The sequence below is a fragment of the Gracilinanus agilis genome, chromosome 2 (genome assembly GCF_016433145.1).
Source record: "Gracilinanus agilis isolate LMUSP501 chromosome 2, AgileGrace, whole genome shotgun sequence".
NCBI classification, from domain to species: domain Eukaryota; kingdom Metazoa; phylum Chordata; class Mammalia; order Didelphimorphia; family Didelphidae; genus Gracilinanus; species Gracilinanus agilis.
In genome coordinates this window covers 461,934,274-462,006,362 of record NC_058131.1, presented here as the reverse complement: position 1 = coordinate 462,006,362, position 72,089 = coordinate 461,934,274, and the positions used below count along the sequence as shown (strand labels likewise).

Sequence of the window (72,089 nt, the reverse complement as noted above, 5' to 3'; positions counted from 1 at the left end):
TCTTCAAGCACCAAGGCAGGAATGACTCCAAGCCAGATGATCCGAAGAGAGAAGTCCTGAATCCAGGAATCCATGGCCTTTTTATAGTCCTTTTTTCATATCACTTCCCTCTCTTCCCCTCTTCACAGGAACCCATCACAGCTTCCAAACTACTTAGCCCTACCTAGGGCTGCACAGTCCCCTTTGGAGGTGAGGGTTTTTGACTAGTGAACTCTTCCACCTAGTGACTGGTCAAGTGTTAAGTAGGGGTGTTTTCAGCTTTTGATTGATTAAACTAAAGGTTGTTGATTGTTAGAAATAACAAAGAGAGATAATTCTATCTTCACAGAACAATCAAAGTATACTCAGAGCTTATATAGATAAAACTACAAAATTTTACAGAAATAAAATAAGACCAATAATTAGAGATTTACTGTTCATAGATAGGTTGTACCTGCTATAACAAAAATGACTGTGCTTTGGTGTTATACCATCTAACTGCTGTGATAGTTATTACTCTATAGCTTTAGATAAAATAATAATAGAATTCATTTGGGGGAACACAGAATCTAGATTCTCATGGGAAATAATGGGGAAAGAAGAAAGAAACTGAAGTGAAGAGTATTACCAAAGCAGTAATTCTTAAAAACTATTAAGTAGGGGCAGCTGGGTAGCTCAGTGGAGTGAGAGTCAGGCCTAGAGACAGGAGGTCCTAGGTTTAAACCCGGCCTCAGCCACTTCCCAGCTGTGTGACCCTGGGCAAGTCACTTGACCCCCTTGCCCACCCTTACCAATCTTCCACCTATGAGACAATACACCGAAGTACAAGGGTTTAAAAAAAAACAAAACTATTAAGTATTCTATATAAAAGTTGGTCAGTGAACAGATCAGATAAGCAGGATGCTAAAGCAATTGGAAATAGCTGTTTAGTATTTCATTAAACTCAGGAATAGGTGTACTGGGTATTTTTGGAAGACTAGTCCTTCTGGTGTGAGGACTTGCTGAGCCCATTATTTTCAAGGCTGCTTTCCTCTTTTGGTGCCCACCTGCCCCCCAGCTCTTACCTGTGACTCCATGTCAGGCTTCAGACTCTTTGGTGAGTTAAATAGGTGTCTATCCCAAGCATGAGAGGACTTCCCCAGGACACTAGGCAGTTGTGAATAATTTGTTCAAACAAGTCATGAAGGCAGCTGCCTAGTGGGAAATGGGAAGGAAAGGAGAGGGTAGATCAAGAGAGGGATTAGTCATAAATAAAACATTCTCTAAAGATATCTATAGTTATATATAGGCCATATACATACATAATATTTATAGTTCTTCTAATGACAAAGAATTGGAAACTGAAGAGGTACTTATCACCTGAAGGTGGAATGAGGGGTGGGGGGACAGGGAGATGGAAGAACAAGTTCTGATGTTCTAATGTGGTAGAATACTATTAGGCTGTAGGAAATAATGAAGATGGTGTTAGCTAGGTGGCTCAGTGGATTGAGAACCAGGCCTAGAGTTGGGTTGAAATCTGGCCTTGGAGGCTTCCTAGCTATGTGACCCTGGGCAAGTCATTTATTTTTTTTTGAAATATATTTTATTTCATTAAATATTTCCCAATTATGTGTAAAAAATTTAACATTATTTTTTTTTTAATTTGAATTCTAAATTCTCTTTCCCCTAATATTTCCCACTTTTTGAGATGGCAAGCAATCAATTATATATGTGAAAGACATTCAAAACATTTCCATATTAACCATGTAGCAAAAGAAAACACAAATAAGAAAAATAAAGTAAGAAAAATATGGTTCATCATTTCTCTCTCAAGGTAGATAGTATTTTTCACCATACATCCTTGGAATATCTTGGATAATTGAATGGCAGTAATTATGTGTGTAATCTCCTATCCTCTGACCAACTACGGAATATTTCAGAATGCGAATCGATTTAATTACTAGCCATGATTCTAAAAGATTCATGATGATTTCATCACCCACTTCCTTATATAGAGGTGAAGAATTCAGAATGTAAAATAAGACTTTTTTTTTTTACATGGGCAATGTAATTTGTTTTGTTTGACTATACATATTTATAACAGGGACTTTGCCCCCCATTTGAGAATGAAAACATTCTGAGGGAGAGAAGATGAATTTCTGTTTATTGAAAAAAAGGTAATTAAAAATAAAAACAATATCATAGGCCCATTAGCATTCTTCAATGGAGAAAATTCATGATGTCAAATATTTTTTCTGGCAGTTTATATATATATATATACATATGTGTATATATATGTAATTTTTTGTAATTGATTGCTTTTATGTGTGTGTCTATTTTTTAAGGTTATTTTATTTTTTATTTCATTTTTGTAAGTGAACAATCCCATAACCTCAAAACATATACCCAAATAAATAAGTGATGAATCATATGTTTTCATCTGCATTTCTACTCCAACAGTTCTTTCTCTGGATATGGATAGTGTTCTTTTTCATAAGTCCTTCAGAATTATCCTGGATCATTGTATTGCTGTTAGTAGCAAAGTCTATCACATTTGATCATTCCACAATACTGCTGTTACTGTGTACAATGTTCTCCTAGTTCTGCTCATTTCACTATGTATCAGTTCATGTAGGTCTTTCCAGCTCTTTCTGAAATCATCCTGTTCATCATTTCTTATAGCACAATAGTATTCCATTGCTAACAGATACCACAATTTGTTAGCCATTTTCCAATTGAAAGACATCCCTTTAATTTCAGCAGTTTAAACTACGTGTAAAAACAAAAATTTTGAGTTCCAAATTCTCTCTCCTTCTCTCCCTTATCTTTCTCTGAAATGCAACTAGATGTTGATTTTACATGTATTGTCATGCAAAATATATTTCCATATTAGGTGTGTTGCAAAAGAAATTTTGCACAAATATAACCAATGCAATGAAGATTAGTAGGAAAGCAGAAAACTGGGAAAATATTTTTACATCAGGTATCTGGTAAACACCTCATTTCTCAAATACATAGAGAACTGAATCAAATTTATAAGAATACAAGTTATCACCCAATTGATAAATGGTTAAAGGATATGAAATGGCTTTGTGGTTCCTCTGGCTCTTCCTTCATCATCTTTATTTCCAGCAACTATTGTGAGGGAGACTGGGTTTCATTTGTGGGGCCTTAGATTGGGAGACTTTCCATTTGTGTCTGAACCTTGTGGGCTTAGCCTGAGGGACTGGCAGTTTTCAGATGAAGAAATCGAAGATATCTTTAGTCATGTGAAAAAATGCTCTAAGACACCATTGATTAAAGAAATGCAAATTAAAATGTCTGAGAGGTACTACCTCACATCTATCAGATTGGCTAGTACGATAGAAAAAGAAAATAATAAATGTTGTAGGAGATGTAGGAAAATTGGGACACTAATACACTGTTGCTGGAGTTGTGAAGTGACCCAACTTTTCTGGAGAACAATTTGGAACTATGCCCCAAAGGGCTATAAAACTGTGCATACCTTTTGACCCAGCAATACCACTACTAGGTGTGTATCCCAAAATGATTTTTTAAAAAATGAATAAGGACCAATTTGTACAAAAATATTTGTAACTGTTTTTCATGATGGTAAATAATTATAAATTGAGGGGATATCCATCAATTGGGGAATGGCTAAGCAAATTGTGGTATATGATTATAGCGAACTATTATTGTGCTATAAGAAATGATAAGAAAGATGCTTTCAGAAAAACCTGGAAAAGCTTACTTGAACTGATGCAAAGTGAAGTGAGCAGAACCAGAACACTGTATACGGTAACAGAAATATTGTACAATAATCAACTGTGAATAGCTTAACGCTATTCTCAGCAATACAGTGATACAAGACAGCTCCAAAGGACTCATGATGAAAAATACTATTCATCTCAGAGAAAGAACTGATGAAATATGAACGCAGATTGAAACATACTGTTTTCCACTTTATTTTCTTCTTGGACTTTAAAAAAAAATGTTTTCTTCCATAACATGATTAACATGGAAATATGTTTTGCATGACCACACATGAATAACATATCAAATTGCTTACTGTCTCAGGGAAGGAGAGAATTTGGAACTCAAAATGTTATAAAGTGAAATGTTAAAAAGTATTTTTACATGTAATTGGGAAAAAATAAAATATTATTGAAAAAACAGAGACTAAAAAAAGCAAGAAAAATAAAGTTAGAAAAAGTATGCTGTAGTCTGTATTCAGGTTCCACCCATCCTTCTCTGTAGGTAGATAGGATTTTTCATCATAAGTCCTTTGGAATTGTGGATCATGTGTTGCTGAGAATAGCTGTCACATTGTACTATATTGTTACTGTGTACTATATTCTACTGGTACTTCGCTTCATATCAATTCATTAGTGTCTCAATTTTCCACATCCCCTCTAATGTTTGGCATTTTCCTTTTCTGTCATATTAGTGAATCTGATAGATGTGAAGTGACACCTCAGAGTTGTAAGCACCAAATACTTTGAAATGAATTTGCATTTTATTTAAACTATTTATTTTTGAAAAGTCATTATTTATTTACATTGGAAGCTAAGACCAAAACGCAAAAACAAACAAACAAGCAAAAACAGCCTAATCCTTTTAGAGAAAAAGAACAATTTATTAAATAAATTAAGACTTATTAGAAAGTAGAGATAAAAATCACATCTCTTCCTGCTAAGAATTCTTTCTAGCTAATTAGAATCTAGTGGATGGAACCAGTATAATTTACTTAGTCACAGAAACACTAAAAGTTTCTTAAGAGGGCTAGGATGAAAGATCCTGGACCAGCCTCAAATATAAAGACAGATTAAGCAAGGTAGGATAAGTAACATCAGAACGTGAAAACCAATGTGTAATTCCCTGGAGGGAACTATGATGATGAATTGCTCACCAAGTTTGCTGCTGTAATACCAATGACATGAGTGTGCCACCACAACAATGGACCCTATTTGGTTCAATTTAGGTACCAAAGAAGATCTGGAGTGGGCTGGAGGTGAAAGCAATTATGCTTCCTTGGTATCCCTTTTTTAAGGTTGAGCCAAATTATAGTTTTTACTGGAGTCAATTTGTCTGATTTAATGTAGACTTTATTTTCCCATTCCATAGGTGATCCTGCCCTTAGTATGAGTCGCTGGATGTTTCATCAGCAGGCCTTGCAGGAATATATTCTTCTCTGCTGTCAGTGCCCTGCAGGGGGGCTTCTGGATAAACCTGGAAAGTAAGTTCTTTTTCTTTTTTTTTGACAGAAAGAAGATGGAAATTCTGAACCAATGATGGGTGTATGTTCAGCATTTTAGAGGCTGGTGTGGCATGGGATCTAGTTTCTTCTGGTTCTCCCTCAAGCTCATCTTGCTGGTGCTTTAAAGGAACAGAGTCACATTTTAGGCCCCTCAGTTTCCTTGATCCAGATACCACTGTTGGCTTCTATCCTCTTCCTGAGACACACAACTAAATATAAAAATCCCATTTCCACCATTAGTGTCCAGAGAGCTAAAGCAGAAGTAGACTGTTTTAAAAGAACAACAGGATTTAAAAGCTGATGATTGTAGCTAATAAATTGTAATCACAACAACTAATTACAGCGTTGATTAATGATGGAAAACAAATATAAGTATGCCTTTATATACTATAATTAAAAAAAACCAAATCAACTAGAAACCAATCATGCCACTATTTTCCTGCCTTCTACCTCAGCCAACTTGCTATTGATAATTAGGTCCCCAAAGGAAGTTCTACTTCAAGACCAGTAGTACTTGGCAGGTGGTCAGAAAGGACTTTTCCTGTTTCTGGAAATCTTATTTTTAATTAGTAAAAATAGATTATTCTGGTGTTGAGTACGCCTGAAGAGTTTTTCTTCATAGCCCTTTCTAGGAGATATCTATAATAAATATTCTTGTATATATATTCAAATAGTTTTATTTCTATAAATATTAAATATAAATAATTATTATACTATTTATATGTTTTATATTTATATGGGATACATAATTGTTGAACAGCCTCATTGAGTGGAGATAGAATTGATATCTGCTGAGCAGAGTGCTTAAAAGTGAAAGGATTTCCTTAAAACAATTTGGGAAAATTTCGTTTTCTGTAATTACCTGGAATGGGGGGACCAAGGTTATGAGAATGTAAGCATTCCCAGAATCTTTTGTATTTGTTGTCATATTCAGTGTATTTAATTTGCCTGTTATCTTGAATTTGGAGTCTTTAGGCAACTGTTTGATCCTAAGGTGCATATGTGTGTGTGTGTGTGTGTGTGTGTGTGTGTTTATTTTATAAATTGCATAGATAGATAGCCTTGTGGTGTTGGGCTTTTTCTATATTAGGGAATTCTCCTACTCAACAGTACTTTCCCCCCTAGGTCAAGGGACTTCTACCACACCTGTTATTGCCTCAGTGGATTATCCATTGCACAGCACTTTGGCAGTGGAGAGATCCTGTGTGATGTGGTCTTGGGAGTGCCAGAAAATCGCTTGGTAAGATAGAAGGCCTCTTACACCACAGCCTTAAATTTATTGTGTTCTTTGAGCCACCATAGCACTGAGCCTAGGGCCTAACCTGGAGCTTACCTGGAAAGCTTAATGCACTGTTGCTCAGAATAGTAGCTTTTAATTTCTAGAGCTTGTTGTTACATATTTCTTACTATGGAAAGAGCTCACAAAACTTGAGTTTCTTCCTTCATTTATGTGAGATGACTTATTTAGATGGTAATCTGTACAGACTTTATCTATCTTCCTGTTTTGAATGTTTGAAAGAACCATAGTCTAGAGAAGAACCCGGTAGTAGCCTTTGGTGTCTGCAGGTTTATTTTCTAGGGTGTAGATGCTTCCCTCTTCCTTTCTTTTCTTTTTTTTAAATTAGAAATTCATAGCTGGTTATCGTAGTCAGGTCAGCCAGCAAAAAATCTAGGAGACTTAGAGGAATCAGGCTGATAACAATTGTTGCCTGTAGTGAAGCAGTCATTGTATCCTCAAAGATCCTTAATGGAGTCAACTAAGGTTTCCCTAATGGTAAAATTCAAGTATATAATATAGCCATTATAAATTTGCATGAAATCTGTATAAGTTGCATATTTCTAGAAAGATTTCCTTTTTTTTTAGGGATTTTCAAGTTTAGAGTCCCATTACTATTTTTAATACTGCTGTTATATATTTTTTAAATTATCCATTCTTATTGACTTCAATCATTTGTACTGGCCATAGTGAAAGTAAATGCATTAAGTTCTGATCATAGGCTCAAAGCAACAGAACTAGTGCTGGTAGGGATCACAGAGACCATCTGATCCATCTTCCTCATTTTATAGTTGAGGAAACTAAGGTCCAGAGTGGTGCTTCAAAGGTTAGACCCTTGGGTAGGATTAGGTAGGATTCATGGGAGATTGATGGAAGGCTGTCATTTGGAGAAGACTTACCCAGGATGACACCCTGCTCCAGACCTGAGATTTCAGTTTTTATCTCAGAGGGAGAGACAAGAATATTAACATGGACTAGAACGCCTACAAAAGGAAGTAATAATTATGTCTATTCCTCTTTTTTGCAGCAACCTACTCACCCTGTGTACAACATTGCACCAGATAAGGTGGTCCAGGCCGTCATGTATTTCCTGCAGAAGCCCATTCCATGTGTGGAAGAGGAGGTAGCAGCAAGTTCTGCTGCCACTGACTAAAAGGCACCGTGTCCCCTCCATTCTGTGTCCATCCACTTTCCTGGTACACAACATATCCACAGTGTACACAGTGCTGTACAAAGCCTTAGCTACCATGGAGCTCTATTTTTTCCCTTTCTTAAAACACAGCTTTGTGTGTGTATATGTGTATGTGCATGCACGTGCGTGCGCGCACGCGCACACACACACACACACACACACACACGGTCCCAGGTCTCGAGAACATTGTGTTTTGTCATTGTTCTTTTTATGCCTAGGAGGCCAGCCAGACCAAAAACCAACCGGCCCATGTGAAATCACTAATCAGCTTTGGCCTAGTTATGGTGTGCTTGGGGAGCACTGCATGCTGAGAAGGAAGCGGTCTCCTTCCTGTTAGCTTCCTAAGCCTGGACAATTGTATTTAAACTAATAATGTATGTGAGTATTTTAGCATCAATTGCTGCTGTTTCTGCTTGCACTCCACTGTAAATTTGCCAGGAGAGATGCCCTTCCGGGAGTAGCAAATAAGCCCCCTCTGAAGCCATGGGATCACTTACGGTCCTTTTAAGATGTTTTCCCCAAAAGACATTGATAGGGACTCAATTGATGCCGAAGCCCCAGTGTATTTCTTTAGTTGCTCCCACCTGCTGCCCTAACTCCGGAGCGAAGGGAGATGTGGTGGGAAGGTCTATGCTGTTTTCCCTGTGGCTGGTAGAGACCGAATCCTTCTTTCCCAACACCAGAGGCCACAGTTGCACAGATAGGATTTATGCATCCTTGGGTGCTATATAGGAGACCTGGGAGACCAGTGTGGTGTGGGAAATGAGCCTCCAGCTTAAATCTGCACAGTGAGAGGAAGCAAATCTCCTGCCTCACTCCCCTCCCCTCCATCATGTACCTTTAAAACAACTTGCATCTGTGAGGGAGTCTCTGCATTAGGGCGAGGTCACTGGAGTCTGTGACATCCCATGCATCACCCACCCCCAATTCCTTCAAACTTCCCCTCCTCAAGAAGACCCCTCCCCACCCCCAGGTTAACACTACTAAGTCTTTCACTTAAATCTGACCCAGGATTCCTGAAGTGTCCTCCCTCTTGTTGGGTTGCAGAGATGAGGTGAAAGCCTCAGGACAGAGTGGCTCTTAGGTGGCCACTTAGAGTAGAACTCGTCCTGGAGAGCGCTCACGACGAGGGGAGGCTCATGGCCAGTCAGCGCCGCGGATGCCTGTCCGTGCTGAACATCTCCACGTAGTCACCTCATTCAAGGCTGCATTGTCATTTGTCTCCTGACTTGAAACCCATTTGCTGCTGCAGTTAAAGTGGAACTCATCATTACTGACCTGGACTTTGCCCAAACAGCAGCGATGGACCTTGGTGGGGTGGCTCAGAAATGCAGAATTAGGAACTTCTGCTGTCAAACTAGCCATTTTCCACTTCTCATATCCTACTGCTTTTGCTTATTGGGCTATGTATTACCTCCTTTAGATAATAAAATAGTAACATTTTTTTATTATGGTGGCATTTTTTGGCCTCTGCAGAAATAAGTAAAGTTGAAAGTTATGGATCTTGCTTTATTGATCAGCAAACATTTGTTATCTGTTATATACAAGGTAAGAAGGGAGCTGATGTTGGAGCCCAAAAGCCCCGAGTTCCAATGCTGCTTGTTATATATACCGGCTTTGTCCCTTAAGTGGGCAGGTCACTGAAGATCACGGTGCCCCAGGCAGCTCTGAAGAAGACCAAGTTGCAGATAAGTTGATCATCTGCATTGATGAAAGGGCTTTTCTCATCCAAAAATTCCACAGAGACCCAAAATCATGAGTTCAGTCCATCTCCCTATGTACAAGGCACTGCACCAGAGAGGGTAGAGAACATAAACACAAGAGCCATCATTGGAGGGAGGCACGGTTGGAAAGGCGGAACATAAATGCAAAAGGTTAAATACAGTAATATTTCAATGAATAAATCCTTTGGGGCCAAAATTCTTTTCCATAGGGTTTGTCTGGGTACGGAAGGGGGATTGGGGAGTATTTCAGATGACCACACAGCTAGGGGCAGGAGACAGTGCGGCTATCTTTGGTACAGGCTTCTTATGGATGGGGCAGGGATTAGTCGTGGCTGAGCAGAGGGCTCACATCACCAAACCACAGAGCGTGGGAGAGGCATTGGATGGTAGAGCCTTTTGGGGAGAGGAAGCTAACCCTGACCTGGCTTCAGAGAGCTAGAGAAACGCCCTGGGGAGGAAGGAAAAGAGAAAGCTTGTGCCAGGGGGACAGAGCCAATCAGTGCCCTCGTAGTCATCTGGGTACCGCCTATATATTTCACTAGTTACCTACTTAAAACAAAACAAAACCCTTATATCAATATTCTAAGTGCCAAGGCAGAAGAGCGGAAGGACTAAGCAATGGGGATTAAATGACTTGCCTAGGGTCACACAGTTAAGTATCTGAGGCTACATTTGAACCCAGGATCTCCTGTTTCCAGGCCTGGCTCCCCATCCACTGAGCCACCCAGCTGCCCCTAATTATCCTGCTTTTTGATGAAGTGTGACATTGGAACATCTCTGTTTCTAGAAGAAAAGAGGAGACTAGAGTGGAAAGAGTACTGGGTGAAGGGCCTAACTTCCTGTGACCAAGTTCTACCTCATCAATTTAGGAGTGACTCCCTTTAGCTGAGCCTTAGTCACTCCATCTGTAAAAGGATTGGGGGTTGCTGTGAGGATTGAATTAGAATAATGTGTTTAAGTGTTTGCTAAACCTTGACTGAAGGTGCTATAGAAATCTCAGCCAACATTTGCAGTACTGAAAGAGAAGCTTCAAATTGCTGTAGGAGAGGCCACTGGGTAGCGCACAATTAAATGACGGATAAATTGTGAAGATAATTTTAAAAGAGTTCAGAGAAAGGAGAGAACTGTTTCAAGAGAGATTTTAGGGAGGAATTAGGAACTGAACTGGATGTTGGTAGGATTTCATTAGAGAGGAGAGGATATGTTTTTGTTTCCTAATACTACTATTCTCAGGGGAATGTAGATGAGAGCCACTCTCGGGGCGGCTACTCTGCGCTAGATGGGACCTAACTAGGTTTCCCAGTTTGTTTACATGGTAAGCTCACCGAGGTCAGGGACTTTATCATTTCTGTATTTGTATCCCAAGCTTGTAGCAGTGCTTGGCACATTGTGGGCACTTAATTATACATGCTTGTTGGGGCAGCTAGATGGATAAAGAGCCAGACAACAGACCCTGGGCCAGTCACTTAACCCCAGTTCCCTCACCCTTACCCGCCTTCTGCCTTGGAACTGATATTTGTATTGATTCTAATAATAGCAAATACTTGTTGATTGTTTGGAGTCAAGATGTTATTAGATAAATCCTTTGCAAAATGACTTCTCCCTTCCCCCACTAAAGTGATGGAGAGTCACTACCAAGCTGAGTGCCCAGTCAAATTACAAAATCCCTCCTGATGAAAAGAACACAAAATGAACCTGACAACAAAATGCATCCTTCACTTAACTGCTCTTCTTACCCTTATGAACATTCTCAGCTGACTTCTCTTACTTGAGAGTTCTCTTTCAGAGGTTCCCTTCCATGCCCCTACCTTGAATCCCATGTCCTGTTTATTTGGTTCTAGGTTGGTATCTGACCTGGACCTAAAACCTGGACTTGAAATGTTAATACAGCCAGTTAAATGGCTGCCCAGCCTGCTCCATTCCAAAGGCTGATCTCATTTGGGCAAAATAACTCAGTTTCCCTTCCTACCTTTCTCTGGGACATTTCAAGAACTTGGGGAAGACTATCACTTCCAGGCTAGCCTCAAGGAGTCACCATTCACTCTTTAGAGCGCCACAGTCTGAGTCAGTCCAGTACCTCTGGTGCCAGTTCCTGCCGCAGAATTTGTCTTTAAATCAGGTTTGTTATCAGTGATGGCAGAGATTGCCTATGAAGAGAAATTCAATGGGAATCAGCAACTTTCACTCCCAAATCTCAGCCCGATTCAGTGTTCTCCTTTAGCCAAGGAGATGTCCAAGAATCTCTTGTCATTTTTGGTTCTGGTGTGTACCTACTATAATCCACCCTTTACTTATTCGTATTATCTTTACTTGATAACCCATGAATATAAAAACATACTGTGTGTCTCCTGCTGCAAATACCCTTAACTACTCTGGTGGTGTTACTTGATTCAGAGAAATTTCTTATGTTAGTCTCAAGCCATGTTCCCGTGAGAGTTCCTCAAGATAGGCTCAGCTCAGTAAACTTTGTATGGTTAGTGGTTCCAGGATATCAATTGCCCTAAACCTGCAGATCAGGAAAATGTCACAATAGTGGGATAGGTGAATAAGAATGAGTGAGTGTTGGGTCCAACCTAAGTGTTTCTGTGACAGATGTTGTACAAGGCTGATTTCATTTGGAGAGCTAGAGTCGGGGGGGGGGGCAGAATTTGGTGATATTTTATGCCTTGGGGTTCAGGCAGAATAATTTTAATCCTTTTTCTTTGGCCCAAATATTTTCAGTTCCTTATAAGACATGATTCTGTCACTGTTCTACTGTGGGTATCTTCCCCACAGCCCATTTCAGTGTTAGACAACTTTGACTATTAGGAAGTTTTCCCTTGTATGAAAGTGAAATCTGCCTCCATAGGTACTGATTCTTAATTAGCTGCATCATACTCCTGGTTTCTTCAGTAAGATCACAAAGTAAGTGATAAATATGCTTAGTTAAGTAAAGCATTCAACAAAATGTTGCGAGTAGACCAGAAGTCCTGCTCAGTGGTATGATGATCTTTGTATAAGAAGGAGAGTGCATTGTTATGTTTACAGAAATTATTGAACATAAGAACTTTGGTCTGCCCTGCAACATTTGCTCTGAAACCAAGTATTCTTCTAGTCACTTAAAGCAAAGATGTTAAAACAAGAAGCCTGGTGTTGGCCCACACCACTCCCAAGTGCTGCCTAACCTAGAATAAAATATAATGGGAAGAAAGATATCTGACAAATGAGAAAGAAACCTAGATAATGTATTTTAAAACTAAATATGTATGTGGCCCACAGGGATCCTTTCATCTGGATTGTGTGCCCTCCTTTCTTTTGTTGTTTTTTTTTTAAACTCTTACCTTCCATCTTGGAGTCAATACTGAGTATTGGCTCCAAGACAGAAGACTGGTAAGGGTAGGCAATGGGGGTCAAGTGACTTGCCCAGGGTAACACAGCTGGGAAGTGTCTGAGGCCAGATTTGAACCTAGCACCTCCCATCTCTAGGCCTGACTCTCAATCCACTGAGCTACCCAGCTGCCCCCACCTCCTTTCTGAGTTTGACATTACTGACCATGGAACCTGGTTCTCCGTAAGGATTTTTTTCTTTTTTGTTCACTCATGGAAGCCACAGTTAAGATAGAAGCAAGATACTTGTTCACTATGACCACTGTGAAGTCTTGGATAATGGTCTTCTGATTTAGTGAAGGGCCATTTATTTCCTTTTTGACATCTGACTTGGGCCTGACTTTTTCTTAGGATTGAGACTCCATCTTAATTTTCCAATCAGCCATGGGAAACAAATCGGGGCTGGCTGCCCACACTCTGATTTTCTTTGCCAACATTTGCATAGCTTTCTTCCCTCTTCCCTTCTCCAAACATAAAACTGAAATGAGTCATTTGCAGTTGCACAGTATTCAGCCTGCTTTTTTTGACCACAGGCCCAACAACTGAAGGCATCTGTGTGAAAACATTTTCTTCCGTACCTTCAGTAACCCTGACTCTGGTAGTTGCTAAGGATTTCCCTGCATTTTGCACAGTGGCCAACTTTGTTAGCTCTATGACTCTTATACCTTTTGTTGTATGAAGTTTGTAGAATCTGTGCAAAGCCATATGGTGTTGCAATCTCCACATATCTAGGAAGAACAGAATCAGTAACAGTATATATCAGTGTTTAAGCCTGAAAACACGGAAAAGGAAGAAAAAGGAGGTATGTACTACATTGTCCATATGTAATGAAAAAGAGCATCATAGATTCACAGATTTGGAACTGGACTGCACTTTAAATTCTAGCCCCCTTATTTTACTTGGAGGAAATTGAGGCAGAAGGGACTTGCTCGGAGTTTGTGTAATCTTTTAAGGGGGTGCTTCTGTACTTCTGGTATTAAGTACAAACCATCTATCTGGAATGTTGTATCATGAGTCATGTACTGGTTTCTTGGGAAAGGGATATGGCAGTTACCAAATTAACTCATGCTCATTTTTGAGTGAGCCTCTGTGACTCTGGGCAAGTCACTTCACTTCTCCAGGATCCAGTTTCCTTACTGATAGAACGAGGGTTTGGGTGAGATGATCTCTAAAGTCTCCTCCATTTCTAAATCTTATGATTTTAAAATTAGAGGAAATTGTGGTTGCCCCTGACTGGTAGCATTGAGTGACCAAGAGTGAACGTAGAATATTTCAGTGTGGACAAATGGGCCTTGTAAGGAGAGAATGATGACCAAATATAAAGACATGATTCTGTTTTAGGGCCTAGAAGAGCCAGGTGTTCTGTGGGGCCATTAAAAGGGCACTTACACAGTACTTTGGATTTTGCAAAGCATTTAAATATGCCACGCGAGTCTAGCAAGGACCCTGTCGATAAGGTATGGCTATTTACCCATTCCTCTCCTAACCTGTCTTTATGCAGCCGACTTAACCTTTACCCCTACTTTATCCTGCTCAGTGCAGCCCATTGTTTTGGCCTGTTCTGACTTAAACCCAACATGTTGACCTACATGGCTATAAATCACCAGCTTGATAGCACATGCCATCTATGCCACTGTGTAACTTAATGGTAAAAATGCCAAAGAGCAAGAAACCAAACATCAGTCTCTGGAGACGCCGCACCACCTTCATATTAACATCACTTTGTTAGGGACTCTTCGTTAGGTCTGGCTGTTCAGTCATTTCCAAACTCACTCAACCTCCGTCTCTTGATTATTGCCCACAAGGACAATATGGGTTTCTTTTTGTCAAATGCTCTGTTGGAAACTAGCATAAGTGGACTGGTGGAAAGAAAGGGAGATAATGGTTGGGATTTGGCCTCTGACGCTCATCATCTGTATTCTCTAAATCTCACCGTATGTCAAAGTTTGAAGAGCCCATAAAGACGAATCCTCTCTGGAACATGGCCAGCAGGTGAGGGTGCAGCCTCTGCTTGCAGACCTCATGAGAAGAACCCATTACTGCCCAAAGCAGACAAGTTCACTGGATCTGGATATAGATAATAACTGAGGTAGTCCTAACCTCCCAAAGTTCTTGGGATCAAAGTATCCATGAGCTGTTTGGTAAGGTTTACATTGCTATAGAAATATCAGCCATTATTATTGTAGAGCAGTGATAGCAAACCTATGGCACAAGTGCCAAAGATTGTGGGCATGCAGAACCTCCCCTCCCCCCAGCCAGAGTTCCTTACTAGAAAGGCAGAGGGACTCACATGGAGCTGTTCCTCTCCCCTTCTCCACTGTGCCTAAGGACATTTCTCACATGACTCATCCCTCTGTCCAATGGGATCACTTCCTCCCTCCCCTGTGCAAGGTAAAGGGGCGGGGCCTGGCACTCCATCTCTAAAAGGTTTGCCATCACTGTCCTAGAGTAACCTGTCTTAAAAAAAAGGAATAGTCTGGAAATACTAGCTCTTGATAAAGTCATGCTAATTCTTAATGATGATTGCAGCCTTTATAAATTCAATATAATTCAATTAAATAAGCATAGATCAAGTGTGTGAGAAGTCCCTATGCTAAATGTTCAGCATACAAAGACAACCCCTGCTGACTGGTCCTCACCTGTAGCTGTGAGCTCCTTGAAAGCAGAGGCTGTCTTTTGCTTTTTTTGGATCCCTAGGGTTTGGCCCAGTCCCTGGTACATAGTAAATGCTTATATTTGTAATGTAGAAAATAATACTGCCATATTTTTATGGCAGTATTATTTTCTACATTACATATTTTACTGGATACTTAGAAATACTGACCATTCTCAGGATAGTATGGTGCAGTTGCAGAAGTTCTCAATTTGAATCTGTGGGTTCAAACGTTGACTTTGCCACTTATCACCTATCTGCACTGAGTAAGTCAGTCAGCCTCTGGTTCTCAATTTCCCTTATTTGTAAGGTTAGGAGTTGAACTTCTAAGTTCCCATCCAGGGACAATCTAATCTTCCTGGACATGTATGATCTTTTTGTCAGAAATGAATTACACCATTCTATAGTTTGAAGATTTCTCCTCCTTTTTGGAAATCAGGACATTTGTCCTTCTTGCATCCTGTGGCACCATCTTTGGAGAATCAGTGATGTCTTAAGCAATCAACATCTGTCATTTTGTTGAGTATCCTGGGAGGAAATGCCACTGGGCATAGTGACTTAGATGCTCTCTACTATCTCTTCACAGTTTCAACACCCCATTAACTATCTATTGCTCTATTTTTGTTTATCTGAAAGTAATTTTCTTTGGTAGGAAAAACAGAAAATTGAGTAATTTTGCCTTCTCCATTGTCCATTATCATTGCTCCATCCACCCCATCTACTGATCTTTGTTGATCCTTCTTGGATCTTCCTTTTTCTTATAACTTAGCTTTTTTAAAAAACAAACCAACCCTTTTTGTCATTCTTCTTTGAGAATTGTCATTCAATATTCATTAAGTCTGCCCCTGATCACTCTGCTGGGTGTGAGGAAAGCTACACATTTTAGATGGCATAACCTGTTTTTATGGAGGGAGATATTCCAATACATGTCACATTATAAATGAAATCCCATTATAAAAATGTTCTGTGTCCTCAGCCACTGTGCACCAACATAATACAGCCTTTCTCCATATGTGCATTCCTGATCCCAATCCACATCTGCTGCAGTGCCTCAGCCTGGGAGTGGGGCTGATTTCTAGAGGCTTGGGCCAGCCTTGGAAGGATGGAGGCTTTTAAGGAGGAGCCTGGCTATGAACTCTGTGAGCAAAGGGCCAGCCTAACTAAGCTCAGGGACAGAGTAAAGGGAGACCTAGAGTTAGGAGGCCCCAGTTCCTCCCTGGCCTCAGATAACCCTTGTGCCCAACGTCACCTAAGTAATGGCTGTTGTCTGCTGTCGCTCTCCCACGGTTGCAGTGAGGATAGCATATTTGTAGAGATGAGCCGCCTAAAGTCACATGGTGGTAAGAAAGAAGCTGAGCTGAGACACTGAGACCAGTTATCCAACTTTTTTCACCCCCTCCAGTTTTTTAGCACGACCCCTTAGAAAAATGTGTACAAAGGCATTGGGGTAGGGGTGGGGCTGGGGCTGCCTGCGGGGTGCGTGCAGGGAGCACCCTCCCTGCGGAAGTCCTCTAAGTCTTAAGCATGTGTGGGCATACACTGCCATCTCTGGTGAGCTTACGGCTTACGGATTTGTACACATGAGGTTGGAGCTACTGAAAGGGATAAAACTGCTCAGGACCATTTTCTCTCGTGTTAGATGAGCTCCACAGGATAGACAGAACTGAGCCCAGCTAACCTGGATCCCTTTCTCCAACACATCCATCACACACACCTCCATCAGCCATCTACTTGGGCTTATTGTTGTTAGGTTACTTTTTTTTCTATTAGTATAAAGGTTCGGGCTAGGAAAGGAGGTTAAAGTGAATCATCCAGGGTCAGTCACACACAGCTATGAAGGGTCTGAGGTCAAATTTGAACCCAGGACCTGCCCTCTCTGGGCCTGGCTCTCTTAAGTTAATGAGCCACCCAGCTGCCCCTTTAGCCCTTGAGATGTCACTGCTGTGCTACTTATGCTGGTGACCCGGAGGGGCATTACTCAAGGGAAGCCTGGAGCCTTACAGAGGTAAGGCGGTAAGGAGGAAGAGGACTGGCAGCCGTGGGCAGGAAGTTGCATTGTTTGTGGCCCGGGAAGTGAGGCCGGTTCTGAATTGTTGCCTAAGTTGTCACGAGTGGCCCGGCTTACAGCCAGTGAGCCTCCGTCCTGCAGACACCTACGTGCATGCTAGAAGAAGGGCAGTGGGCCCTGCGGGGCCCTCCCAGCTTCGGAAACCCGAGTTCCAGTAGTAACTGCCACCTCCTGCCTCCGAGGCCCATCGAAGAAGAGACGCTCGCTGTTGGAGGCCAAGCTCTGGAGGCCTCCAGCATTCACAGGCCTCCGCTTCTAAAGTAGAGAAAACTGGTTGCGGAGCGCGCCGTGCCGCGTGATCCTGCCCAAAGGGGACACAGGACCTGCTCCTTGACCCCGGAAATACTCCGCAAACCGCAGCAGTCCTAGGCCCAGCTGTGGCTGCAGGATTGCGGTGGCAAGACGTGTCTGTTACTGGGTGTAGGAGCGAACAGGCCAAGCTGGTTGCAGACGCCCACTCGTCTCTGCCGTGCCGGAGGGAGCCTGGGCAAGGCCAGTGAGTCATCGGGAGCTCTGCCCTGGACCTCGCCCCGCCCAGCGACCTTTGTTCATAGTCCCAGTGAGAGATGTCCGACTAGGCGGAAGCCTGAACCTTCAACAGTGGGATTCCCTGCCGGCCCAAGAGGCCTTTAAAGCCTCTAGCAGTGTTTGGGACTGGATAAAAGCTCCAGGCTTAGTAGGTGAAATTAGGATAAAAATGAAAATAAAATAACCGAGGCTTTCATTTTTAGTGAGAAGAAAATACTGGATTTCCTCATGGCAGTTAAGTCCATTGAAAACAGGTAGAAGGAAGGTAGGGAGGTGGCAAAAGAGCCAGGCCTGGAGACAGGAGGGTCCTGGGTTCAAATCTACCTCCAGACACTTCCTAGCTTTGTGACCCTGGGCAAGTCACTTAACCCTATTTGCCTAGCCCTTTTCTGTCTAAGAATCAATACACTGTATTAATTCAAAGATGGAAGGTAAGGGTTTAAGAACACACACCGATAAGTTGAATATCCTGCCAGCTTTTTAATCTGAAAACCAAGCTTACCATCAGTTACTGGTATTTTCATTAGTACTTAAGAGCATGTTTATGCTGTTTCTTTCCCTGGGGAACTTAAAAACATTTAGCCATCACATCTCTATATTGGTGGGGGAAAGGAGGAAAATCAAGTTCATTAGCTCCATTTCCCAAAGAAATACATTTTGAGAGGTTTACTTGCCAGAATCCTAAAATGATAGCTGAGAGCTAGAAATTAAACTTGCTGATGAAACCACTTAACCTAGTGATTGAGTTCAGAATGAAAATATTCCTTCGATTTTATCTTGGAATTCCAACTCCACATTATATTTTTGCAACAGGTTTATGGCATTTTGGGGGCAGTTCACCCTCATTCTCCAGTGCTGAAGTAGGCAGGGGGGAAGAAGTCATGTGTTTCCAGTGACCAAGTCAGGCAGCCCACAGCCTCAGAGCCACCCTTCACCAAGAGGTGATCAATCTGCAAGGGTGGAGACCATAATTCCTCTTGGATACTCCAAGCACCTCACATGCCTTCAACAGAGACTTGTTAGTCTGGTTGAGGACGGATTTGAACAATCTCCTCTACTGGAGGATGTCTTCTTAAGGCTGTGCCAGATCTGCATATAATTAAATCTTGACCAATCAGAATACTAGGATGGGGAAACAATGGGATAGAACAGTATTCAATATCTCTTATTAAGGATTAATTTTGTGTTATTTTAAAATATATGAAGTGGAAAGGCCTGCATTTAAGGTACTATGTCATTGTTTTTAAACCCTTACCTTCCATCTTACAATCAATACTGTGTATTGGTTCCAAGACAGAGCAGTAAGGGGTAAGCAATGGCGGGGTTAAGTGACATGCCCAGGGTCGCCCAGCTTGGAAGTGTCAGAGGTTGGGTTAGAACCCAGGACCTCTCTTCTTCAGGCGTGGCTCTTGATCCACTGAGACACCCAACTGCCCCCCTAAGTACTATATTAAGTGCTAGGGATAGAAATAAAAAATCAAGATGGTTTCATATTTTAATTGAGGGTACCTGCTTGTGTTGGGTTAGCAGGGATGACAGATTCTAGGTCAGGCCTAGAAGATCCTGGGGAGTGGTGATGGTAGGGTAGGGCTCTGGGATATCTCCAGCAGAGGTAGGGAACTAGGAGTCAAGCAGTGCTGGCAGTGGTCAAACTCTCCCTGATGGGATCTTGGCAGTGGGGAAATGAGTGTGGGAGGGGAAGTGTTGTCTAATAAATAGAAAAGGGTCATTCTTCAGAGATTCAGGATCATACAGTGCCTTGGGCGCACAGGGGGGTAGGGTAGGAATCATTCTGAACATGAATTCTGAACACGATTTTTAGGTTAGGCATGTACTAACTCTAGCTGTTTCTCTAAAAAGTTGATGTACAAAAAAAGCACAAATATGAGTTTGTCATTTCTTTCTCCTATTCCCGGAGAGCAAGAAAAAAATTTGAGAAATTTAGTATATGGTCCAGGATGGGTCCTACATTTTTCATTACTGTTGTTATTATAAGACAAACATAAAGCCCTTTGCTCCTTTTTTGGCTTGTACAGCTACTGTTTTCTGGTAAATACGCTTTTTAGAAGCTGTACTGGCTCTATGGTTCAGAGGCAGTCTGTTCTTTGTACCAAGGAAGCCAACACCCAATTCCCTAGGAAGCTGCACACTGAGTAACTGGTGAGCACCACAAAGGACTCAGAATCAGTCTAGTTTAGAATTGTCAACTTTCTTAACTGAGAGCTGGTTTTTGTGCATCTGCATCCTTGCTCTGCATAAAATCATGATTGACTTGATGCCTTCACTCTCAGCTGGTACTTCACAAAGGAAGTCTCTAGCTTTCTCCCTTCACAGGCCTGGCTTAACTCCCTTGGTGATTTAGCTGCTCACACCATCTATCACGTCATATTTCCTCATAAATGGCATGAAATAATGGAGTTCAGGAAATGTAGCTCTGTCTTCCTTTCACTCATCTCAGAAATTGGAGTTCTTCAGAACAAAGTCAATGTATTGATCCAGCTCAGCTTTTGCTCTCCTAAAGCAAGGCTTCTGGCTGTGACTAGGGTTAAGTCATCCCATAAATAAATTCCTAGCTAATAACCACTAATAAAAACTCATAACATTCACTGAGTAGTGGTGGGTCTCGGGGTGAGACAACAAAGCACTACCTCGAGCACTGTCTGAAATGTCAAAAAGGATTCTGCAGGGGGCAGCTGGGTAGCTCAGTGGATTGAGAGCCAGGCCTAGAGATGGGAGGTCCTAGGTTCAAATCTGGCCTCAGACACTTCCCAGCTGTGTGACCCTGGGCAAGTCACTTGACCCCCATTGCCTACCCTTACCACTCTTCTGCCTTGGAACCAATACACAGTATTGACTCTAAGACGGAAGGTAAGGGTTTTAGTAAAAAAAATAAAAAAAAAAAAAAAAAAAAAAAAAGGATTCTGCAGGTCATTCCAAACCTGATTATTTTTTTAGTAATCTTTTTCATTCCAGTGACTTTATTACCCAATGCTCACCTCTAAAGATCAGGAAACCCCTTAGCGTTAAAAATAATAATCTTCACACTCCTCTAAGGATAGTGGAGCCTGGAACAATTTTCCTATTTTATAGAGGACTTTGACCACGTGCTGATTCTGGATAAAACTAGGTGTAGATTGCAGCTCTCTTTATTCTTATTTGAGAAAGGAGGGTCTATCTCCTACAGCCTCTTTCTGTAGTTTATTTTCAGCTATTTTCTTTAGCAGCTACAAGAAAAGGCAATTCCTTGTGTAATGAATGTATCATATCTGGAGCTTTAAAAATGAGGCCGCTTTAAAAATCTGAACTCCCAGAAGCATTTATAGTGGGAGAAAATGTCAAGTTCTGCTTACCACTCACCACGGTAGGAAAAATCATGGCAGAAAGCCCTGCACACTGCAATTATAGTCAAGACAAGGACAGAGGAGGCTTTTAATAAGGACCTTCAGTGAAGCCATCTGCTCATATTGGCCAAGCAAACAAACAAGATGTTAGACTTTGTTTAGGAAACTATCAAGAAAAATAATGCAAACAAGCCAAGTATTCTAATGATATATAAAAGTTAAGCTATCATCCACCCACTTTATCCTGTGGGAATATATTCATTCACTTTCTAGAGATACAGAATAGACAAGAGTGCTCTGAGGCCTTCTATTTAATTCTGCAGCTGGGGCAGGCATAATTTACATACCTCTATTTAGTCTGGTCTCAAAGATCCTACAGACCAACATAGTAAGTGCTTAAACTTGTTGACAGGACATTTTTGCTTCATTTGCCATTCAGCCTCATTAATATAAGTTCAGCATTCCCAAAGATTTTATTTTCTAGTTGTATTTTTCTCTTTCCAGCACCATCTCTCAATGAATTACACAGCCTAATAGTTAAAATGTCTTCTGAGGGCTAACTCTCTATGGTTCTTGTTACTTTTCAGTCTCACCCAGTCAACTCCTTTTGGGTGAGAAACCTAAATCTCAGCTGTGTCAATAGTTTCTATCACTTTTTCTGTCTCCAGTCAGAGACTGCCACAAACACAGAACTACTAGCTCATCCTAGGTTTTTGTACATCCTGTTCTCTTAGTTTGGCTTCCATTCCAATAAGAAAAGCATTGGAATTATTTTCATTCATTTGTATCAAATGTATTGGTCTAAACTCGGTCTGTTGGACTATTTCCTGTATTGCATCCTTTAATGTAGTAACACAAGGCCCTTAGGTCATGAAACACTCAACTTTGGCTCTTCAGTGACTCCATAATCTAAAAGGAGTACTATGCTGGCAGCCCTTTGTTTCCCTCAGGGTGATCATACTTATACATTTTTATTTGTTCTATTAAAATAAAAATTTACTTGAGTCTGTAATCTAACAAATAGAATCTGGAGAAATACTTTAGTCTCCACCTCAGTCCCCAGCAAAATGTGTTCCTTCATGACCCCCTTTCATTTGATGTAGAACCATCAGATCTGACAACAAAATTCATGGTGCCTTGATGAACATTTCCCATCTTTGATTTCTGAGAAGTTACCCTTTATAGCCCTAGAAATACCTGGAGCCACAGTTAAGCAAACAGCTAACAGCAAGCCAAGCTTTTTTCTGTTTCCCAAGTCAGCAGTGGTGAATGGCAAAACATTGAATTTAGAGCCCAAGGGCCTCTACCACTTCCTATTTGAGCAAATTCTATAAGCCAGTTTTCTGATTGTAAAATGGGGTGCTTAGAATAAGATCTTTAATATCTCTTGCTAACTCTAAATCTTATGACCTTACTTTAAGGTTAAACAGCTTGTTTCTTAACACAGACATCTCAGCTGCTCACAAATCCAGCCATGCCCTCTCAATGCCTTAAAATCTTCTGGAAAAGAAGGGCGCTGGTAGGCTTGTGATTAGACTCTGGAAGGAACCGAAGGCACCTTCTTATCCAACTTATATTTGCCCTGCAGTCTCTGCAGGTCAAGAGGTACCAGCCCAGTTCATGTCTGAAAGGATCTAATCATTCAGAATTTCTTTATATCAGGCCCAAATCTCCTTTTATGTGTTGTCCAGTCATTGTTTCCCTCTGGATAAGCAGAATAAATCTAATCCCATCTTCCACACAACAGTTCTTCAAATATTGGAACACAGCTATCATGTCCCTACCAAGATGTCTCTGAAGGTGAAGCAAATCCAGTTTCTCCAACTGATCCATGCAAGTAGTAGGACATGGTCTCACCATTGCTACTTGACCTTCTGGGGTATGTGTTCATCAACAAAAGCCTTCCTAAATGAGCTCTATAACCCAATCCAGTTCCCTGAAGCATCCCACTTTGGAGAAGAAAAGGCTTACTTTGTTTTAAGAGGAAGCAATTAAATTATATTCATTCTATTACTATCTTTCAGTGTTGGGAAAGGTAGTAAATTCTGAATCAGTTTCTCTGACTAATAAACAGCTGACAAAATATCTGATGATCTCACATACGTGACTATCCACTCTGAGCTCAGTCCACATAACAAGAGGGAACAGTCTTTGGCCTGTGAATAATTTACTGCTCATAGCAATTATCACCACAAAGTTATAGAAGCAGATTAAATCTTCAAATATGCATCAAGAAGAGACAACAGTCAAAAGTTCGCTCTATTTCCTGAACCACCTTATCTTCGTATGGGCAAGAAGACATCACCACACTAAGGATAAAATAAGTTTTTATTTATAGTCTTATAGTAAAGGGGAAGCCTTAACTTGCAAGACAATTCTTCAGCAGTATGTACAACATACTTTTTATTTCCATGGAATGGAATTAAACATGGACAGAGACTACATAGTACACACTAGAGATCAGCAAACGCCAGAACAGGGTCGGTAGAGAACAAAAAAAAATAAAATAAAAAAAAAGAAAGAAAAAAGGCTTAACACACAAACCCTTCATGGGAACCTGCTGACCACAGCCAGAACCAGGGCCAGGTCATATAAAGGAAGAGAGGTCCCAGAACAGAAGGGAAAGAGAGAAACAGAAGGGGCCTGAACTAGTCTGTGGTTTTTAGTACCAGGTAAGATGCTCTTGGTATATTTATATACAAAATCAGTTGGCTCTATTTCTTAGAAACACACACAAAGGAAGATTTGATCATTACTTTATGAATCTGTCGCTTTGCAATATCGACTTCATCAGAATAGGGAGAGTCCACTTGGATTCAAATTTCAGTAGCAGGAAATAAATATCAAAACATCATCACTGGCCCTTAATACAAAAAAAATGCACTCCTCCCTCAACCCTAACCCTCCCTTCTCCATTCCCTCAGTCCCCCCCCCAACCCTCCCAAATCAATCCCTTGGTGGCTGAAGCTTCCCTACTGCAGTCTTTAAATACATACCACACGGTGTCACATGACCCACCTAAAGGCTGGCAACTCCAACAAAAAATAAAAAATAAAGAAAAAAGCTGGCCAAACTTTCCAACTCCATGTAGCTCACCCAAGACACCAGACTGCATAGATGTCCCCACTGACCCTCACCACCACAAACTCTCTACCAACCTGACCCTTCACAGCAGGAGTGATAAATAACAATTTTTTTTAGGAAAAAAAAATTTTTTCCTTAAAAAAAAAAAAAATTCTGGGTAATTCTGATTATTCCAAACAGGTCATCTTCTAAAAGTTGAGCAGTTCACAGATTCACAAAGTCTATCAAATGAAGGGGGGACAAGGAAGACGTAGGGAAGGGACAAGGGAGACCTGTGAGCAGAGAAGTCGTCTGGGCAATAATGCCCAATAAGGTAAGAGGAGCGGCTGGCTGGGGAGGTCAGGGGCAGCGTGTGCTCAGAGGTGTGTCCATCTGTCCTCCACAGAAAAAGCTGCCAAGTTGGGATGTTTTGGTTTAAAAATTTATGGTGAAGGAAGAAGGTTGCTGAAGGGAAAAGGCAGAAGATGAAAGCTGCAGTCCAAGAGCTTCTACTTAAAAAAAAAAAAAAAGAAAAGAAATAAAGAGTCTTTAAAACAGCTTGGAGGGGTCTAACGATGAACTGGGAGAAGAGACGGTGGAGGAGACAGACAGTTTTTATTGCTGGCCTGCTCTGTTTAGCTGGCCTCCATCCGGAGTTTCTTTCTGCTTTGGGGCTCTTCAGGCTCTGACTCAGAGCTGGAATCTGAGCCCCCATCGAAGGCAGAGATGGTGCTGCCCTTGGCATTGGTGTAGAGGCTGCTGTCTGAAGAAGAATAGTTGGTCTGCAGTTGGGCACTTGACCTCGCTTTCTCCAGTGCACGGACTGAAAGGCAAGACAAGGACTGTGTTAAGGCACTCTGGAGGCTAACCAGAAGTGATGGCTCAGATTCAAGGTCCTTTGTGTTCTTCCTAAGGGTCTGCTAATCCCTGAAGCTATGGGTGGTTCAGAAGCAGTATTCCCTTCCAGAAGATGTCCCTCCCCTCCCAAACAATTCTAGAGAGAAGGCTTGCAATGTTATTGCTATTAACCCTGCCATAGAAGCACACTGCAAAGTCAGGAGTATGGAGCTCCATGTGGAATCCAGCAATAGAATGACACAAAAGCAGCTGGGATCTCCACCAATGGCAGTCTTGACAGGGTTGAAAAAGATTGCATCAGTTCTGATTATATCATCCACAACAGGCAGCAAAGGATGACATGAGCACCAAAGAAAAGTTTTGGCCAAGCCCCTTAATAGAAAAGACTCTCTTAATGAAAATCTGAGCCCTCAGAAGCATCTCTCAGCACACATGGTACCTGATCCCTTTGACATATCCCTCACATGCAGGCCGTCCAGCTTGGTGCCTCCCCACCAATACCTCCCACTTCCCAGGCCCCAGCTCAGCTTGTCTGAGTCTGGAATGCTAAGAACCCATTTTTTTTTTTTGGTTGTTGCATTTTTTCTAACCCAAGTGGTTACTTGCATTTCCTTTTACTTGCATCTTCCATGAGGGAGGAAGAGAAGTGAATTCCCCAGGAACAAAGAACTTGATCAGCTCTCGCTTTCCCCTGTGGTTATAGGAAAAGGCGGTTGTGAGCATTTGACAACAGCAGGGACCTGGCCCATATGCTGCCCTGATTGGACAATTATTTACACAGGAGTGGGCTCACTTGTTACCGAACACTTGTGAGGCTTTGGTACTTACACAATATATTAAATCCAAGGACCTCAACGTTGTTAACAGATAGCTAGTGCTGCTGTCTTCTGACAGAGCAAATGAGACACAGAATTGGGAAAGAAAGATTGGCTCCAGTTCAGAAAAGACACAAAAACTTCAAATCCAGGGTCGAACTCTCTAGACACCCCTACCTCCTCACAAGCTTATGATTTGGACAAGCAACACAAGTTCTTTTCTCAGGTTCTATCTCCCAAATATTTAGTTCATTAGATCCAGGACTGAGGCTTATTAAGCTTTCCACAAGTGGTTTTGATCCCGGCGCAGATGAGACGGCCCTCAGCTAGCCAAGGCAAAGGAGGGCCAGCTGCCCCAGTGCCTGAGATGCTCACCTTGCTGCTCTAGTAGAGCATTCTGCCGCTTGAGGTCATCAATATCCTGCTGGTGTGTGTGGTTTTTCCTTCGCATATACTGGATGTACTCTGTGGCTTTATCTAAGATTTGGGCCCGGGATGCCTGTTGCAATAGTGAGAAAAGCACAGGGGACAAAATAAAGACCTAGTTCGTGGTAGTGATGAAGGAAACATGTCTTTCTGTAGCAGAAGTAGTAGCAGCAGGGTCATGAAGAGGCTAAGAATGCACCCCTCCCCCCCCTTCCCAAGAGAACATGACAACTTATAGTTCACTTAAGGATCTCTCCATGTAACTGAGGAACAATTCCCAAGGTCAGCTGTATCCAGGGTACCACTTAATGATTAATCATTTAGGATTACTGTTGGAGCTTGACCATACAATGGCAAGCCTGGGTTTCTAGGTCTGTAATGTAAAAAAGGGAAGCCAGACCTGGACTAGAGCTATTCTAGACTGTGAAAGCACACAAAATAGTTCTAATGAGCTCCCAAGGCTCAGCCAAATGTTTAGAAGAACATGATTATTTGTATACAAATTATACAGTAAGCAATGCTGCCCCTTTTCTACACCATAGTTTCCATCATTGTCAGAGCTAATAAGAAATCAATTTTTTCAAAGTATAAACAGCCTATTAATGTAGGGGAAAGGCTGGAAAGAGGGGCATGAAAAATCTCAAAAAGCAATAAATAATATTCTTTACCAATGGGCATTGCCTGCCCAGAAGTCCAACTTGGTTAGGAGGTTTCTTTTAGATTACAAACACTGCCAGAATTATTCAAGACTAATCTTGTAGGCTGCCCTCTCACAGAACCTAATTTAAACTTGTGGCACAGTGCAAAGACAAAGAAAAACAATGCCCCAAGTAATGGAAGGCAGGAATACTTCTTACTTGGACAAAGTACTTTGGAAATCTACCAGTATAACTTATGTAGGTATTAAACATCCAAATAATTTCAAAAAGAGATGGGCTAAGGAACACATTGCCAGGTTCTCAAAATTTCTAATCAAATATTGACAGGGCCAGTTTAGAACTCCTCAGGTTGGGTAAGAGAAGGATTTTATAGGGCATGATGACATACATAAGGTTCTACAGTTATATCTGGCTTTCCTACTATAATATCCCCAAAGCTATTTATTACCAAGTACCAAAGACTTGGTGCATCGTACTTTAAGGAATACAACAAATGTCACATTCCCAAGCTCAAAATTTCAAAGAGATATGTACACAAATATACACAAATAACTAAGCCTTTTGCTGAACTCCAGGCCTGCACCACAAACTGCCTATCTCCAAATGGAGGCCCCACAGGAATCTCAAAAACTGAACATTTCCTAACCATAACTCATTATTTTTGCTTCAAACACTTTTCTTTTGCTTAACTTCCTTATTTTTATGGAGGGCACCATCATCAAACTTCAGTCATCTCTGACTCTTTTCCTCTTCCTCCCTCCTGCCTCAAATTCAATTAGCTGCTAAGTCTTACCTCCACGATCTTTTTGATTTATCTCTTCTTACCACACTGTCACGTGTAAGGGGGGAAAAGGGGTTTTTTGGGTTTAATATATTAAAAGATGGTCACCAGAGGATTGAATTATTATCAATCCTCAATTAAGAATAATCTCAAGTCAAAATTGACTTTTATGGAAGTTTATTTACAATTAAGAAGAGAGGAAATAAGGCAATAAGAATCTAACCCAGTAGGTAATTTATTACAATCCTCTAATTAATCCAGGTAGATCTTAACCCTCAGCAAAGAGTTGGAGGGCCAGAAGCCCAGAGGTGAATGGAGCAAAATTCATTCACCGAGTCTACTAAAAGAAGTTTCTTAAGAGAAGTTCAGGAAGATTCAGTCAGTCTTTAAACTCACCATGTGGAATTCAAAGAAGATATTTAAAGCCGTCTCACCAGGGTCTCAGCATTCCAACACTCCTCCGTGAACCAGAAAAGGTCCATCACCAGAAGTCCTCTTCAAGCAAAGCCCTCTCCCACTCACTCAACTCCCTCTCTTTAAAGGTGTCACTTATGCATCACTTCCTGTGCCTCCCTCCTAATTTGCATGTCCAATCACAATAGACGATTCTCATAGTACTGCCTAGGAGGCAGTCAGTTGATTCAGATGCCTTACCCACTCTAGCCCATGTGGGTTATGGACCTCCCAGAATTAGAGGTGTTCTCACCTTTGGTGATTAAATCTAAAAAAAGGCAGTGTAGACTTAATCTAATTATCACACATGACCATCAACATCACCACTTCTTGCACTCATCCACTCTTACTTAGATGAATGCAAAAAACTTCCTAATTGGTCTTCTCGCCTTAAATCCACTCCTTTTCCTCAAAGCAGCTAAAATGATATATCTGAAGCACAGTAAATTTTACCATGTTGCCAATCCTTTCCTTAATTAAGAAGGGCAAGAGGTTCCTTTTTGTCTCTTGGATAAAATGTAAACTCTTTTATTTGGCCTTTACATTCTGGCTCTAGTCTACTTTTCCAAGATTACTATAAAATATTCTCCTTGTATTTTATATTTCAGTCAGACTGGCTTTCCCTTGCACACAGGCTGTTCCTCATCCCTCGAATGTATATCTCTTCTTTTTAAATCCCTAGTTTCCTTCACAGTCCCACCTCTTCCAAGAAACCTATTTTGATCTCTTTCTAGGTTGCTAGTGCCCCATGTGTCCCTCAGGTCATTGCTTTGAATCTACTTTTCTTTGTACATGTAGTTTCCTTTGAATAGAATTTAACCTTCTGAAAGGCAGGACCTTATTCCTAGTTTATTTTCCTAGAACCCAGTACAGTGCCCAAAACAGAGCAGGCTTAATAAATACTTGCTGGATGAATGAACTAGTATAATACAAGGATAAGTATCATATAAATAAAAGGTGCTCAAAAGAATGTCAAAACCATACAAAGGTACCACCATTGTGATGAATGCCCAGTAGACTCCAAATGAAAGAGGAATTCCTTATAGAGAGGTCCTTCAAATACCCGTTTGTTGCTAACACTGTATTGGCTGCATTGAGCCCCGTGGATCTTCCAAAATGTGATAATCATTTAAATAATGAAATTATCTATTTTCATCTTTTGTACTTGCTTCTATCTCTTGTTATCTATACATAATTATTTAAAAAAAATTTTTTTTGGTCTACCCACATTAAGAAAAACCAAGAGGGGGGGCAGCTGGGTAGCTCAGTGGATTGAGAGTCAGACCTAGAGACGGGAGGTCCTAGGTTCAAATCCGGCCTCAGACACTTCCCAGCTGTGTGACCCTGGGCAAGTCATTGACCCCCATTGCTCACCCTTACCACTCTTCTACCTAGGAGCCAATACACAGAAGTTAAGGGTTTAAAAAAGAAAAACCAAGAGGAAGCTAGGTGATAGAGAGCCAGGGTTGGAGAAAGGAGGTCCTGGGTTCAAATTTGGCCTCAGATACTTCTAGCTGTGACCTTGCACAAGTCACTTAACCTCAATTGCCTAGCCCTTCTGCCTTGCAACCAATATTTAAATGTTGATTCTAGGATAGAAGACAGGGATTAAAAAGAAAAGGAAAATCAAGTGGGTAAAGATTGATTAGTACCCAAACTATCATATGTGGTTAGATAGAAAGCTCAAAGAGCTGATCTGTTGGTACAGCTATCTTTGACAGAGGTGTTCATAGACTAAAAGTAAATAGAAGAGTTGGCTGTATTAAGAAAAAGCACAATTCTTTTAATGAATTCCCCAAGCTTCTTCTTGAAGAGCAGTATTCCTCCAGTGATGCAATACAGTATCAATTCATGGAGTGCTATTGTTGAGGCAACTAGGAAGCACACTGCTATGACTGTTGGGCTTAGAACCAGGGATACCCAAGTTTTCAAATATGGCTCTAGACATTACTAGACATGTGTCCCTGGGTATATCAGTGAAAGCTATCTGCCTCAGTTTCCTTCCCTGTAAAATGGGGATAATAATAGCACCTACTTTCCAAGATTTTTGGGAGGATTAAGTGAGATAATATTTGTAACGCATTTAGCACAGTTCCTGGTGCACAATAATTGCTTAATTTTATTCTTTTCCTCTTACTTCCAAAGGATCATGGTAAATTGCATACAATATAATAGGCTACAATGGACTGCCAACCAAGAAATGCATAGAATAAGCTACATAAAAGATGTTATCAGAAAAACGACTATAAAAAAAAGGAGAGTAAGAAGACAACCATTGCCATCTTTGGGCCTCAGTTTCCGCACCTGTAAAATGAGGGAGATGGTTATCTTTGGAAGTTCTTTTCAGCTCTAAATCTATGATACCATGAATCATGTATATAACTGAAAGCTGTACAACATTAAGAGAACCAAAGAAAAAAAGCCTTCAGTGGACATACTGTGGAAAGTTTATGGGAAGACATTTATAAGAGTCATACAAAATGAAAAGACATGACTGAATTGTGATCTTTACCAATGGCAGAAGTAACCAGATTAATGAAATCACAGGTCTTCTGAAGTTATCATGAAAGGTAGAAACAATGAAAACTATAGGAATTTAGATTACATCTAATGGGTTGATGAGAAAAGGCTTTGCTGAAGGAGATAACACTTGAGTGAGGCTGTTAAAGATAACAGGTAATTGGGTGGCAAGAGAAAGAAAAGAGAGTTCAGGATTCAGCAATGGAGGTAAGAAGGTGCAAGCTGGTTCACAAGAGGAACAGGGTGAAATAAAAAAAGATTCACTCTGGTCCCAACTTCTGTGTGTATGGCTATCCAGATGTGGCTTCCCATAGTTAAAAAGATACTTAATAAAATTTTTACTTAGTAAGTAGTATCTTCCCAAGTTCAAATCTGGCCTCAGACACAGTGACTCTGGGCAAGTCATTTAACTCTGTCCCAATTGCTCATCTGTAAAATGAACTAGAGAAGAAAATGGCAAACCACTCCAATATATCTGCCAAAACAATCCCAAGTCACAAAGAGTCGGACACAATTGAAAACTAACAAAACCAACAAAAAAATGAAATGATAAATTTAAATACAGAGAATCATAGAAGCACAGAGAAGGGACCTCAGAACTCATCTATTCTCTTCTTTAAAAACTCCAGAACTTCCTGAAGCAGCCCATTCTACTTCTAGAAATCTCTACAAGGTTTTTCTAATATTGAGCTGAAATTTGCGCCTCTCTAGCTTCTATTCTAGCTTTCTATCTTCTGGGTCCATGTTAATAATACCTAGTCCCTCTTCCATTTGACAGAGTTCTTCCCTGTTAACTCTTCCCATAGTTAAACAGTCCTAGTTCATGTAAGATCTTGGAATGGCATAGTTTTAACTCTTTACTATCCTTTTTTATTCTGTGGACATAGCTTGTTAATGTTCTTTCTAAAACGTGGTGCCCCAAATTGCACAAAATCCAGATGTATTCTCACTAGATGTTTGGTCTGGCCCCTACAACTTGCCTGCAGATCCATCTCATAGACCTAATACATCACAAAATATGAAGTTCTGAATAAAAGCCCCAACTGCAAGTTAACTTGTTTACTATTCCTTCATAGACAGAATGATTTGAGTATATGTAATCTTGTGAGAATATTAAAAATTAAGACAGAAATTTAGGTTATGAATAAATTTGGCCAGACTTGTCCTCCCAGAATCATGGAACCCTTTATCCATATGCCCCACGAACTATCTAGCTATCTAGATAATGGCCATCTGCATGATGAGATGAATCCCTAGGCTTCTACTCACAGGGAAATTCAGATAAAATTTCATAAACTCCAACCAAGGTCACAGGAACATGTTCAATAACTTTACAGTCAACCAAACTCTTCCTTCTATCAGTTGTAAAACTCAGTTATCCCAAAGCATATATGTGGGAGAGGAAACAACAGCTAACATCTTTTCTCCTCACCAATCACTTCTCTAGAACCTCTAGAAAATGAGAAAAACTGGTGAGACAATTCTGGCCAAGATAAGAGCTTGCATGGAGATAGGTAGCCCATCTCTTAAAAAAATACCCCCCCCAACTTAAAAAGAGCAACAGACTGAAACCCAATGAGAAATGGCAATTGACTTCTACACCAGGATGCACAATTAGCTAGAAGTCTATAAGCAATAAAAAAGGGGGCCTGGTAGAAAGGCCAGCACAAGCAAACAAGACAGAGGCCTCCCAGCATTACCATAGATGGTCTAGAGATACCTGCAGACTGCAAGGCTTTCAGCAAAGGTGGAAGGCTCCCACTAGAAAGCCCCAACTTTGTAAGAAACCCACATTGTAGACCTTGCAAGTCTTGAGTGGCAGTGCTCAGACCAGGATACCTCAAGCCCCAGAACTATTTTTCTTTAGCACTCTGTCTTAAAATACTAGAAGGCCCTGAAGATCCCCTACTTTGAACTTCAAAGATCCAGAAGGCCCCAAACCTACCATAGTATAGACATATCTTGGGTGGTCAAGTTCAGCACAGGAGCCCATATAACCCAGGTCAAGTTCAAGTATAACTGATCACCCTACCCAAAATATAGTAGGGAAGTGGAGCTTGGCCCTATTACAAAGCCCTAATTCAAGAAATAAGGTGAAAGATAGGAGTCAACAGAAGATATGTCACTATCAAGAATTATAAATCCAAAGTACTATTTTCAATTTTGGTAGACTTGGTCTTTCACCTCCTCATGGAAGCACATCTGATCTTGCATCAAGGCAAGATGTGGTAACTTAGTCATCCCTTGCACCAATTCTGAGAGGCATCAATCCTACCTGGGTGAAATTTTTTGGGATGTGTGAGGAGAGTATATAAGCATGTAAGAAGGGTAAGGACAGAAGGCATCATAAAAACCATACTCATCTGAAGTAAATAAAAGAGGGTCAAATATATGCTCTTGTGATCTTGGTGTTTTAAAACATCAAAAAAGGAAATAGGAAGCGATGGAAGGAAATAGTTACAAGTAAAACTTGTAAATTGACTTGGAAATTGAAGAGAATAGCTAAGCAAACTGGCATATGAATGGAATGATACTGTACAGAAATGACAAAAGAATGAATTTCAAAAAAATCTGGGGAAGATATATGAGATGTATAAACTGATAAGTGAAATGAGGAAAACTAGAACAATTCATATATTAAAACATTACTATATTAAAAAGGAAAATATCTGAGACTCAACTTCCATCAACTCCATGTCTCCAGAGTACCTATGATGAAGTATGTTGCTTGACAAAAGAATTCATGAATTTGAGGTGTAAAATGAGTTATATTTTTAAAGATACAGTCACTAATAAATCTGTTCGGCATGACTATGCTTACTTCTTACTAACGTTTTTCCCCTTCTGTTTTCATGGTGGAAGAGGGAGAAGGATCCACAGAAGAGAAGAGGAGGAAGTTCAGAAGGAAGCATAGATAAGCAGGTCAGCTTTGATTAAGTTCTGCACTTGGAGTCCTCCAAAACTCTTTCTAAGTCTAAGTAAGTGATCCTATTACAGTAACATATTGAATCTATTACATACCTTAAAAAACAGTAAGAAGTATGAAAGACATTTAAAGTTTCATGTACAATTCTTTTTATGTTTTACTTTGCATATAAAAAAAGCAAATTTTTTGGTGTTCAGAATTAAAAAACAAAACAAAACAAAAACAAAGGCTGGTAAATCGACACTGACATAGTAGAAATGCAATCTTTCCTGTATTTAGGAAGAAAAGCTGGAAGACATTTTAATGTCAATATAATTACTGAACTGATCTGAGATGAAGGTGTTGGCACAAATAGCTGGCATGAGAATTGACCTATAGACCTATTTTCCATAACCTGAAGTAAGATTTGACAATTAGTTATAAAAATATCCTTCAATAAATAATACTAGGATATTTAAGTTTTTTGGGTGTGGTTTTAGCTTTTGCTTCTTTGGCATGGCTTCTGGCTTACCCTAAAACTACCCATTTAATAGGCATTTGTTACTAAATGGAACTGGGGGTGGGGGGTAGGGTAGTGGTGGTGGAGGGATGGGAAGGGAATAGAAGGGTCATGGACAGATAGGAAGGATATTGTGGATAGGGAGACATGACCTCAAAACTAAGAAATCAGGGTAAAATATATTGGAAATATCTACTTTGAATTACATTTTGTTAATATACCCTAGAGATTCCAAATGTTTTTTGCATTACAGACCCTTCTCTGCCACTCTGGTGAATTCTGTGAACCCTTTTCCAAAAAAATGTTTTGATCAAGTTAGCTCTTAAGGCTAATACATAACACTATTGACTCATTTTTAGCTTATAGGCCACTAAAATCCCAAATCCCTTTCCCATGAACTGCCACCTTAGCACCTTTGCTGTTGATTATTTGAAGCCAAGTATATTATTTTACATTTACAGGAGATGAATTAGCTTTTTGATTGCGTTCTTTTCAGTTGCATCCAACTCTTCATGATCCCATTTGTGATTTTCTTGACAATGATACTGGAGTGGTTCTCCATTTCCCTCTTCAGCTCATTTAAAGAGATGAGAAGACCAGAGTCAAATAGGGTACTACCTTATCTCCAAAATGGAGGGCTACAGAGGCTTGTGTGATCAACCAACTGGATGGTTTAAAATACTTAATCACAGGGCTTTTCTTCAACTCAATCATTATTACTCTCATCCCTCAATGTTCCCCCAACATGGTCCCATAACTATGCAAACCTCCAACTTCTCTACTCTGAGATGATGTTGTCCCTCTGGAATAGTAATAATCTGTCCTTCATCCAAGTACCCAAAGCAGCAGCTGCCCGGGTACATCTTGGACACTTCCCTAACCCCCAATACCTACTTCCCTAATCTATTTTTGGGTGGGGCAAAGGGAGTCACATAGGAATGGATGGGTTGTAATCTTTATTTCAAATGTCATTATGTCTCCCAAAAACCTATCCCTCTTCCAAACTTCCCTATTATTGTTAGAAGCTCTATTAGCTTTCCCTCCACTCAAGTTTAAAATCTGTGTTGTCTTAGACTCTGCATCCATATCTAATCAATTGTCATTCCTGTCCCTCCTACATTCAAAATATCTATCTGTCCCCTTTTTCCTGCTTACAGAAATCACCTTAGTTCAGGCCTTTTTCACCTTTCTTTGCATGATAGTCTTCTAATTGGTCTTCTTGCCTGGGGTCTCTCCCCTCTCCAATTCTTTCTCCCCATAGCTGTCAGTGTAAATTTGATTTTATTCAGTGGCTACCTAATAACTTTATGATCAAACATGATTTCATCTTTATGTCATTCTTTTTAATTACTACTTTTGTTTAAGCTTTATAACATACGCAATTATTACTACAGTAATGCCTGTACATAATTAGTAATGAAGAAAATGGGGGTGGGGAGGAGAGAAAAGATAAACAAGAGTAACCTGCAAAATATAAATATAAATATATGCATATAATCTATCTACATAAGTTTCGGAGACAGAAGGGACTTCAAATATCCATCTGGTTTGATTCCACTCCCTTTACAAGTAAGGTAACCAAGGCCTAGAGAGATTAAGTAAGTACCCAAGGTTTCAAGGCCCAAGTAGCACAATTAGAATTTAAACGCAAGCATTTTACCTCTGTACCTCACTGCCTCCCCTTATTTTGTTTCTGATTGAGTCACTAGAAGGCAAGATCAAACATCTATTTAATCTTCTACAGGGTACATAGTGTTATGTGGCTGTCAGTTGTGAACACTTTTTGATGATGAACAAAAAGTTTCAAAATGGCATTCTTTATTATAACTCTTTACATAGAAACAAAACCAGTAAAATCTGAGAACTCAAATAGAAAGCACAAGATTCTTTTGAGAAAAGATTTTAGCAAATTTTGTCATCTGACCATTTTTCAGTTGTATCCAACTCTTCGTGATGCCATCCAGGGTTTTCTTGGCAAAGATATTGTAGTGGTTTGCCATTTCCTTCTCCAACTCATTTTCCAGATCAGGAAACCAAGGCAAACAGAAGTAAGTGACTTGCTTAGAATCATGGTTATTCAGTATCGGATTTGAACTCAGGAAGATAAATATTCTTAATATTCTTGACTTCAGGCCTAGCATTCTAACCACTGTGCCACTTCACTGCCCTTTAGCAATAATCAAGTGTCTTTAGTTTTCTTTTCAAGCTTTTCTATATTTTAATTCAGTTTCCGATAGGGACAAAACCTAAAAATACTGAGAATGTTCAATTTTTTTTTATAGGCAAGAGAATAATTCAGAAGTCTGACTTAGTTAGAACTGAGAAAAAAAGGCCATGAATTATTAGTATGACAATCCTTTCCAACAAAACTACAAGTATCACAATGCACATCAGCATCCTACAATATATCAGGAATACATAAGCAATATCAGTGTTAATTAATCCTGTCCACATCATCCTTCTTTAAAACATATTTTTTTAAAATAATAAGTTTCCAAATAAGTTATATGATTCATCAAATTGTCTACCTCTCTCCTTCCCTCTCCTCTCCCAGAGCTGCAAAGCAATTCAATCTGGGTTATACATGTATTATCATGCAAAACATCTTTCTTTAGAACATCTAACAAAGATTCTAATTCAACAGAGAATGGAAAAAACAACAAAAATGAAAACCTGCTACTACAATTCTCTTAACTGAACAGGAGATGCAAAACTCACCAACATTTGTACAAGTGTTATGGTCAAAGTAGAGAAAATAAAAGTTTGAATCCAGAAAGCATTACACTCATCTAAAGTTAAATTAGCTCATTATAATTATTAACAAAAATTCAAAAAAGATTAAAAGCTATAATGAACATATTAGTGCATAAAAGATGAGCTCTTGAATGGGGTACATTAATCAGAATATTTATTTTTCAAATGTGAGTGTGTTTACATTTAAGACTTCATTGTTCATATAACCATAACACCTTCGAGATCAAAATTGCTGTTAACTATCCTATCTGACCACAAGTTTTTGTCTTTCTACCTCTACTTCTTCTCTACTACTGATCTTCATCAGAGTCTCCTTGATCTCCTTATTATCTCAATTGATCACCCTCATTCTGATTTCATTTGCAATTCTTAGACAGTCTGGAATCTATGGTCAGAAATGTTTGGAAATATTCAGTGATTTTAAAACTCTTCAATTCCAATTCTAACCACTAACCCTCAGAAAAAGTTCAACACTTCATTCTAGGCCTAACAATTACTTTATAAAGTCCCCTGATTAGGTACATAGTCTCAAACATTCCCTTCTATACTTTCAAGTCCAACCTTCTATATGCTCACACTCAATTTCAATACCCTCAACTCCTTTTCTTCATGTCAGAGCTGTATTTATCAACTCTTTTGTTCCTCATCTAAGAGAACAGTTTGTTCTCCACCTTGGAAACATTAAACTTTACCATGGCACGTGATCTCATTCTCTCCAAAATTTGTAGTTTTAATTCCTCTTTTCATTCTACATACAAATATGCTCAAGTGCCTTGGGGGGAGGGCTGACCTCATTCCTTTTATTATTCATCTCTTTATATGCTTTCATTTTGAAATTTCTTGAAAAAATTAGTCGCATTTTCTTATCCACTGAGTTAAAAGAAAAAAAGTAGGTTTATACTAAACTATAGGGTGTGTATATTACATACAGTGGCATGGACGTATACTACATATTCAGGTACAAGGAGCAAACCAGTCTAGCAAGAACAGGGTTTCCATAGAAAAAAAGAGGGAAAAAATATAGAAATATGAGGATGTCTAACTAGGAAAGGCCTGGAAAGCCGCTCTGACTTTCATTCGTTGTGCAATGTTGGAGAGTGAATGAAAGTTTTTGAGCAGTGGAGCTATCTGTTTTCAACAAAATTTACGTAGCAGTCTGTAGGATGGATAAAAATGGGTAGAGAAACAAAACATGAACACTAATTAGGAAACTCTGATAGGTCTTAAACTAGACTAGTAGCAGTGGGCACAGAAAGAAAGGGGTAGGTAAAGGATATTTATTACAAAGGAAGATTTTTTTAAAATGAAGTAATGCAGTTTAAGATGTCCAAGACATCCTGTCCTGAAGCTAAGGAGATAGGTCAGAGTTGGAGACAGATATAACAGCAAAATCCTCAACAATCTGGTACCAATGGGCCTTTCCATGATGATTATACATTATTCCTCCTCTATGTTCTAACCAAATTGACCTATTAGCTATTCCCTAAAACTGACACTCAAGAATTTCAGAATTTATAGTTTCCTTCAAGGCTTGACTCCATTGCCCCCTCAAAAACAAACAAACAAACAAACCCCTTTCTTAATGCCCTCTACAAATTTCCTGGTACATATTGTATTCTTCCAGTAGAAAGATAGCTCTTTGAAGGTTGGAACTGTTTTGGTTTTGTCTTTGTAGCTCTATCACTTAGCATAGTGTCTTGCACATACATAGTAAACATTTAACACATAAATGTTGAATCTAACTGAATTTCATCTTCATTTAATAACCCTGGCAGATAAATAGTAGAAATATTACCTTCCTTAAGTTGGACTCTCACATGATCACCATGAGTCATGTGAAAGGGCAGTAAGAATTTCAGTGAGATAAAATGGGCAGGGTTGTGGTTTTCTATTTAATCCACACACTCCCTCCCCACTATATATACTACATATTCCTCCTCTCATATTATAAATCTACTTTGAAAAGGGCTTATGTCATATAGCTTTGTGTTCTCAAAGCCCATTACAGAAAGCTATTCCTAATAGTATAAACTCGAATGTTTGTTGACTATTTAAAAACTGTTTTCCTTTTCTTTTGATATTTTGTTCTTTCTTTACAAATTTAATTGTTGCCTTTTTTTGTACTATGCATTCCCCTCTATATATTCCACTGAACCCTTTTCTTTCTCTCTCTCTCTCTTTTTAAAAACTCTTACCTTCCATCTTAGAGGCAATATGTATATTGGTTCCAAGGCAGAAGAGTGGCAAGGGCTAGACAATGGGGGATAAGTGACTTGCCCAGGGTCACACAGCTAGGAAGTGTCTGAGACCAAATTTGAACCCAGGACCTCTCATCTCTGGCTCTGGCTCTGAATCCACTGAGTCACCTAACTGCCCCCTGAACCCTTTTTTTGCAACAAAAAATAAAATAAAATAAATGTATCCAAATTGACTAAGTTTGACATATGTGGCACACTTTATATTTCTCTTGTGCCTACTTCTCTATCAAGAGGAAGTGTTTCATTATTTGTTCTCCTGGACCAAAACTGGATAATGATTTATTTTTTAAAGTATGACACTACATACTGTCTCAAGAATGTTTGTTGCTTATGACCAACATGGAAATATGTTTTCCATGATCACACATGTATAACCTATAAAAAATTGCTTACTATTTCAGAGAGGGGGACAGGGAGGGAGAGATTTTGGAATTTGAAATTTTAGAAAATTAATGTTAAAAATTTTTTTTCTGTGTAATTAGGAAGCATGCAGAGCCAAAATTGTCCTATAGTGATAACATGACTTTGGAGCCAAGAGTGGTGGTACATGCCTGTAAAATCTGATATTAAGGAAAGCTGAGTGGTGGATGCTTTGAGTTAGGGAATTCTAAGTTGCCTACACTACATTTGGCACCAATATAATAAGCCCTTAGTAGGGCCAGGTTGTTTAAAGAGAGAACCAGGTAGATTAGAAAAACAGCAAAATTAAGCTTCCACACTGGTCAGCACTGGGATTGGATCAATGAAAGAATGACTGACTGACTGACTGACTTCTTCTTCTTCTTCTTCTCCCTCTCTCTCTCATTAGAAAAAGTTTGTTGAAGGCTGTCCTTTCCTTTAATCATATGAATGGGATTGGTGAAATGCAGTTCTTTAGTTCCAAAGCCAACTTCAACAGGAGACAAAGGTGGCAGGTTGCTATTTCTACTTACAAGATATATCAGTAAGTGTACCACCTAGATCCTTACCAAGTAAGCAGGATGTAATATTAATGCGAATGAAACCTTCCTTCACCCAATCATCAGTGAACACCAGCATTTTTGAGGCAAACCCTATTCTTTTGGTCAGAAGCAAATATGAGTAAGATTTGCTTAGGCCAAAATTCATTTAAGATTTGCTTTTATTATTAATGATATTGGTTCTATCTTGATTAGCTGAATTTGTGTCCTAGCTCAATTTACCAAAAGTACAATGCATATAAGCAGTGTGTACTGGACTCAAGAATTAAACCTCAGATGAAAAGCACTTTGCAAAGGGTCAAAATTTATGCTTATTACATGGGAAGTATGCTTTGATAGCTACCAAGAGTAACCTTCTGGAGGCTTTATAAACCTCCAAGAATAACAATTATACATTCATCTCCATTAATGTAGCCATGTGGGCTTTACAATCTTTGAATGATCCCTAACTCTGCAAACCTACACCCTACTTAAAATATGTAGCCAGGGTATTTTATCAGTAGCACAGAAATGTTACAGTTTAGGAAAGTATAGAAAAATCTCATCTAACTCAATATGCTAAGAAAAAACAAAAAACATTCAAGTAGTAATTCCATCAGCAGACATGATGATCACTTCGTTTTTTTAAGCAAAAGATGATGTGTAATTAGAATTTTGTACCCCAGGACTCCATTTCCCAGAATCCGAATTTCGTCCTTACTTTACATCCTTATATTTTGGAGATAAAGGTTCTGAAACCCTGCCCCTCTTGGCTCTCTTCTCCTGCTTTCGCTGTCTGGTAAACTTGTCTTTACTCGGGCTTTATATATTTCCTCTACTTCAAGTGATTATTAATAAATCTTATAAAATATAATACTTGAGTTAGTGAATATTAATTTTAATCTTAGAGTGATCATGTTCAATAGGACTTATTCACCAGTTGGGAAACAAAGGACCAATAGTATCTGGCTTCTGTATTTCAAGAACAGATTCTCTCTGTAAGCAGTCCCTGCCCAAGTCAAAGACCAACTTAATCAATGTTAATATCCACATTACCAGAAAGGCAGTTCCAAGAAAAATTGTGTTGAAGTCCTAATACTTAATAGAACTGTGATCAGGTAAATGTTTAAATCAGGTAAATGTTTAAATCAGGTAAATGTTTAACAATTGGCTCTACAGTAAATGCCTTCATGATATACTTTAATAACATATTTGCAATCATTAAAAAAAAAAATTTTTAAACCCTTAACTTCTGTTTTAGAATCAATACATTTTGATTCTAAAGCAGAAGAGTGGTAAGGGCTAGACAATGGGTTAAATGACTTGCCCAGGGTCACACAGCTAGGAAGTGTATGAGGCCAAATTGAACCCAGGACCTCCCATCTCTGGGCCTGTCAATCCACTGAGCCACCCAGCTGCCCCCTGCAATCACTTTTTAAAGTCTAGAAAATCAACTAAACAATAAAACAAGCCCTGATTTGTATAGTTTGCTGATTTTTGAGGAGTAAACACCAACACTAAAAATTTAGTGATTTAACTTCTCTTATCTTCACTGCAAAATAGGAATAATATTACATACTTCTGCTTTGTAAAAGATGTATAAAGGTATGCCTTGTAAATGTATAAGCATACACATGTGCAAGTTATTACTATTTTAAACATGATTTCATACCAAAGAATTACATCTGGCTGCCCAGAGACTGAATGGAATAATTTAGAGGTGATTAGGCTAGAAGTACTTTGCCTGAAAACTGCTCTCAAATGCTAAGAGATGGAGAATTATAAAGTGATTTAAGTGTGAATTGTTATAATTAATATCATTAAGTCAATTGATACAGGGATGTTCAAAGTTAGAAAGAGACTCAGGGACATCTGGCCTAAGCTATTGCAGTTATGCTGCCAGAAGTCTACACATTAAAGACTTTCTTTTATAGCTATTCATTGTCACCCTCTGAATTACCATAAGGCAAATGAAGAGCGTGTCACTTTCCTTTGATTTAAATACATTTTTAAAAACTGCAACAATAGATAAGAGCCTAGAAGCCTGATAAATCAATTTGGCCTCTCTGAATTCACTATACAATATCCAAAGGGAAAAGGAGTGATGAAGTATAACACCTTTAAAACTGCAAGTTTTTTTTGAATAAAATAGGACTAAGGGGTTTAGAGTTGTTAGCGTCAACTTCATTTAATCACTTTTGCTGAGAAAATGCTGTGAGGGCATTCAACCAACTTCAGAAATAAAACTTTTTGATGAGGTTGTGGTGAATGGCAAATGATTTCAGTCTTCTTGGCTACAAACTCTAGCTATGGAACTAGGTTCATTATTTTGATTCAATACAACAGGAAATCATGAGATTAATTTTTTTCCTTGAAGTTAAAAAAAAAGTATAATGTGCTATATACAGGAGGACTAAAGTAAAGAACAAAATCAAGATTGGTTATTAGGACTTTGGGGAGGATGTTTTTTCTGTGTAAAAAATATTATCTATAGGAGATAAAAACAAAAGTGATAAATAATAAGTTAAGCCTCTTTATAAGGTCCTAGGTATCAAGACATTAGAGTTGCTCCCTTTTTGGAACACCAAACTAGTGCTAGAAATAACATGACATAGCAATATTCAAAAGTCGACATGTATAATAACGCTTATAGAGTTTAAATTTAAACTTTAAAGTTTATGGATATGTGATAGTAAAATGCACGAATTCCCAATGACTCAGATTGGCATGTGATACATGTACTTTGTACACATGCACTTTGAGAGGGTGAGACTGTCACCAGCTGCTCAGACTTCTTGGTCTGTCACTGTGCTGCACCCAGAAATGCTACTGTTCAAGATAAGTATCTTTACTTCAGGGCCAAAATCTAACTTAAAGAAAATTCTGGTTCCGTAACACCAGGTACTCACATAGCTTATTTACATATTCTTTTGATAAAAGTTGAACCTAATCCATGGCTTAGTCCCATGGAAGACTGACCACATCTTAGAGGATACTTCCAGCATTCTGACTTATTGAATATCAATGTGAGTGTCATAAAGTCATAATAGAAAAAATCATAATAGTTCCAAAAACATCCTAGCCCCTCGAATCCAAATTGGATCTTGGCTAAGTGCAAAACCAGACTTCTACCCAAAGAAAGCTATTCAAATCACTCCTATAAGTGAAGGTTTTCTTTTCTTTTTTAATAACCCTTTCTTTTTGTCTTAGCATCAACAATTGATTCTAAGACAGAAAGAGCGGTAAAGGACAATGCAATTGGAGTTAAGTGATTTGCCCAGGGTCACAGAGCTAGAAAGTGTCTGAGGTCACAAGACCTACCATTTCCAGGCCTGGCTTTCTATCCATTGAGCTACCTAGATGCCCCAGCAAAAGTTTTCTTAAAGAAATGGTTGTCTTATGATTTCGACACCAGAGAGATACAAGTCTTCTTTCCAGGATAATTCACTCTACTGAATTGTTATGATGCATTTACATAGTTATAGTTTATATTGAAAATAAAACTTTATGAAAACAGATGTTTTCCCCTCAAATTCTATAGATTGACCCTCCTCCACAGCCTTTTGCTTTGCTTTCAAATATGGAAACAGCTGGTGACTGCCTCTCTAGGGAAACAATAATTTTTGGAAGGCCATCCAATTTATGAGGACATCAGTTTTCCTTTATGTCTCTCTCCACAAAGGAGACTGTCTCTGAAAAAGAGTTACTAGAGGGCAGCTGGGTAGCTCAGTGGAGTGAGAGTCAGGCCTAGAGACAGGAGGTCCTAGGTTCAAACCTGGCCTCAGCCACTTCCCAGCTGTGTGACCCTGGGCAAGTCACTTGACCCCCATTGCCCACCCTTACCAATCTTCCACCTATGAGACAATACACCGAAGTACAAGGGTTTAAAAAAAAACACAAAAACAAAACAAAAAAAAAGAGTTACTAGAACTAGGTTCACAGATGGTTCTGAAATTTTTCATTTGTAGGCACAAAGAACAATCATGAAGCACTAGCACAGTAATAAGTTTTGCCATTTTGGGTCCATCGTTAGGGTCTGAAAGGAGAGTGCATGTTTGTTAATGGGTGAGAGTCTATGAAAAGAAATATTCTCAAAATATGATAGAGGCTCATCTTATGTAATATTTTCTAAGTTTTTTTTTTCTAATTTCTAATTTTATTTCAGCTCTACATGATTCTTGGTATTTAATAAATAATAAAATATCACCCAAATGAGTATTTAATAAACAGCCCCATTAATTCTCATAAAGTTTGGTAGAGGTAAATGGGAAAAGGTAAGTTAAGCATTCTATGTAGTTTTCTGTTGTAAGTGAAGCAAGAATTAAAAAATGTTTATGAATTATAGTATTACTGCTTGCCTTCTCTCCAGGAGGAGAGAAGGAAAAGAGGAAGAGAATTTGGAACTAAAAAAAAAGTTTAATAAATTGTTTTTACATGTAATTAGAAAAAATATATCAAAATCAAAAATAGAAAAAAAGCATCTGCATTAGGCTTAACGGCACCATAGACAATAAAATAATACCAGCAATTAATATATATGAACACACACAAAATAATTATTATACTATATACCTTTGGATGCTTTTTCTTTCCAGGCATGTATGTCTGAAAGGGAAGTCAAACTAAGGGTATCCTATTAGCTTTCTCAATAAACTCACCTTCTCTCCTTGTAGTGATGGGACTGAGTCCCGCAAACTGTGAAAGCTATCTTTGATGTGGTCCCTGCGCTTTCGCTCCAGTGCATTATGATGAGCTCGTTTGTCAGCCTGAAAAAGAAAAAGAGAAAGCAAATCAGAACCAACATTTCCAATAGACAGCACCAGAGGGACCAGGTTTTATTCCAGAGGCGTATGCTGTCAGTGATGTCCCTGGCAACTGGACTAGGAAGCCCTGCATTGAAGGGGGTAATTGTGTGGGGAAGGGTCTCCAAACTAGGCCCTGTTAGAGGCAGAAAAAAGGGTGAATAGCAGCAAGGTCTGTGGCAGGAACATCCAAGGCAGTTCGACATATCTGGTTCATGCACAAGTAAAATAAGTTATTTATGGGAGCAAAATGTGATTCTCTTGGAATGAGTCCTTTCCCCAACCTTCCTGATACAACAGTCAATGATTGGTAGTAACAAAATTCCAAGTAGACACAAAGTGCAATCATATCCACTAATGAAAGCTCCCCTTAACATATGCCCAAAGAAAGAATAAATTATACACACTATGTTTTTGCCTAAAAGAAGCCCATCATGGTGATTTTCTACTCTGTTTTCCTATATGTAATATTCCCATTTGTGACCTTTCCAGTTTGTTCACAAGAAAGAGACCTCTGAGACTAATTGGGAAAACAAAATAAGGACCAAGATTCCAACTCTATTTAGGCTTCCTGATTCTTAAAATCCATGCCAAGGGTTTCCCCTTCAAACAAACTTCTGCCAGATATGCAGAGTTCTTAGATGGCAAAGCTTTCAACTTCCACATGCGCAGAATAAATGCTCCCTAGGCACCTGTTGCAAAACACATTTACTTGGCAGGATTCAAATACCCACAAATCAATCTGTTTGTCTTAAACCACTTAAAATCACAAACAAGAACAATCATATAGGGACATATAGGATGTCAATCACTGGGCTTCAAAAAGGGGAATGGCTTCAAATAGGAGATAGTATAGGTTACTGTCTCAACCCAAGTGAAAAGGGTTATTAGTTAAGTCTTATGATAGAAGGCAAGTGCTATTACTACTCTAAAGTAAGGATATAAATCATATCTAGGTTGTAAAGAGTTATGGGAAAGACTTTAGACTGAGAATTTACTTAGCATACCAGTGAGATCATCATTTATATAGCTCCATTGGGTTGACCTAAAGAACAAAGTTATGTCCAAAAGGAAAGTACAAGTTAAACTTATATAGGGAACATCAAGAACTTTTAAAATGAAGTTGCAAAAACTATTATTCAATTAGGCACTGGAATACTATATTAGGTCCTAAAAGACGTACTTTGCTGTAATTAGTAAGCCCTTACTTTATTTCTGTGATTTGAAAACATGATTTTAAAGAGGGGATCTAATAAGACTTGAACTATACATTCTCAATATAAGACTCAACCATTAAACAGAAAGGAGTGACTAGCATAGAAGAGGCAGCTGTTATAACTTTAGTTACATCCTGATTCCAAAATACAGCATCCTATCTTACTGCTCTAATTTAACTGAACACATGGTTCCCATCACAGTTATGGACAGGGAACTGCCAGAGAACACAACTTTTCCTTTTCTAAGACATATGACTGGGCAGGTTCTAAAAGCCAGTTACCTTGTTAACTAAGTAATGAGGACACTATCCTGAATCATAGCTATATCATTAAATAAGGAAAAACCTTAGGAAAACTATTAGACAACCTTGGTTGATCCAATGATTTTTCATCTATTAGACCATCTGAACATACTGTATTGTCTAATTGTAAAAATCAAAAGGATGAAATAACATTTAGCACACCTGTTCCCTCCCCCTGATCCAACATCCCTGCCAACATTTACCTTTTCCTAGGACAAAGTTGCAAAGCTTGGGAGAGCAAGCTAAACTATCTAAAGTGGCCAACGCACTGGCTATTCAGAATGTAACTGGCTCTCCAGGATCCTCTATTCCATTGATAATATTCTCTGCAAATTAAACATATACCTTTAGTCTTCAACAGGGACACACATTCAACAGCCCATGATTCTCTTGCCTATTACAGTATCCTAATTCCTTGCCTTCCTTTCATCTCAATGCTACTCAGTTTAAAGGACTGTACAAAGAAGCAACATTATGAAAATGCAATTATAATCCATCCTGATTCTCTCTCTTTACCACCACCACCACCCCCAACCAAGATTTCCTCTCATTCTTAGGAGAGCCTTACAAATATGTTAGAAATCAAAGTGGACCTGATTTCACTAGGTCCTAAATTAGTTAGGTGGAGCTAAGCACTATTTAAGACCAAAATCATCCCCATAATGCACTCCTCTCTTCCCATTCACTGAGCTCTGAAAGGACTCAAATGGACAACAAGCCTTTTGGTTGGAGAACTGTAAGTGAACTTGGCTTTCAACCATCAACAGAAATCTTGGCTTGTTATTTGGGGAGCAAGCCAAATTTGAAAAGTTGGCTCAACAATGCAGGCAGCACAGTTTGTTGCCTGGTAGAAAGCCTAGGCTGGAGACTGTTGTTCTCAAAGCAGTGGATGGAATTACAAGAGTGGTTCCAGGACCAATTTAACTAGTAGAAGAGAGAAATTAAAAAAAAAAAAAATCCCTGCTGCCATGTCCACCCCCAAATCACTACACCTATCAACGGCCAACCTGTGAAGCTCTTAGAGATGAATGAGATGAGGAAAATGCCCTCTGCTAGCCCTATCTACAAAATTCACCTAATGTATGTTAGAAATACTCAGGACTAACTACATACTTCAAGTCACAACTAAGGCAAATCTATATTAAATAACAGATCTCTTATCCATATTTCTAGTGGCCCAGGAACCTACAGAAATCCTTTAGGCAAAGCTGACAACTGATCTTGGCATAGACACATTCAATGTCAAATCAGGGAAGTTTGACAACACTGTCTACCATTCATCAGAATGATATGGCTATCTGCCAGACTACTATTATTCATCAATGCCTTGTTAAGTACATTCACAAGCTGGCATTTCCTAGTTTACTATGAAGGAAATCTCACCTTGGCTAGTGATTACTGCCAATGTGTGGCATATGGTTTTCCTCCATAGGTACGCACACACAAAATGTGTAAGGATGTGTGCAGTGTACAAAAGTCAAATTCAGATGATCCTGTTCTGTCCTGTGTGGGGAAAGGTCTTTCATAAGGATAAAGTGACAATGAAAGTACCTTTCTTTAGTCAACCAAACTATCTAGAGGATGACAATTCCTGGAGTGGCCAATAAGTCCAAGGAAAAACTTACCAACAGGCACCCTAGAGATAGCAATTGCAGATGCTGCCTCTTCTCAAATAAACTGGATTCATGGTGCCTGCCAAAGTAGCATTCCTTCAGGCCATCCCAGGCTTACAAAAATACTATGGGATACTGAAGGGTGGCCCACAGATGCTCAACAGGAACTCGGGCACAAAAGAGCTTCCAGCTTTGACTTCTCTGCCAAGGTCTTTATTCTTCCATTCAGTTCTCCTTCCACTGAACTTCCCACAGATGCAGCCAGAATAAAAATCTTCTACAATTTGTCCATCTATCCCTGACTCTAACAAGTACATGTTAAGTTGTTAAATGTTAAAAGCAAATGCCATTTTTTAGCCATGTTGCTTAACTTGCAGGAAGGTTGATACAGTCTGATGGATTCTGCTCAAAAGTAGGGGAAATTTATTTAAAATATTTCCTTCTGACTTTCTGAATATAGAAAATATCTTCATTCAAATTTCTCTATTACCTAGCATCCTTTTCTCTGAAAACAAGTAAATCATAAGACAGTACAGAGAAATACCTCATCAGGCTGGTTTCCCAAAACTAATACAGCTATACATATCTCCCCAAAATACAGAGAAACTGATAACTTGCCTGACACAGGGTAGCAATCCACCACAACTCATAGATTTTTAAAAAATTTCTGAGTTTGAGTTTAAGAGCGAAATTACTATAAAATCCTGGTGATATAATTACCACAACCATCAATAAAGTCTCTACTTAAAAAATCCTTATCTGATTTCATCCATGTACTTACTACACAGTTGACATATATGTCTGGGTGAACAATAAGTGTTCAGGAATTACATAGCTATAGTTTTGTGTCAGAAAACTAGTCTTTCTGATTCCAGCTTGGCTCTTTTTTCATCATGTGACTATTTTTCTATAACTAAGTTTATTGCAATAAGACTTTATGGCCTGGGCCTGTGATTTCACTAGGGGAAGAAATTCCCTCAAGGGGGAATTTATATTTATCCCATCTATATTTATTCGTAACTGTTTTGCAACTTATAGTTTTAGAAGGCTCTGGAATACAGAGAGGTTAAGTGACTTGCCTCAGTGTCACATAGCTAATATGTGGCAGGTAGGCCTTGAACCCAGCTTGTCCTGATTCCAAGGACAGCTGTCTATTCTGCTCCTGACATTATTAGTAATAAATATAATGGGGGCTCAAAACTTTTTTTTAAACCCTTACAATCTGTCTTAGAATCAATACACTGTATTGGTTCCAAGGCTTATAAGAGTGGTAAGGGCTAGGCATGCCCAGGGTCACACAGCTAGGAAGTGTCTGGCACCAGATTTGAACTCGGGATCTCCCTATGTTTAGGCCCAACTCTTTATCCATTGAATCAAAATAGCTACCCCAGGGCTCAAAACTGTTAGAAGATCCGAGCACTCCTCTCAATTCTTAGGGGAGATACAAATGATATTATCTTACCTCAAAAACCTAGCATTACTCTGAAGTCTCCTGAAAGATTCAACCTGATCAACAGAAAATTCCAACCAGCAATGGCGGTAGCCTGCAGTGATATAAATATACCAAAGCCCATAGGAAGAAAAATATTAATTCAAGTTTCCCACAAGTTTATTTGAGAAAATAACTCTTATATTGAGTCAGAATATTAAGACAAAGCTAGAATACTTACAACTATTTGAAGGTAACTGCTTGTTGCCCAAAGTCCCAGCTTTCCCTTGAAACATGATTAGCATAATATGTCATCACATTACAGGTCATTTACTAGAAAAAAAATTGTTTAAGAGCATAGGAAATGTCTGGCTAGAATCCTGAATTCCTTTTCAAACTGGTCAACTAGTCCAACACTGTAGTCATACTGCAGAAAATCACTTTTAAATAGAATTATAAAAGCAAGGCACAGCTACCTTATTAATAGCAATAAAAGACTAGTCAGGAACCAAAGACTTTGGAATTTCAGCACTGTAGTTAATCACTGCAAAAGAGGCAGAATACATATATCACTTGTGCCATAAAACTCATTCATTCTACTAACATAAGAGTACTTTTCTAATTTCAAATCTGAAACATAGATCTGCTCTCCTTCCATCCTGAATGCATTACAATTCTGATAAGCAAGTATCTTGGAGAGGCTAACATACTTCACATCAGAAATGTAATTGCACAAACCTGTTTTTAAACTTCTAGAAGATATGCTGAAATTGCAGAATGCTAAGCTAGCATGAAGAACAATTTCTTCTAAATACTTCCAGGTCTCACATAGTTGTATTCAGAGTTTAAAACCATTCCTGTGGAATGTCACCAAAACAGAAAGAAAACAGAAAAAGAGTATGTGCAAAAAGTCCACATAGCAAATTCCTCCATTATTTAAGCATTTATAGAATTAAAAGAAAAGGAAAATAAATCACTTGGGATTCTTACCAAATGGTAATTTATATCATAGGAAATATTCTCCAAGTCATTCTTCTGAATTATTCAGATTATATGCTTCTAAGTCAAGCTTATTTTTTCTATTAGTCTTTATCTTTTGCATGTATCCTAGAACATATTAAATTCAGTTTCACTTTCTCTTACAATTAGCTTTATTTCCTGCTTCATGTCAGTCTTTTATGTCTCATGACACAGGATTTTTATACCTGTAAAACAATATTCTACAAAGAAGTAATTTAAAGTCCTTAAAATATTGGTCCACATTATTCAAATTTTTTTTTCCTGCTATTCCAGCTTGATTTTCCTTCAGAAGTCAAGGTCTAATGCATCCTCCATAATGAGAAATTTCTTTCAATAAAAAAAAAAAAAAATGACCAGGCTTTCAGTTTTAGAGTACAAACTTGTTAATCATATGAAGGGGCATTCTTACTTCTCTACCAAGCCCTGATAATTGTTTGTGATATTGAAAAACATGCTTTTAATATATCTGCCTCTTCTTCATGCTTTTGTGATTGCCTTTATGCAAGATGTTTGAGAGTCTCTGCAAGCCAAATTAAAAAGAGGCAAAAAACAAAAACAAAAGGGTAAATTCTAGACACCTTCACACTCAGCTATAAGCTTTTAAACAAAGTCCTAAGATTAAATGATTAAGGTGCAGAGAAGTATATTTTAATCATTTCATGATTTAAAATCAATAATCATGTATAAGTCACTTGAAAATCAAAAAGGATTTGAATAAGAAATCTCTCAACAAAGAAAACAGGTTTCTTACTGAAAGACCATGACTATTTGTTCTAACTAGGAATCTGAAAAGAAAACATTTCAAGGACTCTTCCTTTCCTCCTATCACACCTGAATTAGGGCCATTTTCAGATCACATCAAGGGAATTGAGGAGAAAAGTGAAATATTTTTTGAAGTTTCACTTTAAAAAGTATAGTGTTAAAAGTGGACATACTATTAAAGGAGATTTACAACAACAACAACAAATCCAAAATAAAGATTCTGTTTCACATGTGAAATTTTCTGACAAAAACCCAACCTGTTAAAATGAATTTAAAAACAGTAACAACAACAATAAAAAAACAGAAATAAGTTTTCAGTTCCAATAGAACGATTACATCCTGGGATTTCTCTTAATAAGTTTTAAAGGCCTTCTTTTGAAGGTCCAGGTCTTTGGATAAGATTCTGAATCTTAGTTGCTGTGATAAAGCAAGTCTAATTCAGCAAGAATTTTGACTTTTAAAAATAATTATTATTACTTATTGCTCCCAATTGTAAACTATCTGGAATTTTGTTGTACTTAATTCTCCCCTTTCCCATTCTAATCTCCCTTTGTTTTATACCCCAAAAAGGTCTCTTCCCCCCCAACCTAGTTCATTAAATATCTTCAGGTTTCCACTAATTTTAGACACATATCTACATCAACTGAACCAAGCATTAAATATATTAATACAGAAAACCAAAGAAACGATCTAACACATTTTCTTATGTCTACCCCTCTTGCAAAAACTACCCACTTTCATTCCTCTCCTCCACATCAACTCCAAAGCTCTTTCTCTTTGGTTTCAAAACCTGCTTCAACCCATGAGCCTAGAACAGTGTGACATTCTGCTACTGTTCCTGGATGTGCAAGTTGTGGCTTTAATTTCTGCACTACATTCTTATGTAATACTACTATGCCCTTTAAGAAATACAGTATTCATATAGCTATTTTCATTTTTGATGATCACTTGTGCCTCCTCAGTAACAACGGTTATCTCCAAATACTGGCTTGGTTGCTTTGCCTTCAAATAAAGACAACAACTTAATTCAGACCTTCTTTCCTTTCCTGAATCCAAACTGTAGTTATGTAGATCCCTTGAATTTGATCCCTCAAGAATCAGATCCTTTCCTATGGACAAAGCTCCTCCCACTCACCTAGTCTCAATAGAACCTAACACTTAAGAATCTAGAATGATTAGATTGGCAACCCTTCTCCCCATCTATTAGAATCCCAGACGTAGGCCCCCACACCTCACCTCCAGCATTTCATTGTGTAGTTTACCATCATAACATTGAAAATAACAGAACTCTCTCTGAACCCGAAAAGGACTAGAACTGAACGGAAATGAAAATGAAATGGAGAGAAGGAGACGTACCGCAGATTGAAACCTCGGTTGCTCTTCCTGGAATAAGAGAGAGAAAAATAGAAAATATAGGAGTTATTTTTACGCTTCACATTTAAAAATAAGAAAGAAAATGCCGGCGGTGAAGGAAGCAGGGGATGGGGAATAAGCCCGACCCTCCTCCCTTCCCCCCAAGCCGGGATCCTCGAGCTGGGCTGGGGGGCGTTCATGTCTGGTGCACCGCCCCTTCTTCCGGGATCCAGTCCAGCCAAGAGGGGACAGGCTGGGGGTGGGAAGTCCTAAAAGCCCCCATTCCTCGGCCCAAGCCAAGGGCTAATTCCCACACACACACACACACCCCCCCACCCCAGAGAGAAGGAATACGGATCTTGGACGGGGTTGGAGGGGGACGGGAGAAAAATCCTGGAAACTTCCCCAGTTCCCTGGATCTGGACAATGGGCTGTGGAGTGTACCCCCATCCCGGGACCCGGGTCAGGGAGGGGGGTAGACTAGCCCCAGTGATGCTACCCTCCTCCCCTGCGGGGGTGGGGGTGGAGGAAAGGAGGGTTCCCCAAGGCCACTCCTCCCCATCCGGACTCCAGAGGCCGCGGTGGCCGGGCGGGTGAGGGAAGTGCCCGGAACGCGGCGGCGACGGCGGCCCCGTCTTGGCAGGGGAAGGACGAGAAGGAAGCGGCCCAGCCTCCGCACGCCTCCCCCGCCCCCACACCGTCCAGTTCCGTCTCTGGCCGCTGGCCCCGACCCCCAGACAGACACGCACGGGAAGGAAGAAACCCCGGGACTCACGTCGCTCTCCACCTCGATGTCATCGTTATCGCTCATTTCCTACGGCCCAGGGAGCGGCCACTGCAGCGGCGGCTGGGAAAGGGGGAGGGGTGAAGGGGAGGGGGAAGTCAGGGACAACAACAAGCCGGGCCGCACACGCTCGCTCGCTCGCTCACTCACTCACTCCCTCACTCACTCCCTCACTCACACACACACACATACACACACTCACACACACATACACACTCACTCTCACACACACACACACACACACACACACACACACAACAAGGCTAGAACCACCTCCTCACTGCAGCACCGGATCAACGGCGGCACGCACGCCCGGCCCCCAGCCCACGTGACCGGCCTCCACCGCGCAAGGGCCGCTGAGACTTGGAGTCCACTCGCCTTCAGCCGCCTAAGGACTGAAGGTCCAGGAAGGACTACAAATCCCGTTAGGCACGATCAACACTCACAGCCGCTCCGGCTTGTTGACGAGAACTAGAGCGCCTGCGTGTCCCGCGGAGGAGGGAGGCAAAAAAAAAAAAAAGGAGCGTGACGCCTTCTGGGAGTTGTAGTACTCGGCGTGGTAGGGGGGGTGGAGCGAGTAGTCAGGAGCTTTTTCTCCCAGAGCAGCCGTGGAGGCTCCTGGGTAAGGAGAGGACACGTGGAGGCTGCTGGAGCTCGGGGAGTGGAGTGGGGTGGCTGGGCACGCACGCTTTGCTGGGCAGTGGGCCTGCGGTAGAGGGTGAGGAAGTCTCTCATGCGTACGGCGCGGCGCAAGAGCGTCCTAATTATCTTACGTCGCCATGGTTTTATAATTTGCCTTCTCCACTGACTCATCCGCCGCCGGTTTCTGCGTCTAGGTGTAACTTACCTTTGGCTGCGGGGACGAGTTCTACCGAACAGAGAATCCTCTTTTCTAGTGGTAGACGCAGCTTATTTGTCACTAGTAGTGTGGGGAAAGGCTTTTAGTGTGCGAGGTATGAACTGCAGCCCGGAAGTGCGAATCCTCGTTCCAGACCCAGAATTGTTTATTCTGGGTGAAGTCTTGAACATTTTTACAGTTTGTAGCTTGTCAAGGGAGGTCCAAAAAAAATAAAATAAAATAACACTCAGTGAAATCCATCCAATTTTAAAATCCAATGAAAGGAAATTGCCACCTTTACAATTTTCAGATTATTTAAAGTGACAGAAATGGCAAATGAAGCTTGGCCCCAGAAGATGAGAAGTGGAAGCTAATAATTTGTAATTTGACATGACAGCCCCTTGTACAAGGCTTTTAGTTAATATTCTGCCCTCCTCCCTCATTATTTTATGTACTTGTAGTATATCCTCAGTATTATGTAAACTCTTTAATTAGGTATTGTTGAGGGATCAGAATTGGAACTTCCCATACAGAGTTCAGAATTGGACCTCTGAATAAGGCTATAGAATAACTAAATAATGTAATTGACTAACTGGCTGAAGTAATATATCTTATAAAATTATTTGTAAAAATGAGAAATTAATTTAAAGGCTCATAGGCTAGGTATAGAGTCAGTAAATCTCGATTTGAAAAAGACTTCAAAATCTTACCTGTTTGATTCTTTAAGTAAAAAATGGGAGGGTTTGATGAGGTTACATCTAAAGTCTCCTTTGGACCTAAATATATAATACCAATCTTTTGATTCCAGGGGGATAATTTGAACCCTAGGCCTATGATTCCAAATTCAGGACCTTTGTCACTGGAGTTATGTTTGCCTCATTTAATTTAACAAACATTTTATTAAATCTTGTGTGTGTGTTCAATTGTTCTTCAGTTGTGCCCAACTCTTCCTGATACCATTTTGTGTTTTCTTAGCTTTACTTTTTTTACTGGAATAGTTTGCCATTTCTTTTTCCAGTTAATTTTGGAGAAAAGTAAACTGAGGCAAATAGGATTAAGGAACTTTTCTGGGGTCACACAAGCTAGTAAGGCTGAAGCTAGATTTTAACCCAGGAAAATTAGTCTTCCTGACTCCTGGCCTGAAATCTACCTACTGCAACACCTAGCTTCTCTTATAAAATCTATGCCATATACAAAACCTAAACAGTCCCTTATCTTGAGGCTCACATAGCTCTACCAAACTTAAATAATAATAATAATAATTTAATAATAATAGTAATAGCTAACATTTACATTGCAATTTTATGAGGAAACAGGCTGGGAAAGTTTATGTCTTACCCAGAGACACCCAGCCACCTATCCAAGTACTTTTAAATATGATTACTCTACAACCATCTCTAAAGGTAGGAACTCAACTCAGCACCCTCTCCCAAGTGATAATTGGTTTCTCCATTTTTTAACTGATTTCTCCCTGAGTTAAAAAAAAAGTGTCTAAATCTCACCTTTCTCTGAACCTTTGAACACCTTTAAATTTCAACATAGATCTCACCATTAAAAGAAAACTGGAAGAGCAAATATTCTGAAGTATGAGTTCATACATTTTTTTCAGTGATGGCCATCTAATCAGAACTAGATATATTTTTAGTTTTTCTTTTTTAATACTAGTAGAGACAGAACCTTCCATAATGAAATGAAAGGTCCATACTCTCCCTTGCAAAACCATGTAAACTCTTAGAAATGGATGGGAAGAATGAATGAAAATATAGTTTTAGATTAACCTAGCTTTATTATAAGGAATAACATGAATCTCCATCAAAGCCCCAATCTGGTATAGAAGTAGCACTAGATTTTCAAAGTTATTTCAACCTAGTACGAGATCTAATAGGTCTTAATAAATTGGAAACCCTCTAGCTATAGGACTAGTGAAAGACCCAATATGTTTATTGTGTTAAGACCAGACTAGCTTGGAGGTCTGGAGAAACTTGTCAATAAATAATTTACCTAGAATTATTTTTTTGACTGCAGGATGTAATCTACTATGCTATCTAAGTCATGGAGGAATTTTGATGTTCATTGGTAAGAGGAATACTGACACAAATCACAGATTGCTGAAATACTGAAGTAAGTAGACAGTGAATGGTGAACATTATCAATCAATAATACAAATAATATTTATATACACAAGTTTGAAGAATGCTTCTCCTATATCATCTTACTTGATCCTCAGGCATAACAAATAGCCCCTTGAGGTTACATGGTGCAAATAATTTCCTCCACTTTACAGAAGAGAAAACTAAAACTTAGTTAAAGAGACTCAGTTAGTGTTTCACAACTATTAAGTGTCAGAGGCAAGATTTGAGCTTGCAACTTTTCTGACCTAGCTTTCTGCTGTACTTACTGTCTCAAATCTGGCCTCAGACACTTACTTGCTGTGTGACTCTGGCAAGCCACTCTTTGCCTAAGTTTTCTCATCTGAAAAATGAGCTGGAGCAGGAAATGGCAAACCACTCCAGTATCTTTGCTAAGAAAACCCCAAATAGGGTCACAAAGAGTTGGACAGGACTAAAATGACTAAACAACATACTCTACTACCATTCCAATGCATATCAGGATCCCAGATTAAATATATTATTGTGTATTTATGCTTTGTTATGTTTATTTTTGGATCAGCAAACCATTACTTGTTAGGATAACATCTGTACTTTGTAAGTATACCTACCTTGTGAATTAGATAGTTAAAATTGATCAGGTGATAAATCACTGACACCATGATTGTTCAGTGATTGACAAGAGTTACTTGTTACTTTTAAGTGTCATTTTTCAAAGGCCTCATGGACAAGTTATCCTCTCCTAGAAGGCCAAGGTGAGAATATAGAATCTATCATCTCTTAGTGCTCAGTTTCCTTCCAGTTTAGAGCTTCATTTTATCTGACTTTCACTTGGTTGATAAGGAATTAATATTCATGTGGTAGATGGGAAATACATCCCCTAGAAACCCCAGGGGTTGTTTTCTTAGCACAGTGTTATTATGCTAGATGCTTGCTATCAATGCAAATACCTCTACAAATACCTTTCTGTAAAGGTTGCTTTTTGGCATTCATGCCTGAGAACTTTTTGGTCCGTGTGGAGAGTGTGAGAATAGTTTCAGGCCCTAGTTTATTCTCAACCTTACTTGGGGGCCTTACTTATTTGGCTCTTAACTTAAAAATAATTTTTTTTTTGGTAACCAAAATACCTATAAAAAAAGTATGAAATCAATTAATTTAAAATGTATTTTATTCCCACCCACTCCTCTAGAATAAACTCAGCATTTTGATGAAGAAAAACAATTAAACTTATTTGATATTTGATAACATTGATATTATCCTAGTTGTTCCTCCACTTTTTTGGTCATGAGTGAAGGTGTTCCTCTTCAACAGGAATTTCATTATTATTATTTTTTTGTTGATGTCTTTTGTCTTTACAGCATAGTCATTTTCCTTCCTCCTCTCCAGATGAGACTCTATCTTGTGATAAAGGAACACAGATAAAAACATCCAGTAAGGAAGTCTTGCCTGATAATATATAAAATATTCTAATTTAATAGTCCCCTTTATCTCTGCTATGAGGAAGGAGGTATGCTTCAAGGTCTCTTCTCCAGTACCTTCATTTTTAATAGAAAAATGTTAAATTACGAACTTACTAATCATCAACAAACATAGATATTTCAATATACAGAAAATGGAAAAGAGGATTTTTGTGGAACTGAGCTTCTTTATATCCAGTTCTTTTTGTTCTATGAAAATTTAAAATTGAAAAAAAGATTATTGTTCTTCTACACTTGCTACATACCAATTAACATGAGCATTTCTATCTACAAAGAAGAACCAATGAAGAGAATTGTATGTGAAACCATGAATCTCCATTGTTAATAATCTATCCTTTAAAAAAGTATATAATGAATTCACCGTTAGTTTTAACACTATTTTGTTTTTCCATATCCCCTTCCAAACCAGTTTCTGTTGATCTATGTATTTTTTCCCACATTTAAGTGATTTTTTCATTCTTTGTTTTTGAACATCATTATCGCTTACCCCTCCCTCCCTGCCCTCTATCCAACTTCCATTAAAAAAAAACTCAAAACCAACACCCCCGGGGGCAACTGGGTAGCTCAGTGGATTGAGAGTCAGGCCTAGAGACAGGAGGTCCTAGGTTCAAATCCGGCCTCAGACACTTCCCAGCTGTGTGACCCTGGGCAAGTCACTTGACCCCCATTGCCCACCCTTACCACTTTTCCACATAGGAGCAAATACACAGAAGTTAAGAGTTTAAAAAAAATTAAAATAAAAAAACCCCAACACCCCCTCTTATAGCAAACAAGCATAGAGAAGCAAAATAAATATGCACATTGTTCATCTTCTATTATCTGTATATCAATCTGTATCTCTCCCACTCATTAACTCTTTCCACACTCTATAATTAATATTCTGGAGTCATGACTGGTCAGAGATTATACATTTATAAGTCTTTAAAAGTTGTTTTCTTTATTTCAGTCACTAGATAAATTATTCTTCAGTTCTGTTCTATTGGTTCATCCAAATCTTCCCAAATTTCTTTAATTAGGAGTAGCTAGGTGGAATAGTAGGCTGTGCACTGGGCCTAGAATTACTTAGATCTGAGTTCAAATTTTGTATCAGACACTTAATAGCTATGTGATCCTGGGCAAATCACTAAACCTCTGCCTCATTTTTTCTCAACTGTAAAATGGAGATAAAAAGATCGGCCAACTTTGAAAGGTTGTTGTGAAGATCAAATGAGATAATATTAACAAAAGCCCTTAGCACATAGTAAGTGCCTGACACATAGTAAATACTATACAAATATTAGCTAGTAATAGTAGTAGTAGCAGTAGTAATAATAGTACTAATAGTAGTAGTAGTAGTAGCAGTAGTAGCACCAGCAGCAACAAAAGTAGTGGTAAATAAAAGTGCTTAGCCAGTGCCAATACATTTATAAATGCTTATTACCTTTCCCTTTTTATTATATTCATATACCATGACTTGTTCAGCTGTTTCCTAATTGATGGGGATCCCCTTATTTCACAGGTATTTGTTGCAGAAAGAAGCATTACTATAGATTTTTGTACATGTGGGCTTTTTTCTTTCATCTTTGATCTTTTTGGGGGAATGAATCCAGAAGTATCACTGGGTTAAAGAGTGTGCATGGTTTAGTCCAGTGATGGGCAAACTACAGCCCATAGGCCAGATGTGGTCCCCTGAAATGTTCTATCCAGCCACCAACCATTATTCCTAATCTGACCAATACAATGAGTAGGATACAATACAAAACTTTGAAAGAGTTGCCTTAGAAACAAACTGACACATGAGTATTTCCTTTCCTTTGATCCCCTCTTCAAAAAGTTTGCCCATCTCTGGTTTAGTCTTTTTGAGTATAGTTCTAAGTTGTCCTCTAGAATTTCTGACCAATTTCATAGTTCTACCAAAAATGCCTTAGTGTGCTTGACCTTACGTATCCTCTAATGATTGGCATTTCCTCTTTTTGTCATCTTTGCTCATTTCCTAGGTATAAAGTGAGTCTCAGAGTTATTTTAATCTGTATTTTTTTTATTAGTCATTTATAACACTTTTTCATATGGTCAATGATAGCTCAGAATTCTACCCTTAAGAACTATCTGTTCATATATATTGACCATTTCTTGACTGAGGAATGGTTCTCATTTTTATATATTTAGATTAATTCCCTGTATATCTTAGCTATTAGCTTTTAATCAGAGAAATATTGAAAAGATATTTTTCCTAGTTAACTTTCTCTTCTAATTTTAACTGCATTGCTTTTGTTTGTGAAATCTTTTCAATTTCATGTAATCAGAACTGTTTATTTTATGCTTTGGGATCTGTGATAATTAGATTACACTGCCCATCTTTAGATTTAATCACCAAAGGTGAGCATACATACAATCTTGGGAGGTCCTAACCTACCTGTGCTGGAGTGAGTGACTAATCAGAATCAACTGACCTGCCCCGTGGGCGGACTATGAGAATTGTCTATTGTGATTGGACATGCAAATTAGGAGGGAGGCACAGGAAGTGATGCATAAGTGACCCCTTTAAAAGGAGAAGGTCCTCAGTCAGCTGAGGTCTTCAGTGGAAGATGGTGTCTGGTGACCAGCTTCTAGTTTTGTGAAGGGGACCTGAGGGAGCTTTGCTTGTTCGTGACTGAGATTGTTCCACGTGGTGAGTTTAAAGACTGAATCTTCCTGAACTTCTATTAAGAGACTTCCTTTTATAGACTCTGTGAATGAAGTTTGCTCCATTCACCTCTGGGCCTCAGGCCCTTTAATCCTCGGCTGAGGGTTAAGATCTACCTGGACTAATTAGTGGGATAGAGTCTTATTTCCTTACTTTCTCTCTCTCTTCTCATGTAAATAAATTTCCATAAAAGTCAATTTTGATTTGAGATTATTCTTAATTGAGGATTGATAATAGTTCAATCCTCTGGCGAGCATCTTTAATATATTGAACCCATAAAACCCCTTTTTCACCCTTAGAGATCTGTATCCCTTGTTTAGTTAAAGATTCTTCTCCTAGTTAAGAAATGTATCTCCTTCCTGTTTTTTCTACTTTGTTTATGACATGACTCTTCATATCTTAAGTCATATATCCATTTGGAATTTATGGTAGGGAATGGTGTGAGAATATTGGTCTGACCCAAATATTTTCTAGGATATATTCTGGTATTACCATTTGTTAAACAGAGAACTATTTCCTCTGAGGTTGGAGTTTTGGGGTTTATCAAATACTATGTTTGTTTCTGAATCTTATGTCCCTATTCTTTCTCATTAACTGACTTTTCTATTTTTAACCAGTATCAAATAGGTGGTTTGATTACTGCTTTTCATTATGGTTTAAGACAGGATAAATGTAGTCTCGTTACTTTCTTAATTTTTTTTTTCTTGATTTCCCTTCATTTTTATTCCTTCAGATGAATTTGTTATTTTTTCTTAGTTCTATAAAAGTAATACTTTGATAGATTTATTGATATAATATTGAATAACTAAATTAATTGAGGTAGATTTTAATTTCTATTATATTAGTATGGCCTACCTATGAAAAATTAATGTTAATGATCATGTAGGACTGCCTTTGTTATTATACAGGGCATTTTATAGTTGTATTCATAAAGTTTCTATGTGTTTTGGTAGACTCCCAAATATTTTATATATTCTATATCAAATGAAATTTCTGTTTTCCTATTGGATTTTTGTTGGAAATGTATAGAAATGCTAATGATTTATGTGAATTTATTTTATATCTTGCTACTTTATATTATGAGAGTTCTCTAGATATCGCAGGTATCCCTTCCATATTGCAGGGAATAGAAGCACACTACTCTGAGATCTAGAAAATCCATATAAAATTTTTTTCCCCTCTCTTCATACCAGAGAAGAAGTCTGAATTTTTTTCTTTTTCTCTTATGGAATGTTTATTATACTATTTGGATTAAATATTTGGTCATATGCTTTGTAGGTCAGTGTTAACATTTCTAACCTTTCTGTGTTGTTTGCTGGCTTTTGCAGCTTCTGCAAAACTGCTGCCAAATTCATTACTGTGAATATCAACAATAAAGTCCCAGCTCCCTTGCTGGCATTCAGGGCACTCCAGATCTTGTATGGACCCACCTTTCCACTGTTGTAATGGAGGAGAAGATAAAAGAATCCTTTCAGAATTCTGATTTCAAATGACACAAAGAAAAAAAAGACAAACTCTTCTTAGAGCAGAGAAAAATTTCCTTTAAAAAACAGAATGAAACAAAAAATTCAGAGATTCAATGAAGCAACAAGATACTTTATATTTATAGTAAAATTAAAAGACTGAAAAACTAAAATATGAGATATTTACTATTTTAAAAAACTGACCTGGAAAATAAGTTAAGGAAAGAATATAAAATCACTATACTCCATTAAAATCATGATTAAATTGAATGATCTGGAAGTTATTTTATTGGTTATAAATGGGGGGGGGTGGAGAAAGGAAGAAAAAAAGAAATACAATAAGGAAGAAATGAGGAAGATTAGGAAGAAATTTACCATTTCTCATAATTTGGGTGTGCCTGAAGAACATGGAGGAGGAGTGGAGGGAGCAAGAATCTAATGAAGCCCAGGCTTATCTGAACTCAACAGACTGTAGTGGAACACAAAAACATACATGCATAAAAATAGGCAGGAACAGGAAATTAGGGTTTAAGAAGAAAGATAGATTCAAGAGGGTGTTATCATGGTCCCTGCTAGTAACTTAGGTCTGAAATGTGAATGAAGTACTTGTAATCCAGTCAGGAAGACCTGAATTCAAATATGGCCCCAGACACTTACTAGCTGTGTGACCCTGAGCTGATCATTTAACCTTACTTACCTTAATCCACTGGAAAAGGAAATGGCAAACCACTCCAGTATCATCAAGAAAACCTCAATATTGGTATGTTTTGTTCCCACAGGTTAAAATGACTGAACAACAAATATACACACAGACACATATATATCAGCTGCATATCCTAACAAGGATTTACTATGTATCAATGAATAAAAAAGTTAGGAAATATAGAAAAGAAGAATAATTAAACACATTCTTTACTGTCACATTTTTCACACAGAAGAAATAGAGAATTTAAATAGTAGGATCTCATGCAACAAAGTTAAACAATTCACAAATGAACTCCTAAATTACAAAATTCTTGATCCTGATGGATTTACAAGTTAAATCTGCTAAATTCAAATAACAATTAGCCCGAACATTACATAAATTGCTTGAAAAAAACAGAGAAAGATGGTATCTTGACAAACTCCTATAGTATAAATATGATCCTGATAACTAAACCAATACCTATGCAAAAGTATTGAATATCATATTAACAAAGAAGGTTTAGCAACAAAGTATTTTAATTATTTGCTATGGTCAGGCTGGATTTATACTAGAATTGAAGTTTCTAATTCAACCTTAGGAAAACTGTAAACATAATAGACTCTATCAATAATAGAAACAACAAAAATCATATATTAATAGATTGTGCAGAAACAAAGTTTATGACTATAGAATACTCATTGCTATTGAAAGCATGAAAAAGCATAGGAATAAATGGACTTTTCCTTAATGTGTGATAAAGAGTATATCAAAAATTAAGAATTAGCATTATCAATAATGGAGAAATGCACAAACTTATCTATTAAAATCCATCCTTAAAGCAAGGATGCCCATTCTCACCAGTGTTGTTTGATATAGTTTGAAAATGCTAGCTATTACAATATAGAGATAAATTCTAAGAGATAGGGAAAATAAATTTAAACAAAAAAGAAAAGAAGCAAAAGTATTGCTTTTTTTTTTTAAACCCTTATCTTCTGTGTATTTGCTCCTATGTGGAAAAGTGGTAAGGGTGGGCAATGGGGGTCAAGTGACTTGCCCAGGGTCACACAGCTGGGAAGTGTCTGAGGCCAGATTTGAACCTAGGACCTCCCATCTCTAGGCCTGACTCTCAATCCACCGAGCCACCCAGCTGCCCTGAGTATTGCTTTTTTGCATAAGATATGGTTTACTTAGAGAATCCTAGAGATACAACTAAAAGTAAAATCATTTAAATTTTAGTAAAATAACAGGATTTAAAGTAAAACTGTTAAATTTTCTGCTTTTTTGTACCAATAAAACACAAGGGGGCAAGATAGAAAAAGAAATTCCATTCAAAATAAATTAAATCTAAATAATTTCTGGAAACCCAACTACTAAGGCACAAAGAAAAATTAGATGAATACAACTATAGAACACTCTAGAGAAACAGACAAATACCAAGTAAAAATATTAGTTACTCATTGCTAGCTCATGCCAGTATAAGAAAAATGATTATACTCCCTGAGGTGGGAACAACACGTTAAGCCATCCTGTTGTGCAAGTTAGACTAGTTTTTCCTTTAAAATATCATCCTCTAGATTTGATTAGTTCAGGGGACTAAATGCTTAGTTAACATCACTTCCAAGTCACCTGAGTTAAAATAACCAGAGCTTAAGTCTTCTAACGTTTGACTGATAGACTACTCATGTACAGAGAGTGTCATTTAGCTGACCAAATTAATTGTGTTTTCCATACAAATCTTTGGGGAATAGTTTCCCCCTTCTATAACTACATAAACCATATTTTTAAACTGGCAAATCTATGAGTGTCATTTCATTCCAGTACAGAACTTAAACTGTCAGGAGACTGTACCAAATCAAGCTTAAACTATTTCACTGCCTAATTTAAAGGTTTGGTGCCATACCAAAGTAAACAAAGGGTTGCCATATGAGATAAAATTCATCTAGAGGAACTAATGATCAAAAATTTCAAGGGAAATAAAGAATTGGGAAAGAAGGAGGTCTGACAGTACCACGTCTCAAAATATGTTGCAAAGCAATAATCCTGAAAACTATGTGGTACTAACTTAAAAAAGGAAAAGATCAATGGAACAGATTAGAAAAACATGACCCATAGTTAATGAAACATAGTAGCATGGTGTTCAGTAAACTCAAATATATCAATTATTAGGCCAAGAACTTCTTACCTGACAAAGTTGTTCAGAAAATTGGAGAGTCTGGCAGAAATTAAATTGAGACTGATATCTCACGCTGTTTACCACAATAAGCTCCAAATAAATCCAATTCCTATTTATACATGGTCATAACATTAACAAATTAGAGAAGGGAAAGAGATACCATTTAAAACTCTGAATAGGGTGAACTTGATCAAATAAGGGATAGAGGTGATCATAAAAGGTCAAATGAATATTTCCATAAAATGGAAGATGTTTCACAAACAAAACTAATAAAGTTGACTATAAAGGAAATAGTTAACAGGGAGAAATATTAATAACATTTTTCTCTGATAAAGCTCTCAGCAATAAACTCAAAAAGAATTAATTCAGTACTTGTAGTGTTTTAAGAACTGTGCTGGGCACTGAGAATTTAAATATAAATAATAAAACAATCCCTACTCTCAAAGAACTTAAATTCTATCAAGTACATATATATGTATATACTGAATAAATAAAAATAAATACATAGTAGTTAAATATGAGGTTGTTAGGGAGGAAAGGCAATTGCTGTGACAGGGAAAGGGGAAGACTTCATGGAGAAGGTAATACTTGATCTATAGCTTATGGGAAGAGAGGAATTCTGTGAAGCAGATATGAAAAGAGAGTGCATTCTAAATATGGAGAACAAGTGCAAAGTCATGAAAATGGAGATAGAGTGGGCAACTAGGTGACTCAGTGGATTGAAAGCCATGCATGGAGATAAGAAGTTCTGAGTTCAGATCTAGCCTCACACTTCCTAGATGTGTGATGCTGGGCAAGTCACTTAACTCCCATAGTCTAGCCCTTACTGCTCTTCTGCCTTGTAAGCTATATACATAATTGATTCTAAGATGTAAAGGGTTTAAAAAAAAAAGAAAAGAAAAAAATGGGAGATGGAGTTTTATTTGTGAGAAAAAGAGAGACCAGTTTAGTTGGATTGCAGAGTAGAAGAAAGGGAGCAATGTATAATCAAGCTGGAAAGATAGATTGGGTACATGTGATTTAAAAGCTAAAAAAAAAAAAGTTATCTTAGAGGCAATATATAGATTCACTGGAGTTTATTGAATAGGGGAGTGGCATGTTTAGACAGCTTAATGAAAATCACTTTGACTACTGTGAGGAGATTGGATTAGAGTGAGGATAGGTAGACACAAGGCAAGGAAGCAATTTAGGAAGGCATTGCAATAATCTAGCTGAAAGATGATGAAGGCTTGAACCAAGGTGGTGACTATATACTTTAGAGAGAGGTGAAGTAGGATGTGAGAGATGTTGTGTAGATAGAAACAGCAAAATCGGCCTTATATACTCTTGAAGAAGAGTAAGGAGTAGAGGACAACACTGAAATTAAAAACATGGGAGACTAGAAGAATGATGGTGTCTTTGGCAAAATAGAGAAGCTTGAAGAGCTATGAGCTTGGGGTAAAAGATAATAAATTCTGTTTTGAAATGTTGAGTTTGAGATAGGTCTGGAATTTCCTGTTTGAAATGTCCAACAGGTGATGAAAAGTTAGGGGAGAGACTAGGGCTTATTCTTTCATTTCCTTTCTCCTCCACCCTTTCCCTCTCTTTGTATGCTAACATATACACATATATCATATACACACTGTCTATCTATCTATCTATCTATCTATCTATCTATCTATCTATCTATCTATCTATCTATTTATCTATCTATTTATCTATCTATCTATCTATCTATCTATCTATACATTTATCCATCATCTATCTATCTTTCTGACTGTCATCAGCATAGTGATGATAATGAGTTGAGGGACCATAGTTTCTATAGCTCCAGCCATTGCATAATCTTCAGTAAATACCAATTTAACAGTCTGTACCTTTTATATCTGTGTTTCTTTCAAGTCACATTTTTATCAGTTTTGAATAAATGAAAGCTCTTTCTTTACCCTCCTTTAAGCCATCAAACTATTCACATTCAAAAGAAGATATTGCCCCAAATTATTCATAAGGTGATTTGAGCCTTTATACTTATGCCACAGTTCATTTTGCAATCAAATTACTCATAGCCTACCTGAAAAATGTGTTTCTTTTTATTTTTTTTAAACCCTTAACTTCTGTGTATTGGCTCCTAGGTGGAAGAGTGGTAAGGGTGGGCAATGGGGGTCAAGTGACTTGCCCAGGGTCACACAGCCAAGGCCAGATTTGAACCCAGGACCTCCCGTCTCTAGGCCTGACTCTCAATCCATTGAGCTACCCAGCTGCCCTCTGTGATTCTTTATGCACAGATGTTACCAGTTTTTATTAAACCAAAGTTCTTTTCTTACTCTTTTCAGGCATCAAACTGTTTATGAAAGAAGTAATATCTTTCATTCTTTGCCAATTGATTTAATTATTTTTCTTTATTCAAACTACTTCTTTTGCTCATTTCAGCATCACCCTTTCCATATGAAAGGCCAGTTCCTTAAAAAGAGTACTTTATACATAATAGAAATTTGGTTTCATATGTGGTCCTCTTTGTCTATGCTTTATATACTGAAATTTTTGTCAGATCATAATAAGAAAGAATTTAAAAAAACAAAAGATTGTTGAAGACCAGTGATAGGCTAAAAGAGCTATCATAAATATCATAAAAGAGATAGCTCCCCTATCGCGGAGAGGCTTTCTTATCATAGCATCCCTAGAGAATATTGGGTATCACTTTTGAAAATCAGTCTTAAAGATCATTGAAGAATAGTTGCCTGTTGAGTAGTAAACTGAGATGTGGCACCTAATAATGCCCCATGGAAAATAAGTTCAACAGAGAACACTGACTTGAAAAGACTCCAAGAAGATCTAGAGAATTGAAAGTATGTATCTCCCTCTGAATAATCACATGTGTAATCACCAGGCATAGAATTCTTCCCACTGATCACCAATTTTATGGGGGAAAGATTCTGCTATTACTATTATTTTAATGAAATAAAAATATTTAAAAAGAAATCATTTTATTTTTTTATTCAGTCCTTCTCTCCTCTCCCCACACCACAAAGACATCATCTGACAAAATATATAGATTGTGTCTTTCATGTTTCCACTTCTCACTTTATTCTCTGGAAGTGAACATTCATAAATTATTCTTCAAATGTTAAATATATAGTTGTATATAATGTTCTCTTTGTTTTACTTGCTTCACTCTTCATTATTGCGTATAGATCTTTCCAAGTTTTTCTAAACTTAATCTGATGATAGTTTCTTATAGCATAGTAGTATTCCATCACAATCATATACCACAGTTTTTATCCATTCCTCAAAGGATGGGCATCCCCTCAATTTCTGGTTCTTTGCCACCACAAGGAGAGTTGCCATATTTTGGGATATGTAGGTTCTTTTAATTTTTCCCTGATCTCCTTGAGAAACAGACCCAGCAATGCTATTGATAAACACAGTTTTAGAGCTCTCTGGCCATAATTCCAAATTGCTCTCTAAAATGGTTAGATCAGTTCAAAATTCCACCAATAGTATATTAGTGTCCCCACTTTTCCACACCTTCTATAACATTTTTCATTTTGACCTTTTGTCATTTTAGCAGTTGGATGGCTTATTATTTTTATTACTATATTCTTTCATTAAATATAATTTTTGAGTTATGTTAATTCTTTTACTAGTAAAGGTAACTACATTTATGAGTCATTGTGAAACATAGTTTAGAAAGGATTCTGACATACAAAATACCTAGAATCTTGGGTCCAAGGATGAAGAGGACACTGAAATCTACATGTAAAATGAGAGATCTAGACTAAATTATCTCTTTGTAGTTCTAACATTCTATGGTTCAATATTCCTAAGTAAATATATCCCCTTGTAGAAAACCACAACCAAAAGATAAATAGAATTTGCTTTTTATAGATGATTAGGAGTTCTCTATTATTAAATATCTCTAAGCAGAACTGAGAAGTCTATGAAAATATAAAGTAATTGATAGACAAGTTTGGTTTTTTTTTGGATCAGAACCATATAAACTCTTACAGGCAATAATAGCTTGTGCAAGACTGGAAATAACTCCTTTTTGTTCACAGATGCATAGTTGCTGCCATATTTTATGCTATCTACTCCTTAAGTAGAGGGGGTAAATCTTAACCTTAATTTCAATTTTAGAGGCAGCTAGGTGGCACACAGTGGATAGAGTCTTGCACCCAGAGTCAGAAAGACCTGAATACAAATCCAGCTATGTGATCATGAGCAAATCCTTTATTATCTGTCTACCTCTGTTTCTTCATCTATGAAATGAAGCTAATAATAGCATCTACCTCCCAGGGTTGTTGTAAGGATATTTGTAAAGTGCTTTGCAATCTTGAAAGCTCTATATATGTGCTAGCTATCATTAGAACCTGATTTATGAGTTATATATCTATTATAGCCTTTGTGTCTGCACATTTGGAAATAGTCATTCACTTGCGGCCATATGGGAGTAAAGAAGAGGAAAGCAGCTAAGAGAGTGATGTAACAGGAAACAATAGAATGAGATCTTTTTGTTCAAGTGGATGTAGGGCACATGCCAGGTGCCATCTGTTTTTGGTAGGAGGGCACCATTATGTCACGGTTGCTATCACACATCCAACTGCCTTTCCAACTGCCAATATGGATCCTGCTGCCAGAATTCTGAGCTATACTTGGTTAAATAAAAATCTTTAGTGAGTTATTTTGTGTCCAGAACATTCTGTTCACTCACAGAATAGCTAAAGACATACTGTAATCTCTCCTCCCCCCAGCCCCTATGTCACTCTATATGTATTTCATTTTTAAATTAAAAAATGTATCACTTATTTTTCACATTCTTTTGAAATTTTGAGTTCCAAACTCTCATCCCCTGCCATAGCCACTGAGAAAGCAAGAAACATATCAATTATATATATACACATATATATATATGTGTGTGTGTGTGTGTGTGTGTGTGTGTGTGTGTGAAATCATGCAAAGCATATTTCTGTATTAGCCTTATATTTCAGAAAAAAGGAAGGAAAATAAAGAAAAAGAGAAAATTGTAATCCTTTTGTGCTCAGAGCTCATCAGTTCTCTTTCTTGAGGTGAATAACTTTTTTTATCTTGAGTCTTTTGGAATTATCTTGAATCATTGTATTGATCAGAGTAGCCAAGTCTTTCATAGTTAATCATTATTATAACACTGCTGTTACTATACACAGTGATCTGGTTCTCTTCACTTCACTTTGCATCAGTTCATATAGGTCTTGCCATATTTTTCTGAAGCCACCCCTTCATCATTTATTACTACACAATAGTCTATCACAATCATATGCTACAATTTGTTTAGCCATTCCCCAATGATGCATATCCCCTCAATTTCCAAGTTTTTGCCACCACAAAAAGAACTGCTATAAATATTTTTGGATATATAGGTCTTTTTCCTTATTCTTTGATCTCTCTTATATACAGACCTAATAGGAGTATTGCTAAGTTAAAGGATATGCACAATTTTAAGCCATTTGAGCATCATTCTAAATTGTTCTCCAGAAAAATTGTACTGATTCACTACTCTAAAAGTAATTCATTATCTTTGAGTATTTTTTGTGACCCCAGACAAGTTACTCAAGGAGAGCAAAGAGCATATTTACCTTGATGAATTACATCAACTTTGTATTATAGAAAGATTGTCTAACATTCCTCTAGTTCATTTGTTGACCAAATGCTGCCACAATAACAAAAAAATAAGAAAGAGGCACGGCTTTGAAATAGGAGTAGAAACTGACTTGTCTGGTTTGGGAACAAGTACAAAGAACATAATGTCCTTTGAACACTAGGCAAGTACCTAAGGATGCTCTGTTTGTTGGTCAGTTTGAGGAATTCTCTCCTGTTTAGAAGAATTAGGCTGTGACATTTATTGTCTAGGAATGGTTTCCACTTAAAAACATTTTTCTGTCAACAACCTTATAAGGTCATTGTGCAATTGTTATCTTAGAATGAGAAAGCTAAGGGCCACAGAGGTGAGGTGACCAATTACAGGTTAGGCAGCTGAGGTACAGAGTTGAGGTCTTTTATACAGCTAGCAAGTTTAAGAGACAAGCTTATAACTGATCTCTCCTAACTCCAAATCAAAGCTTATCACATGTGTATCTTTTCAATAGTTGCTTCATGGAGTTACAAACTGTGAAAGGAAATTTTTTCCCTTTGTCTATTTTAAGTTAATCAATCAAGAACTTAAAGTATTCCTACTTAACACTTAGTAAGTCACTAACAAAGAAAGTTCATACCCTAAAAGACCCTTCCCAGCAGTGCTAGGCAAATTGAAAGGCTGTGATTGATTCCTAAGATGTGACAGGAGAGCTGATGGGCAGAGAAAACTGTATATAAGCGGGAGCCTGAGAGATTCTCTTCTCTTCATTCTTGCACTCTTCATTCTTGGAGGCATTCTTGGTGTCTCTTTTCATTGCTTGGAGAATGCTTGGTCTTATTTTTGGCTGTCTTGGCCTTGCTGAAGGTTCTCTGCAGATTTTTCAGCATCTTTGGCTCTTTGGATTTCAGCTTCCTGATCTGAGACTCGCATTCGGATTCACATTTGCAGTCTGGAGGCTCTAGGATAAGGACTTAGGGTATTTTTGGCTAGGTAACATTTTCTACCTCCTTTCTATATTTCCCACCTTAACATCTCTATCTTAATGTAAATAAAACTACTAATGGTCTAATTTTAACTTTTGTAAACAGCGACCACAACAATTCTTTATTATTTTTGTCAAACCAAATTTTTAACTATTACATTTTGGCCACCCAATTTTAATTATTACAAAATGAAACTGGAGATATCTACCACCACCCCCTCCCCACTTTTCCACTCCTTAAGGTTCCTGAGGAATTTACTATTCAGGATAGGATTAAAAATAAGCAAGGCACCTGTATTCTGGCTACATGTGAACATACGGAAAGAACAAATAGGTACAGCCAAGTGTAGGCATACAAATACTGCATATTTTCAGACTTTGGGAGAATAAAGAACTGTTATTGGAACATTTAGATCAAAGCCATTTGGAGCAAATCTGCTAGGTCTCATGGGGAAGGCAGTTTTTTTGATGGAGGAGAATAATAGCACAATGGAATTGTATACTCTCAGAGATGTAAG

At 38.4% G+C, this 72,089-nt stretch overlaps 2 protein-coding genes across 5 annotated transcripts in view; one reads left to right on the top strand and one right to left on the bottom strand.

Annotated features, from left to right (window-relative positions):
• The window catches only part of LOC123237732 (protein farnesyltransferase subunit beta), an 88,353-nt gene extending 79,219 nt beyond the window's left edge, over positions 1–9,134 (top strand). Inside the window, exons 10-12 of the mRNA XM_044664844.1 lie at positions 5,083–5,194; positions 6,341–6,455; positions 7,519–9,134. Of these exons, the coding sequence (XP_044520779.1) occupies positions 5,083–5,194; positions 6,341–6,455; positions 7,519–7,644 (353 nt within the window). The 3' untranslated portion in view covers positions 7,645–9,134. The remainder of the gene's footprint in view (positions 1–5,082; positions 5,195–6,340; positions 6,456–7,518) is intronic.
• A 14,539-nt stretch (positions 9,135–23,673) lies between these two features.
• Positions 23,674–53,790, bottom strand: MAX (MYC associated factor X). 4 transcript variants are annotated; one of them, XM_044664840.1, is made up of 5 exons: positions 53,587–53,790; positions 52,815–52,841; positions 44,972–45,079; positions 26,475–26,604; positions 23,674–25,249 (listed from the first exon to the last, which is right to left on the bottom strand). In XM_044664840.1, the coding sequence occupies exons 1-5, from the start codon at positions 53,620–53,622 to the stop codon at positions 25,062–25,064; spliced, it is 489 nt and encodes a 162-aa protein (XP_044520775.1). In that variant the 5' UTR covers positions 53,623–53,790; the 3' UTR covers positions 23,674–25,061. The 4 variants fall into 4 exon arrangements, with proteins under 4 accessions (XP_044520775.1, XP_044520776.1, XP_044520777.1 ...); XM_044664841.1 differs by having other exon boundaries at positions 26,475–26,598; XM_044664842.1 differs by lacking the exon at positions 52,815–52,841.
• Between the last annotated feature and the right edge of the window lie 18,299 nt (positions 53,791–72,089).

Excerpts from the sequence above, each read along its gene's own strand:
- MAX (XM_044664840.1), bottom strand. The coding sequence starts at position 53,622 with ATGAGCGATAACGATGACATCGAGGTGGAGAGCGAC. Across the intron at positions 52,842-53,586 it reads ACATCGAGGTGGAGAGCGAC|GAAGAGCAACCGAGGTTTCA; the intron begins GTGAGTCCCGGG and ends CTCTTATTCCAG. Across the intron at positions 26,605-44,971 it reads CATCACTACAAGGAGAGAAG|CAACAGGCATCCCGGGCCCA; the intron begins GTGAGTTTATTG and ends TTCTCACTATTG.